At 38.9% G+C, this 66209-nt stretch overlaps 2 protein-coding genes across 6 annotated transcripts; one reads left to right on the top strand and one right to left on the bottom strand.

Moving 5' to 3' along the window:
- The first annotated feature begins 7056 nt into the window (after positions 1 to 7056).
- Positions 7057 to 22921, top strand: LOC145991035 (deoxycytidylate deaminase). 4 transcript variants are annotated; one of them, XM_083126724.1, is made up of 5 exons: positions 7057 to 7270; positions 8084 to 8182; positions 13319 to 13554; positions 15715 to 15928; positions 21922 to 22921. In XM_083126724.1, the coding sequence occupies exons 1-5, from the start codon at positions 7260 to 7262 to the stop codon at positions 21929 to 21931; spliced, it is 570 nt and encodes a 189-aa protein (XP_082982850.1). In that variant the 5' UTR covers positions 7057 to 7259; the 3' UTR covers positions 21932 to 22921. The 4 variants fall into 4 exon arrangements, with proteins under 4 accessions (XP_082982850.1, XP_082982847.1, XP_082982848.1 ...); XM_083126721.1 differs by lacking the exon at positions 21922 to 22921 and adding an exon at positions 16295 to 17335; XM_083126722.1 differs by lacking the exons at positions 7057 to 7270; positions 21922 to 22921 and adding exons at positions 7825 to 7882; positions 16295 to 17336.
- A 952-nt stretch (positions 22922 to 23873) lies between these two features.
- On the bottom strand, positions 23874 to 51102 carry LOC145991034 (facilitated trehalose transporter Tret1-like). Of its 2 annotated transcripts, XM_083126719.1 has the most exons (3): positions 50903 to 51102; positions 29166 to 29282; positions 23874 to 25536 (listed from the first exon to the last, which is right to left on the bottom strand). In XM_083126719.1, the coding sequence occupies exons 1-3, from the start codon at positions 51009 to 51011 to the stop codon at positions 24185 to 24187; spliced, it is 1578 nt and encodes a 525-aa protein (XP_082982845.1). In that variant the 5' UTR covers positions 51012 to 51102; the 3' UTR covers positions 23874 to 24184. The 2 variants fall into 2 exon arrangements, with proteins under 2 accessions (XP_082982845.1, XP_082982846.1); XM_083126720.1 differs by lacking the exons at positions 29166 to 29282; positions 50903 to 51102 and adding an exon at positions 26807 to 26872.
- Between the last annotated feature and the right edge of the window lie 15107 nt (positions 51103 to 66209).

Below are 66209 nucleotides of genomic sequence, written 5' to 3'. Positions count from 1 at the left end.
CTGATACATACTCATTTTAGCAGGCAGAGATTTGTATTTTTAACTGTAGATTCAGGATCCAGTTCCAATAATATAGTCTATTTGGCAGAGGTGGGGTCAGAAAAGTGTTGGCAAGAGTGGAAGAGGCAAAATTGAGGCGAAAATATTTTCTGAATTCTGAGATACCCCTAAATACAATACCATACGAAAACCTTAAATTAAAATGATCGCCCCCTACACACACACTCCTTGGAGCTGTCACTGTTATCTGAACATAAAGCAAATTAACTTTGTCAGTAATCTACTGGCCAAAATTTGATAATTTTCCAAGTACTATCTCTTCGAACCAAAGCGTGTAGTGTCTCAAAAGTTTTAGATAAGTCCACTTTGCATAATTTTGGTGAACCCCCAGGAAAATTATGCACGAGCCGCGCCTGTTATGAACCTAATTCATACATTAAAATTTAGTTACCAAGAGCATTCCACGCGTATTTTTTCTCGCATTATTAATGAAAGTATAACGATAACAGGACGTGGTCGACTGTCTAGAATGTTCGTTAATATCTCCGCGACCACTGTACCAAATATCATAGCAATTATCACATTCATAGAAATGCTTCATGTAAAATAATCAGACGTTGCAGCGAAAACTCCATTTACTTCCATTATAAGCAGACGAATGCCATGCACCGAGACCAACACCAGCGCCTCTAGCGGTATCATTTTCGAGTGGAACCAGCCAGAGAGGCCAGAACCGTGCCGTTTTCCACACTGCGTTATTCAAGGCGCTGTACTACAAGTGTATCAATATACGTTGTATAAAACACAACGTATTACTAACTTCGTTGACCCTGTACACCCAACGGCGAAAGAAACGGTAGGCGAATTGTCCACCACCATTTCCATTCGGTCTGAATTACACAATGTCATGACAATGAATTAAAATAAAGACGCCAATAAGCAGAGAACAATACCTGCTTCGAACCAACATAGTTTCATTCCTTAAAACAACTACCTCCATGGTGCTACCACAGACCTGTGCCTGCAAGGGGTTAATATGTAGTGTCTGCTGCCACGTTCTTTTTCTGCTGGAACCTCAGAAAAGATGCGCGTGGCAGCAGACTCGGTCTTTGTCTTATCGTGATTTGATCATGCAATTACGTCTGTAACACATACTGTGAAGTTGTAGCGATTACTTTCACAAAAATGATTTAAGATTATGTCCCTTAACATTATTCTAATAATAAACCTAAATGCTCTCGTAGTTAGGTTAGGTTCTGTTAGCATTAAAATAATATCGCTAAATGCTTTCTAAAGAGAAAGGTTCTAAATTACCTATACACTGGCGAACTTTAAAAAAAGGTCTCCCTCCTCTTAGTTAGATTGGAAGGTACTTGGAAACACTGCATTACTCCTGTATTGGATAAAAAAGTGGGGGAAGGCAGTTGCAGAGAAGGCCATCACTACCCTATGCGCACGTAAACTTGTTTCCGGAAAGCTTTCTGTTGTAGTCTTGTCAGGCATGATCGGGGCAGTTTGTGAAAGATTTTTGTGTTCCTACCCCCCACCCCTCCTCTGTGTTTTTGCGTGTGCCTGCGAGCGCGCACTCCAACACCCGTTTCTTTTTAAGTTTGGCGTATTTTTATTGCATCGACTAATTGCTATTATGGCTGGGAATGAACCAGGTTAGCAATGGGCAAATAAAAAAGTATAAAAAATATCAAAATTCCTTTCATGAGTAGTTAGTAGTAGTAAAGGTTAGGTAAAGTTCCTCGTGCGTATAGCAACATGCCATGAAGGCACATTTAGGGGTTGTGGTAGTAGGGCACCACATGTTCTCGAGCTCGACCATTTTGGAGGTGATACGATCAGCACCACTATCCAGCCGCCTTTTTTTCGCCAGGGTTGTAGTAGAAATGAGAAAATAGAAATGTTTTGCATTCTGCGTATGTGACAGTATTCTTTGGATGTTGTCCCTGAAGTATCTGTTAACATCCTAACCCGCAGGTTTTTTTTTTCAGGATAAACTAGTTGAAGGCCGCGAGTGGTTCCTGAGAAGTAATGAACATATCACAGAATGCGCATTAGTTTAGCTCACGTTTATTGGGGGAGGGGGGAAGAATGATATACAAATTTATTCTACAAATGCTTACGTCATTGTGACAATGGAGTATATTTTGCAGACTAACGAGGATCTGGCGTCTAGACATAAGGCCAGTATAATGATCTGTGAAGTTTGGGTTGTGTCCTACGTTTGTGATTGCCTTTCACAAATTTCGTCTTAACACACCTTTCATCCTTATCTATGCGATTACTCAAAAGTGGAAGAAAAGCGAAGTAAAATAAATAAATCAATTGGTCATTGTGTCCCTGCGTTTTTCAATATTTCTTCCTGAACGAAAATTAATGTTTCACCGATGTAATGCTCACTATAGTCATGTGAATTATTATTTCCCGTCATCATAGTGTGCTTAATCATTCCTTAAAGCATAGACTTTAATGCTTTTGTCCTTAGTGTAAACGATCTTAACTGTGTGGAAGTTTTTATGTAGGCAAAAAAATGGTTAAGAGTAAATCCCAATTGATTGTTAGAAATTTAAAATATTATAACTCTGACGTGACGCATATTAACTGTTCTTAGTTCGCTGTCAAGGAACGATTTCTCCTAACTAAAAAGGATTCCGACCTCCGTGGTAGAGTGGTTAACACAGCTTGCTTAAACACCGCCTTGTGACTGTCCCTTCATCAATTTCATCATTTCATCGCTCATCCTCATCATCGCGTTTAGCCAAAAGTGGCAGAAAAGCAAAGTAAAATAAACCAAATCAAACATAAATAAGAAGCTGAAGGGAAAAATATTCCATTACCAAAAATAAAATATATAAATATACAGTAATTACTTTGTTGACACTGCAGTTTTTTTGGCATTGTGTAGCTGTCTTAGGGTCGTATGTTCGAATTAGCTGACCTCAAAATATACGAAGAGTGAACGATTAATGGAAATGGGGATGCACATTTCTATTACTTTAGTAAGCATTCAGTCGTAAATCCTGTGGACACAGTGTGATTTTCGTGCAAGGAAGGGTTCCTGGGACATCAACTAGGTCGACGTTTACTTATAACATTACGAGGGTATGGATTTCTCTCAACAAGTGCAACAAATGTTTATAGACATGGAAATTATTTATACACTTTGTTTGAGTAAAGTCGTTTTCTACCTCTTGAAATTAATGGTGATTGGAGATGAAAAGACACACGTGGCAGATTGTAACGAGCTTTGAAGACAGAGGTCTTAAGTTTGAACCATGATTAAGCCATATTTGCCCCATCACATCCATGTTATCAATTGGTCAATCATTCTCATCGCCACGGATTAACCAAGAGGAAAAAAGGCAACGTAATATATCCTAAATAGAAAAGAATACAGAAAAGGGGCAAGGAAATGCACATATGGTGACGAGTCGAGGTTGTGTGTTGCAAGACGGAAATGTGTAACTGTTATCGCAAGAGCACGTTCAATTATATTAGGGCAGAACCATATATCACACAATACAGGTGAAATTGTTGTAGGTTGACGTGAATTGTTAATCTGCCTAAACTCTTAAAATACTCTAATATCAGGTTTTTGTTCCACTTATTATTTCAATTTTGAGGGTCTTCATGACCGAGTGCTTTGCATACTGCTCTATGAAACCGGAGATCCTATGTTCGATTGATTCATTGATTGATTTGCTTTATTTTACTTTGCTTCTTGTGCCACTTTTGGCTAAGTTGCAAATATGGGGGAGGCCTCCCCGATGGTGCTGTGGTAGCATCGTCGTCTTGTGATCAAGGGTTCCCGGGTTCGATACCCGGTGGAGGCACATAGTGGTTCGGATCCCACTTTAAACTGTAGGTCCAGTCCCGATTAACCTTACTGTGCATAAAGTGGACTTCAAACACAAACTCAATCAAATATGGGGATGAGTGACAATATGAAGAAATTGATGAATGGACACTCACAAATCCATGCCCAGGCCAGGACCCCTGGTGATGTGATACGATAACCATCTGCCACTGGGGCCGGAATCTATTTTCGAAGCGTGGGTAATATTTAAGAGCTTATTGTGTTCGTTCATTTTTTCTGGTAACTCCAACATTCGCCCTTATCGTTGAAAGTAAACAAGAGGGATATAATATGGTCGTAAAAATAGCAAACTTACCACATATGCCTGTCACGTGCCGAAAGAAACGACCTTCTTTGCTCGTTTTCTTTTTATATTTGTTTTAGAGCTAATGACAAAAGGGAGAAAAGAAACGAAAAAATGAACAACCTATTCATGAAGGGAATAAATCGCCAGCTCAGAACCTGATTTCTTGAGAGCTCAAAATGGACAACAAATATTTCTTCCGAGGCCGAATGACCACAGAAAGAAACGCTGTGCTAATTCCTTGATGACTCATGGTTAACATTGCTCTTCTGTGTGGTGTTTCCGACTGACAGCTGTGCAGCTCTTCCTTATCTAGCATAGAGTTTCGGCATTGACGCTGCAGTGTTTCCAATTCAATATCGGTTTTTGTTTGTTGCTTCCAATCTAACTAAGAGGAGGGAGACCTTTTTTAAAAGTTCGCCAGTGTACATTCATTCCCACTCAGCGGCGTATACTCTGGGTCATCTAGGCAATCGCAGATGACCCGGCTGTATTTAATTTAAAAAAATATATATATATATATATATATACACATTTCTTCGCAATATTCTTCCAAACCAATTTCGATGCATACATTTCTTTGCTTCCAGCGCGCAAATGCTTCCAACAGTTTGCCGCTGAATGTCCGGGAACCTTTCTCCTGCCGGTGGAATGACGTCAGGGAATCTCACCCTGACGTCATTCCCCCGCTTCCCTTACAACCCTTGGCGAGGAGGAAGGAGAGAGGAAAGAGGGGGAGGAAACACTACTTCTCAGGCGCTGTGATTCTGTGTCCAGGGTAACCTCTTTCTTGTGAGAGTCCACCGGTCGCACTCTCAACCTTCAGAGCCTCACCGTTCCCTCCGCTGAACTAGGGAAAACATACCCGGTAGAGTGCGAAGAACAGAAAAATTGAATAACATGGGCAAACCAATTCTAGGCTAACTTTCACTTTACATTTGCTTCTGTCTTGCTGATTTCTGTTACTTGAACATAAATTTATCAAAAGGAAAAAGGCTTAAATATTGAAGATGAAGCAAACTAAATTAAAATTCAAAGCTTAAGCAATTAAAGCACCTATATGCTGACTCCCCCCATCCTTGTATTTACAAAAATAGTGATCGTTTTTCCTCTCTAATCTTCAAACGCAGCGAGAATACTTCTTTCACGGAACTGAATATTTTTTAAAGGGAAAGATATCAAAAATAAATTATATATATATATTAGTTAATTTAAGTTGATATATTCCACCTCTTTAGATTAATAGTGATGAAGATGAAAGAATTAAACATAAAACGAAAAAAAACAATCAGGCACGTAGCCAGGTGCTGAAACTCCCTTCCCCGAAATCCTACAAATATCTAATTTAAAAAGTGTATAGTGGTAATTAATTTTACTTCATTAGCAGGATTAAACACCTTGCATAATACGTTGTAATAATCTGAGATTCATCTTCAGGACTTCTAACCCCACTGTTTCAACTTTATGTGGCGGCTGCTAATAAGGGATGATCCCCATCCCGAAATAAAATTCTGGCTCTGGCCTGCAATGATTCGAACTTTTAAAACCTGTCATTTCGAGCTCCGAAAGGGATTTTTTTTAATCATTCATAGGGAATTTCATTCTGAGCCAGGAACACAACAACAGAAGTTTGGCGCGTGAATCTGAATGCGTGTAGTCGTTGGCTTCGTGTTTATTATTTATTTAGGTGTTAGTGTTTGTCGTGATAGTGCTGTGTTAAAGGGTAATGGATGTGATACAAGATTTGCTGGTGAAACCTTTTGGAACAAGATCTTTTCAGGAAAAGTTGCAAATTGTTAATACAGGTAGGCCAGTGTCATCGCTTGAACTTATTTCTACACACAAAGACAAAAATCGGGAATATGTGAGGCATTTTCGCAAGCAAATTATAACAAAACACCATGGTTGACAGGAAGTAAAAGTGTTAATAAGCTTTGCTTTTTTGTTGGCCGTGCTTACTTTTCGGGGCTGAAGAGAATGTATGGACGCGTGGCGGATACTGTAATCTTTGCAACGCTTGTGCCAAACATGAAAAATCCAAAAGTCACATAACTTCCTTTGTTAAGCTGCAATCTTTCGCACAGACACGTATTGACGTACAACTGGACAAACAGCGTGCTTTGGATGTGCTACAGCACAAGTAATCGGGTCCTGGAGTAAGTTGAATTTTGCACTTAAATTAATATTGCGGGTTTTTATTTCACGAGTGCACGTCTTTAATTTTATATTTCACAGGTTGTTTTTTTTTTATAGCTTTATAATACTGTCTTGTTTTATTATTTGAAATTCTACACGTATATTAAACTGCAATAACGAGAATTAATTGATTGTGGTCGTAGCAATAAGACAAACATTCCGACACAATATTCCTAAATCCAATATAGATACTGACATAAATTGCACGGAAACTTTTGGAGTTTGAGGATCAAGGGTCGGAGATTACCCTCTCGTTAGAACCAGCATACGCCACTGTTCCCACTAATCATAAACTTGCATTTCTCTCGTCTCAATGTGTTCTTAAGATTTGTAACATCCTCTTAGCAGACGAATTACGTGGCAGGAGCAAATTTGAAGCTTATTCTTACTGCTGACACGTGCGTGGCAGCAGACTCGGCCAACTTAATACGATGCCTGTACGATGGCGCAGTTGTAATGTCGTCTCCTTGTAAAGTGGATTCGATACCCTGTGGAGGTCGGGTTACACTTTAAACTATAGGTCCAGTCCCGATTAGTCTTATGTTTGTTTAAAATGAACGTTAAAATAAAAATCCAGTGCCTCTCAAAATTCAATCCTATGGATCCAATATGGCTGAAATGTCAACAAGTTACTAAATTGAACTTGGGAGAAAAAGCATCTGTAGCTACGTACGGCCTGGCGGCGGGAATCTTGTCCTTGGATTGAGTTCACTTCCGTGCACACAGGCAAGGGCTGTATTTTCGTGAGAAATAATTACAAAAATAAGCCTTGAAACAAGAAGAATATAAATTGTGCGTTAAATTGAATTACTAATTACGAAGGCAATTATTGACTGCTGTGCAGGTAGCATCGAAAAGGTCTATCTATCAATATTTAGTGGCCGCAGATTTCGTATGGCAAGAAGGTGTGTTTTCCAGGTCATCAGCAGTGATGTGCCGTAGACTATAAGTTTACGTCTGCATGCATTGTCTACACGTAATCTACGCGTAGATTACATTGGGTTGTACTTTACATAGACAACGTAGACAATCTAAAGTGCATTAAAATTAATTTTCAAGGTTTTCATGAAAGGAAAGTGACATTTTCAACTATATTGGTTCCTAACGAAATGAAAGAGTCCTATTTACAACAAAATTTCTCTTTTATCATCAACTATGGAAGAAGATAAATAGTATGCAAAAAACAACAACAGATGTCAGTCGTGAGGCAAGAGTGGTCTTTTCCCATAAAACACTAGAATATTTCCTATATTAGGTTTCTTCCTAGGTGAGAAATTGTTCGAATTTTGAAGAAAGAGTATGAAAAGTTATCTTCACACATCAGCAACTGATACGGAATATAATTTTATTTTAATTCCACGGCGCTCTTTGTTAAGTTATCACCTTTCGCCATTTTGTTTACATAGATTACCTAATGTAGGTGTAGAATGTAGACTATCGTTTATGCGTAGATGCACATCACTGGTCATCAGGCAGTGCATTTATTTCGTTAGAGCAACTAATACACATTGGGTCGTGTAGGTTTTGTACTTAATGCCAATTATTATGCTCTTAGTGATAGAGAATCTCCCTTATACGTAATGACAAATGTGCTGTGTCCTATGTTGAATTGTCTGTAGAATATAATAGATTAATTGCCCTTATGTTTGTATGTAGGAATGTATTGCTAATTTCTTTGGTGCTAAAATGCAAAACTATTGGTAATCTTCCCATTCTAGGTTATTTAAAGAAATGGATGAATTATCAAGTAAAGTGAAGGAAGTCAACGTTCAAGAAGGTCAAGCTGTTTCCAATGGAACTTCCTCAAACATGACACGGTAGGTTAGGTTTTTTAATATAGGTTAATTGTCACTGAGGATTATGAAAATGTTCTCACAGTGCTTTGTTGAACTGTGATATTTTCAATCTAAAGTAGATTTTGCCTGACAAAGAAAATTATTTAAGTATGGTACTTTTGTTAAACTCTTATATTAAAAGTGACAAGCATGTTAATATATTTTGTTATTATTGTTCGAGACAAGGTTACGTTAGTTACATTAATATTTTTGCAATTCATTATGGCTAAAACAAGAGGTGCCCTTCAATTGCATATGAGAGTTATTAAATTTTATGACATTGGGCATGGGGCTGTGTGGGAAATCTGCACGTGCAAAGAGAGTGGAGATCTGACAAACATTGGGAAAGCAACAGCTGCCTGTATGGGAACTCAGGCTTAAACTTGTTGTTATAATCAAATACATTGTATTCTAACACTTTTTGGAAGGATTTTATTTTTTACATATTTGAAGCTTGTTAGAATGCCAAGATTTCCCGTCTGTCAAAACACGATTCCTAATTTAAAGGCAATTATTGTTCTTGAGGCTACATTCAGAGGCGGCGCCAGGATTATTCATCTAGGGGTGCGGAAAGAAGTTTAGGGGGTGCAATTCTGAAAATAAGGAAAACATGAAACTTGCATGCAACCTTCCAAAACTGGGGGAACAAGGTGCCGAAACTGGGTGGTGGAGCAAGGACAGTTTAGTTTCCCTTGGTAGATAAGGTTTAGCTTAGTGCGGGGGTTGGGGGGGGGGGGGGGCAACTGCATCCCTAATCACCGCCACTGATTAAAATAAATTACTGACTCAAATTGAAATGTATGTGTGAAATCTATAACTTTAGATTGCATTAATGGTACTTGTTCAGTAAGGCCCGAACACCTCTCACTCGTTTATTTCCTTAATTTTAGCATTGATACTTACATATTCTGCATTGCGGAAGATTCTTTAAGGTGAAGTTATGCCTTTTTCCATAAAATAGTGTCAACTTTTCATATTACAAGTCATTATTTGTCTTCCTTGATGCTTGGGTAACAGACAATATGGCGTGCAGTCGTGTTTGTGTTTTGTCGATTTGGAGTGGGTATGCAGTGTTTCAACCTTCTTAACCAAAAAATACCTACTTTCGTGTTTATTATGTCATCATAAACCATTGACGGATAGCCCCAAAAAACATTCACGATAGCCCCAAACACCATCCATGATAGCCCCACGAACCATTGACAGATAGCCACAAAAACCATTGACGAATAGCCCCATGGACCATTTCCGGTAAGGTTTGGTTAGGTTAGGTAAGCATAGTTAAAAAAAAAAAATTCTCGTAAAAAAAGGCACATTTGGAAACACTACCGAGGCCGCATGACTTTCGACGCCCGCCATCTGCATGTACATAATGGAAACAACGGCCTAATGTTACAGAAGATACAAGTTCCTTACGTAACTACTGATTATTTATTGTTCTGCAGCATTCTATGGTGAAGTTTTTAAATTCCGCGAAAGAAAATACCTCTAAGAACCTCGACAATGATACAGAAAGTGATTTCAGTAAGTTTCTCCTGTAAATTTGAAGAAATCCATTCGGGCTATAGTAGACAGTTACCGCATTAATTTTCCAGGGATGCTGCCCCCCTTGCCCTCCCCCTGGATGTTCATGATGATATGTATTAAGTCTTCTACTCCAAGAAAGTGGTCATACAGTGTAAACATTCAGATACACATTGCAGTCTTATTGAACTATGTAGTGAAATACAAAATAAAATCATCCTGCCCTTAAAAACACAATTTTTTGAACCTTTTCAATGTAACCAATGGAGGTACAAAATACATAGTACATTATACCTTCCATCTGTCACAAGACAAAACACAAAGAGCACAGCAACTGTGTCGTATTTAAAATCCCTTCTGCTGCACTATTCCCAACAACGAAGTGTAAAATTTCTTCATGAACATTGTGCCTCTTCCGAACAGTTTTTGAAAAAGCTTGAAATAAACACGTTTACTAGACATGTTACGTGGAACAAATACATAGAACGTATTAAAAAGAAAACTACCGTTCATGTTACAACTCGCATTAAATAATTTCCCGAGCACGACCAGGTGATACCTTAAATGCAGCTGAATTTTCTGCTCCAGTATAAGGCAGAACAAGTAGGCAGAAAATAAACTGTTTATCAATAATGCAAAAAAGAAGAAAAAATTAATAACAATGCTGACCAAAGAAAGAAAACAGCTGCTGATCTTTACAGAGGCTACCACCAGTACAGAAAAATATCAACACCTCTTTCAGTGCTTGCCTGTTGCATGCAATAATAACGGTCTTACTTCAGTACCTATCATTCGGCGCTCAATATGACGACATGACATAATATTACATATTAATGTTGGTCTTTTCAGTTGAACGTAGGGGGTGCGGAAGAAAATTAAGGGGCACGCAAGCACCCCCTCACACCCCCTGGCTACATTAAATCCTACTGTGTCATTAATTCAAGTTCAGATTGTGTATTCTAATAAAATCATGATACAGAAGCATTTTCTACTTGAATTGTATGCATACCCATAAACGCTTACTTGTGTTTTTGATGCAGAATGAGTTTTACCTATATGTTTTATGAGTAGGTTAGGTGGCAATGGTGGTGGTGCTGGCATTGTAATTATTTTCCTATATGCTTACAGTGTTTATATTTATATTTTTATTTTAGGTGGGTTATGATAATTTTCTTTGATTGCCATAGTAGCCTATTTCCACAATTTCCTTAATTGTTTGTGTGTGTGTATACATCTATACAAATTAATACTTTCTGCAATTTTAAGACATACAGGTTAGTTTCTCTGAACTTCACTTATTTCCACAATCATTTCCAGTATTCTAAATGCATTCCTCATCTTCCTGTACAACTTGTGAAAATCATTACACAACCATGCTACCTCTTAGGTCACATTAGTTTGTGTGCGTATTGTTCTTGTGTAATGACTAGTTTATAAGAAGTCAAGTAACAGGTGATGTAACAATTTTCCTCAAGCTGCACGGCAGCATTCATTGGCCTGCTTTTGAAACTGTATGCTGATGTCAAAAAACAAGCTTTGTTATTTTTTCTATTGGTATTATTTGCAGGGGTAGAAAAATACAGGGTGTTTGGTTGCCATGGTGCCTGAAATTTTTCACCTGGAACCTGAATTTTCAAATCCAATTCTAAACTTTTTTTTTTAATAATTCCAAGTTCACTTATGGACATTTCCATTGCTTTTTTTTTTTAATTACAAGTACATGTTTGTTTTTCTATGTCACTTGTATCATTAACTCTAAATAATAAATGTGCCATTATTAATTTTTGCACTATTGCTAGCCGAATTTTAAAATCTGCAGCGATATAGTAGGTAAAGGTAATGTTCCCCCATGCACTTTACACCATGCCGTGAGACATATGTAAGGGAATGTGGGGGTAGGGCCTCACATTCTTCGATCTCTGCCATTTTGGAGGGTATTTTTGGTTCATATGAATCTTCCTCATGCAATAGGTTTATTTTATTGAGTCAAGTACAATATCAAACCCTTGCAATAAATCACTGGATAAACATACATGTGTGGTTGCACATATATTTAAACATCCAAAGAATAATTATATTCTTGTGATAATCATTGTCATTTAACAAACTTCATTGATTTATTCCATCAGCATTATTGAAAATACAGTGCCATGCTGAACTTACCAAGTTAACAAAGACACATTGATTGCTTAATGAGGCATTTTTATTGTGTTGCATAGCAGGTTCAGTTTCTGAAGTGTTACAATATCACAGTCCATTCAAAGAATTTTGAGAATATTGATGTTTTATCAGAGGGACCAGCCCAGGGGTTTTACAGGTTTCTTTGTACTAAGGTGGTAATTTTCCGCTGCAACTTTCCTCCGTACATGTCTGTGGCCACAGACTGAAGAGCCTGATGATCCGAACAACGTTTTGATTCTTAGGTGGCAACACTTACAGGCAGGAAGGAACTCGGATTGGTACCATGTTGACAACTGACTCAAGAGACCCCACAATCGACAGAACTTGAAGCACTTTGATCCTACTGTGACATACACTTTACGTACATCTTTACTCCATTGAATGAAAATCTGTATAAAACAGGTTTCGCAACATGAATGGACAATGATGATGGATTTTAAAAACGAATCCAAAGAGCTTCAAAACAAGACAATATTGTATTTGTAGGACTACTCAATACTAAGAAAAAGTTGTTTCTCAAAATTGATAAATTTTACAAATCCGAAAATTAAGAATTGTGTTTAAAACCTTTCTGCCTGCACCGTACTAAAATTTTGTCATGTTCGAACCACCCATTTTTTATTTATAGAATTTCAAACAGAGCTATCACTTGCAAAATTAAAGAAAACTGCATTTTTTTGTTGTCATTTCATAAAAAAAGAAAGACCTACTCAAAGAAAAAATTCTGTTTGCGTAGCTTAATTTTGATGTAACTTGTTTTTATGTAGGTGTACTGGTTAATTTTTAATTGGAGTCCAAACTGTAGTATCTGTAATTTTTAAGCCAACAGTAGTTATTTAGATACATAGGATTGGAGATTGTTGTTGTATGTTTTATTGTGTTTAGTAGGGATGGGACCGATTAATCGGTACTCTATCGGTATTGGCCGATATAGGCATATCGGTTTATCGGTAAAATTACCGATTATTTTACCGATCCGATATATCGATAAATATCTGATAGTTTAGTGCAAAATTCTGCCATTGATGTTGTAATTTTTATGGATAATCTCCATGCCCTACTTTTTTAAAAAGTAAATGTCTAAATACGCAATCTCTCTTGCACTGCAATTACTTTGAAACACACATTTTTTAAGGAGGTCAATGAACCTTTCAGGTTCTTCCAGGACCATTTCTAATTTTATATCGGATCGGTAGAATATCGGTTATCGGTATCGGTAAATTTTATATCGGTACTTTATCGGTATCGGCCAAAATTTCCTATCGTCCCATCCCTAGTGTTTAGTATAATCCAGGTGTGTACCAATTGCAATAGAAATAGTTTGAAATCATTTTCATATGCTGTACTAAATAATTGAATCCATGCATATAACTTGTATACAATTAGCTAAACATTGCTTCATTTTTCTTTCAGTGATATAAACAGTAAAAGGTCAGATTATCTTGAGTGGACTGATTATTTTATGGCTATGGCGTTCCTAGCTGCAAAGAGAAGTAAGGATCCTTGCACTCAGGTTGGAGCATGCATTGTGAACAAAGACAAAAGGATTGTTGGATTGGGTTATAATGGTATGCCACAGAACTGCAGTGATGATGTATTTCCATGGAAGAAGGAAACTGACTCCAAACTGGATAGCAAGTATCTTTATGGTAAGAACGATTATTCTTGTGAATTCTGGTTTTACTTTTTGCCTTACTATATCATTACGAGCTAAGGTTCTGTCTCAGGGCTGGTCCATGGAGACAATTGTGGGTGTTAAAACCTTAGTCGTACCGGATTTCACCCTATGTATTTGAGGGTAAGACCCGTTGACCAACGGGTGACAAGTCTGAGGTAGAGTAGTTAAATTAACGTAACACAAATTGAATAGCTAATTCACTGAGTTTTGTTTCGTAAGTTTTAGCACTCCAATATAATAATGAAAGGGAGAAGCTAGGGGCAAAAGGATTAGCACCATAAAAGGGCAGGTACTTATCTCGGGATCGCCAGGACGCTGGTCCTGCTGGCTGCCGTTAGGTGTCTCCCCTCTGGACAGGGCCCAGCTTGGGCCCCACGGCTTCTGGCGGCCCTGTAGTTGAATCTCTGTGTCCTGCACTGTTGCGCTCTCGTGACCCGATCTCAATCCTTGGTGTTCTTGTTGGCTTCTCCTCCTGAGGCAGGTTGTTAACCCCTTTTCTAGTTCTGTCTCGGGTTGGAAAATGTTTAGGATAGGTTTTCTGGGTATGGCCAGTAACGATAGTGAGAAGCTTTTTGTGGAAACACTGAAAGTCATTTGAAATGTGATTATAAGTATGAGATGATATCCGAAGAAATGCTTAACTTATTAGTGTTACCATCCCCTGAAAGTACTGTTGTTTGGCACACAGTTGTTTGTTCTAATGTCCTGTCATTGCTAAAAGCACTTCTAAAATGCCTTCTTGAAGTAGAGCTCAAAATTTGCAGCCATTTTGTAGCCACCTTTAATCCCATTTTCAGAGCATACGATGCCTCCCCGATGGTGCAGTGGTTGCATCGTTGCCTTGTAAGCAAGGGATTCAATACCCAGTGGAGGAACATACTGGTTCTGATCTCACTTTAAACTGTGCCTCCAGTCCTGATTAGCCTTACTGTACATAAACTGGATATAAAAGAAACAAATCTATCAAACCAGAGCGTACAAGTTCAAAATTAGGCAAATTGGATGTTATAGCACAATTGGAATTTAAAGCTTTGAAAATAGTCATGATTATTTTTTCATGGTTGTAGGAATTTACCATTGCTATGTACTAAATTTTTCTTTCACATTATTACATAGTGGTAGGGTGTAAGGGGTGCTTTCTGGTAAGGCACCCAATAGTCAACCTCACTTCCACGTAGTACTCCTGGTTACTGCTCCTTGGAATCCAGCAAGTTTCTGGCACCTGAACTCACGGCCAGGATTATCCATTGTGATGTTGTGTTGTCCTGTGTGCCGAGGGCTCCCTTTTCAGCCTCAGCTTTTAACCTAGGTTAAAAGAGATTTTAGTCCTCAGAGACAATATAGTTTTAGTTCTTGTTAAGTGATGAATGATTGAATTAGTTTTTAAAATTGAGTATGGACGTTTGTGTTTTCGAGTGGCCTGTCCTGAATCTTGTAGTTAAGGGGCTTATGTCCGTATTGCGTGATGGGCAAAAATAGCCTATGCGCTTATTGCCCATACTATAAAAAAATCAATAAATATGTCTATTGTGGTGCCCACAGAGGTGTGAGGAATATGAATTTTTGTGTAAAATTTCGATTTTCTTATTCTTGTTTGTAATTTCATTATTGGGAGGTGAAGTGTCCTGTCCTGCCATTCTGAAAGACAAAATAAATCATCTCTACGACAACGAGTTCTCTTGCTACTTTTTTTTATTTATAACATTGCTGTAGGTTTGAAAAGCGTGTGTGAAAAGTTTCCATCCAGAGAGGCTTTTCTGTCCACTAAAGGTTAAAGCTAGCGAGGCAAACAATTCAACTTTGTCGTGTGAACAACTGCTAACTATCATATATTTTGTTACAAATAAACATTCAACCATTCTGTAATTCATTATGCTGGTTTCTTTCAGCTTCATTGCATCTGATAAGAAATTTGTGAAATGCTACCACTTGTAATAAGTTGAAATATACTATAGAATACTAAATAAAATGTATATTCTTCAACAAGATTTAAGAGCGTGTCATGTGTCATAAAACTAGAAGTGCTACGTGCATGTAGATACCGTACATATAATTTGAATTACATAGGCTCAGTCAAGTGTAAATTACATGGAGATAGATTTTTTATGTGACTTACTTTTAATTCTTGCAGTTTGCCATGCTGAAATGAATGCTATTTTGAACAAGAACTCTGCAGATGTGAAGGACTGCACAATCTATGTTGCTCTTTTTCCTTGCAATGAATGTGCTAAAATGATAATTCAGTCCGGAATAAAGGAGGTTCTATATCTCTCAGATAAGCATAAGGATAAGGTGGAGACCATTGCTGCAAAGTGCATGTTTGATGCTGCTAAAGTAAAATACAGGTGAGTGGTTTTATATTCACTTCAATATGACAGCAGATATAGATAATGACAAAGGTACAGTCATTTTGTTCCATTCCACTGTAGAAAACAGAGAGACAGTTCCTATCTTGATCATTTGAAGTATTTACTTTTCCTTCCTCTTGGCCTGAAATTCAAATAATTTTGTAATTTCATAAATGCATGCATTACAGCTGTCAGAAATTGGAGGACAAATGTGTAAAGCATTTATTTCAATGCAATTTAATAGATTGTTAATAAATAGTAGGGAGCTTTATTTTTTAATTTCTCATATTTTCAAGAAATAAACTAACTTTTCTTTAACGTTTTTCCTTATCCACATTTTTTAAATTTTTTTTCTGTCTGCAGTCAATACATACCAAAGAAGAAGCAGATTGTCATAGACTTTTCAGAAATCAACTGGAATGACATGAGGCAGACACCTTGTTCACCTAAGTCCAAATCAAACTGATACTGCAATACGAGTTGTCAACTGAAGTAAGAAATTAACATAATACTGTTGACAGTTGTGAACAAAAAAAAATTTTTTGTGTTGCTGACATCATGATTCATTTCAGCAAACTCAGGGAATACTTTTCAGTTCAGAGTGGAATCTTGATTTTGTGTTGTCAGATTTTGCATTTTCCTGTATTATATATTTAGCTTTCCTGCTTCCAATATTACAAAATATAATTATTTAAGACATTTTGCATTTTCCGACATAAGTTCTATAGTCATGTGCTTCTGAAGAACGCAGATTCGAAGTTCCTCTGTTGCAAAAAATAGTGTTTTGCAATATATTTTGACAAGTCATGAGTACCAAATTTAATATAACAAAACAATGTTGATTGCTAAAGGGTCATTGTTATTTAGTCTTCAAATTAAACATGTCTAAATGTCTTTTGGAAACATTTTGAGCAATGATACATTCACGTGAAGATGTCCTTTAGGTTCACACTGAGAATTGTGTGTCCAGATGAGTTGTAAATAGAATTTTTATGTGAATGGGAAAAAGTGGGGGAGTATTGGATTATACAGAAGATGCTGTTAATTACAGATATTGGTAATTTTTGTTCAGTTTTTATTGTTCATGTTTGTTCAAGGCCTCGCCTTGATAGGGAATTTTCCATTTGTGAGGAATTATTTCTGTTAATCAACCACCTACTCAACACTGCTCAATGACTAATGGAACAAAGCTTGTTTTTTGCAAGCAGGTTCCTGATTGTTAACTTACGGTTTGTGACATGTATATGTATATCCTCTTTGGAACTTTTAATGTTGCTCAGGGAGCTTTTATTTCCTAGAAACATGAAAACAAACGGTAATTTGTCTTTTTATTAATGCTAGGAGACTTGCCTATAGTACAGAGCATTCCCTGACATTCGCTACGAGACTCAACGGCAAGCGGCCCGGTATCAGCGCTTGTCTTTCCCAGTGAACGGGTCCGCGGCAGTCGCTCGCTAGTCTGTTTTTTTTCACTCTCTTTCCCCTTTGTGGCCGCGGTGGCTCAGTCGGTAACGCGTCTGACTACCATGCTCAAGGTCCCGGGTTCGATCCCCGGCCGGTTCAAATCCGGGAACTTTTCTAACGATGGAAGCGGCCCCGGCGCCCACCCAGCGTCGAATAACATGGGTACCTGGGGGAAACCCTGGGGGGTAAAGGCGGTCAGGGGCGTGATGCTGATCACATCACCCCCACTCACGACCGGATCAAGAAAGTGTGGGGCGTTACCCCCACACCCCCTATACGCCTTCATGGCGTTGTGCTAAGCACAGGGGAGCACTTTACCTTTCCCCTTCTGTTGACATTGCAGACTGACGCCAGTATAATCCTCCCTCGGAATTTGTGTTGTGTCGTGTTCGTGTGTTGAAGATTGTGGCTTAATATGGCACCACAAAAGTTTACATTACAACAGATGATTAATCTTGTCGAGTGTTACTTCGGAAAGAGGAATTGTAGAGAAATGCGACGACGTTTTGCAACAAAATTTCCTGGTGTTCCCGTTCCACATTGGACCACTATATTAAACCTCGTAAAAAGGTTTAGAGTAACAGGGTCAGTTCTGAATAAGTGGAAAGAAAAATGGGGAAATAAAGTATACAAAGACAATAAAGTATACAAAGAGAGTATTGTACGAAAAATCGGGAGATTTACAGTAGACGAACTTGCACGTGTAAATGCCAATTTCCTTCGGAGATGCCAGGAATGTGTTTCAGCAGAGGGACATAGTTTTCAACACCTTCTGTAGTCAAGGTTAGTACATAATATGAAAACTGTAATTTTATTTGCCAACTCTAGCGACTGTGGCTGAGTCGTTCACCGGGAAAGACAAGCGCTGATGCTGGGTATCTTGCTGCCGAGTCTTGTAGCGAATGTCAGGAAATGCTTTGTAGAATACAGATAACTTGTTTTTTGAAGAACGGGATTGTACCTCAAGAATTTTATTAGCTGGTGAATTCGACTTTAGATGCTGGAGAGTTCTTTCAGTGGTTTTGTGATGTAATTTGAAAGTAAATGCTACTAGATATGAAATGTAATATTCAGAAAATAATGATGTTTGCAAATCACTCAAAAAGTCACTTTTTGAGACACCCTGTAGATCAGATTACGAGTCCTGCTCACGTAGGATATTATGGTTCTTCCTTTCCCCTGCCTCCCCACTTGCCTTTTGTTGTTGGTTACCACATTTACATAATGGTAAAGTACAGTTAATTTTTGTAGCTATTGATTGAAATTAATATAAATTAGGGATGGGCCAATATGAAATTTTCACTGATACCGATATAGGGGAGACCGGGGTAATTAGAACAGGAAACAGCCTGTAGAAGTTCCACTGTAAATTACTCAGAAAGTTACTGATGGATTTTTTAAAAAATTCTACCATTTCAAAGGACATCTTTTGTATATTTTTGAAAAAAATAATGACCATACCTGCATTGCAAATACTCGTCCAAAAAAAATAAATTGTCATGACACCATAAAATTGTTCCAATTACCCCATTTGGGGTTAATGGAACATAAGTTAGAAATTTCAACTGAATAGCTTTAGATTGCTGTTGGGGTAATACAAACATCATATATAAATGTCCCATTTACCCTGCAAATTTGAACACAATAGCTCTACTTCTTCTGGAGTTATCAATGCTTGTTTAAATAAAATCCCAAGTTAACGTCTTTTTTCATAAAGTTCAATTTCCCAGCTGTGAAGCAAACATGTGTGAATGAAAATCAGTGTTCTATGATTTATTTGAAAGGTTACAGGCCATTCTACAATGTAGTAAAGAAAAAACTTCTAATAGTTACATGTACAATCTAGTATATCAATTAGAAAAAGTACAAAAAAGCATCTTTTTTGGAGGAAAACTTACTCCAATTTGTAACAAGTAGTGCTAATACTTCTAAAAACACTTAAGATAACTTACACTAACAGGTTTAACTGTCGTGAACAACTAATATATACAGAAATTAAGATTATCAGTCTCAAAAAACAATTATATATGAAACCATAAAATATAGGCTACATGACAAAAGCTACACCAAAGAACACTTGACCCATATTAACATTTGTCAGTTTGGCACCAGTAGATCTACTGATTTGAATGTTTGATTTCTTTTTTGAAAGCTTCATACTTGCTCTTAATGATGTCATACAATGGAAGGGTAAATGGACCGATTCCATTTAACTCCAAAGGTCCGTAAAATATAAACTTCCTATCAATTTCCTCAACATCAGGTCTTCGTGGCCAATCGAACTTGCCAGTTTCTTTTTCCTCCAGAAACTTGATTGTTGCTTTAGACTGGCCATTAGAGATTTTAATAATTCTACCAACATACCTCTTTCGCTCGTAATATACAGCGTAGTACTTTTCCAGTTTGAATAGGCCTACATCGTCATCCTCTGATTCTTCATCGGCCTCATTAGGCCTACCACTTTCCTCATTGTTTTCCTGTGTTTTGTTCCGTTTTGGAACAGTTGGTATACCAGAACAACCTGGCTGATTTTCAGCTGCTGGGCCTGGTTCACTTTCGGCCTGTGGCTCCACGTCATCTTCAATGTCGGTGCTGTTTTCATCATTGAGAGATAGGTCTATTTCACTTTCTGAAGAAGTAGAGCTGGATTGAAGGGACATTCTTTTCTTGTCTTTTTTGGTCTTTCCTGTGGGTATTTTTTCTGAGTAGGGCGATTTCTTTTTTTGGCACTGGTAGGCCTAGTAGACATTTCTTTCAGTCGCTGCATAGCATCTTCAGTTGTTAGAATTTCGCCATACTGATCAGAAAGGCGTACTCTTGATAGATTACCACTAGACATTGTTCTTCGATTTTGTCCGCTTGGTCTGTGTTGTTTACTAAGAGATTCTCTGATGAATTGTTCAAAAGACAGATACTGGGATGGTGGTGTAGTACTTCTATTCAGAACATTTTCAACATCTGAAGGCGTTGGCATTGCTGTTGAAGTAATGGAAGAGGAAGGAGTGGTTGGTTGGCTGGCAGTGTGAATGTTTACTGGATCTTGAACTGCTCCTGGTGGGATGTCAGTGGAGGCAGTTGTATTTCGTGAATTCTGAGTCATCTGAACATCAGCAACAACTGTTGATCCAGGTTGTATGTCTTCTTGACTTTGATTACGAAATCGTGCTAGGGCAAGGGGGTCAAATTCTTCACTTGGAAACATGGATACATCCAGTGGAAACAGACCAGTAGTTTTAAATCCCGACACTAGGTATGATTTCTTGAAACTCCTAGACCACACTCTCCCTATGTACTGAGCAAAGACAGACTTCGGCAAACGAGCACCAGGATTGGTTCTGTTCCAGTCTAAAAGCAGGTTGTTCCAAAAGTAGTTACGTTTCATGGTATTTCAAGATGATGTTCTTATTACCCCATGACTGTTCTAATTACCCCAAGCAAAATCAAGCAAATTACGCAATGTTCTAATAACCCCTTTGCAGAAATTTTTGGGGTAATAAGAACTTTGCTTATAAAAACCAGGCAAATTGCCCATAGACAACCAAACTCACATGAAAAGATGTGTGCCCTTATGTTTTATTATAGGGGTGAAGAAAATTTTGCAAGGGTTCTTTCATTCACATCCAGTATATTCAGAAGCAGAGAAACACCAAACATGCGTCACATCATTTTTTGCAGGTGTATAATAAAAGTCAAATAAAACTTACTTTTGTGTAGTTATTCCAATAACAAATTTTCTGCATGTAGGTTTAGTGTAGGTACATAGGTATGAAATGTTATTACACCAGTCTTTTCGTTTTAAATTATTCTACATTAACATGTTCCAATAACCCCATGTTCTAATTACCCCGGTCTCCCCTAATGTTTACCCATACAGATAACCGATATTCTACCTATCTGATATAAAATTCCAAATGGTTCATTGCGAAAGAAGCTACATATTTACACATTTGCTCTTCTTTTTTTTTGGTCAGAAATGAAGATTACATGTTTATTTATATCCTTAATAATTATAACAAAATTACAAATTATTGCACTAAATTATAAGATAGTTATAGACATAATCGGATTAGTAAAACTATCATTAAGTTTACCAATACACTGACATGCCTTTATCAGCCAATACCAATAGAGTACTAAATAATCTGTCTCAGTCCTAATAAATAGATCTTCTTGTTAACTTTCGTAGTCCCCAAACAAGTTTGTAGTGCAGTATAAATACCATGGATCACAAGATGATTCTCGATTGAATTCTTTCCAAAGTTTTGAACAAATTCTTCTTCAAATTGACAATTTAGAAACCATTGAAATTGTAAGTGGTGATTTGAAAGTCATCTTATAATGTTTTAAACTTTAGCAGACGGGAGACTACTGCATACCAGCCTCTTCAGACAGGAACGTTTCATGTGTTCACTTTACAAACTGGCCATGATGTAAAAAAAATATTAAATAAATATAAAAAAAAGTGTAGCAAGAGAACTAATTGTAGTGAGATTAAATCGGTTTTGTTTTGTTTTTTGGAATGACAGGACTCAATAGACCCAAGTGAATTGAAAAATGTAGTGTGTAGCATTGGTATATTCCAACAACTGTGAAAAGTCACTTTGAAAATGGGCAGATACTTCTTGGGGAAATATTATAACAATGTATAAGAAAAGCAGCGTTGCCATCTTATGGGGAAACTTCTGGAAAATTGCTTCTAGTGTCAACATTTTCAAGAAAAGCTTGGCAAAGGAGCACTCTTCAAGGATATTGTTTTGTCATTGAAGTACGCTATACCTTCATATGTATATAAATGAACAAAAAAGACAACTGAATTATCATCTGTAGTTTTCAAGAAATGACGCGTTAAGAAAGTGTTATTTTTATTCACCTATCATTACAAATCACTGACTGTTATCTGTCATTTTGAATATATCTGGTGTAAAGAGACTTACAAGATACCTGTAAATCGTATCTATTTTGTGACCCTTGCTTCAAGAACAAGTGCGTATAACTGAATAAAAATGAATGCCCTTAAGTTGCATCTAATTTTTTTGTTTTTATTGGCACAGCCTGTTTTTTAAACAATACTATTTTTTAAAATGAGAGAGACTGATTGTATACATCCATGTTGTGCAGCAAACAAAAAATGTGATAAATTGTGTTTTTTTTTTTTTTTTTGAAGGGTGTGGGAAATGATCGGTGCTAAGACAATGACATTTTATTGAACTGAAGTTGTAAAGAAGTACTTTTTTAGTTTTATTATTACTAAATTTTATTTTCTTTCTTTATAATCTTACATATATATTGTAAAATGAATTATCTCTAATCAGGAAGAGCATGCCTGTTTGTATAAGTTGAAATGATAGCTGTGATCTCTTACAAAGCTCTTGTAGCTTTTTACTTGATATTTTTACGTGTAAGATATGTGAATAGTTATAGTGAAGCAATGGATGACTTCACAAGCAAGTTAACAAGTAATTGACATTGCAATTAAAAGTAAGATGTTAATTTCATTCCTGTTTGTGAAGATTGTGTATGATGATAATAAAGCTATTGATTTTTCAGTGTTTTCTGAAAGTGTATTTGAAATCTTGATATTTGTTGAATCTTGTTTGAGTTGTTCTAGAAAATGGAATAAACATCAAACACACAGCATCGCGAAATGTTATAAAATTTTCCTAAATTTTTGCATTTTCCAGCATTTTATGTTTTTCAGCAAGGTTCCCTGAAAAACTTAAAATCCAGGTTCCACTGTACTTACATATCACAATAATCAGTACTCTAAAAAGGGTTGAATGAAAACACAAATACGACAAATTGAAACAAGGTTGTGCTGAATAAGGTTAAAAGATAGGTGAAATAGGAATTTATCTACATTTCACAGCAAACAAAATTTATTTTGCAGTATCTTGATTTAAGTCAAATGTATTCTTGTTCATTGACATTTGCAGGGTTTTCTCATAGCTGGAAGTTAATAAATTAAAATACAGGATTTCAAAAGTTAGAGATGCACTGTAACAGTATATTACTCGTCTTATCCCATTATGATAGAGAACAGTTAAATACAATAAATAGCTGTATATTGTGTGTTTAGAGACTTTTCTCACTATTACCACGTGTAGGGTAGACACCTCACATGCTGGTTGAGCACATTATAAGTGGTTGACTTTCAGTCCCACCACCAAAATCCCTGGGTTCAAGTTCCAGTCTGCACATGGTTGTTATTTGTGAGTGTCTATTCATCAATTTCATCCAATTTATTATTCATCTCATTGTCACGACAGGAAAGTCGTGCTAAATAACAAAAATACATGTACATGTACAGACACCTTATACACCTTAATTTATACAAAGTCAAGGAAAAATGTAAGAGACTTATTGTTACATGAGCTTTATTCTGAAGCTATTGTTTGTACATAGTGCAAACATGCTCTCAGCAAGCACAGCTTTACTTGTTAGTACATCTTAAAGTATAAAAGATTACAAAATGACTAGAAATGCAGACATGAGAGCATCTGTAGGCTACCACAAATTATTTAATTTAGGTTTTTTCATCCTGCTTTGTGAGAAAGATCTCGTTGCTTATCTGACGAAAAGTATTTCATGTTCACTTCATTTGATTACAATTCTGCTGTGTAATCATACCATAGCTGAAACTTTTGAAAATCCACTGATAAAAAAATCAGAATATTATTACTTTTTGATGAATGCCCATTTGTCAGCTTTAAAGCATTGCAAGAAATGTGCCAATGACAAATGCTTCGTCAGATAAGTGATGCTACAAGAGAAGATACAGCAGAATAGAGATCACACCTTAAGTCTTTCATGAGCATCATTTGTTGGTTTGTTGCTTTTCCTTTGCAGCCGTTTTTGTATTTCGTCCAGCGATTTGCCTTTGGTTTCAGGAACAGTTGTTGCAACAAACACTATACCGAGGAGGCAAATGCAACAGAAGGTCCAAAACGTAAAGGATTGCCCAATTGCTTCTTCGAGAGTTGGGAAAAGTTTAGAAACTGCAAAAATCAGCACCCAAGTCCAAGCAACAGCTATAGAACTGGCCGGACCTTTAATGTTTTGTGGGAAGACTTCGGCCATTATGACCCATGGTATTGGCCCGAATCCAATCGAGTAAGCAATGATGAAAGCTGCGAGTGCCACAACCGGAAGCCAACTGAACATACTGACGTCCGTGCCGTTGTCTTTGAAGTGGAAGTATATCCCCATAGTGCAGAGGCAGACTGCCATGGCGGCATCTGAAATGATGAGCAGAACTCTCCTGCCTGCACGATCGACAAGATATGCCGAAGCAAATGTCGCTAAGAACTGAACGATACCCACAATCACTGTTGCAAGGAACGGCGACATTTTACCACCAGCTTCCGTGAATATCTGAACGGTATAGAAGATGATAGCACTGGCTCCGCTGAACTGCTGGAAGAACATCACGCCAAGCGTAATCACAAGGGCTTTGAGAGCCGTTCTTGATGTGATCATATCTTTGAAAGATCCCTGATTGTTTGCAACTTCGTAAATCATCCCTTGAATTTGTCCCAACTCGCGGCTGACATCGTAGTTGGTCCCTCGAAGCCACTGTAAAGCTTCCACAGCCTTCTCCTTCTTGTTCTTTGCCAACAGAAAGTGTGGAGATTCCGGCATCCATATAAACGTAATCAGGTACATAACTGGAACAATGGCACATATCAACCCAAGCCAGAAATAAGAGACCAGAGACCCTACCACATATGCAAACAGAATCCCGATAGTCATCATAAGCACCATACACGAGCCTAAAGCCCCTCTTACACTATCTTCAGCAATCTCTGCAGTGTAAATTTGCACTGCCGGAGTCATCGCAGCTGCCGAGAAACCAGCTATGACTCTTGCAGCATATATCATGCCGATGGAGTTGGCACATGCAGCCAGAACCCAGCTCCCAAGCAGTGGTACTGTAATTATGATCATAGTAAACTTTCTTCCAAACTTCTCTGCAAGGAATCCTGAAGGAATTGCACCAATGAGTGCTCCCAGAGGAAACAGGGAGCCTACCCAGGACATTTCTTCAGTGGACACTGGAATTGTACTGTTTGGTGAGCTCAGTAGAGACAATGCAGGTGAAGTCCAGCCCATCCAGGCTCCTCCAGATAGCATTCCAAGAGTTGCTGGAATATAAATAGAACTCCATATTAATTTTTTGTTGTAGTAAGTTCTTGCTACATAAGAGCATAATCAATGGGGGTGCAGTTGTAATTCTTAATATGTAAATGTGGCATAAGAAAAAACAAGAGTTTATAACATGTTATAAACATTTAATTATGCTTTAGTTCATTTATTAGTTAAGCACAGGGCCCAAGTCTCACTTATGTTGAACATATAATATGAATACATAAAGATATAAGGTTGAATGAGAATACAGTAATTACATGTAGAATTTCAGCAAAAAATGCTGAATGAGACTCTATCCCGGATGTCTGACAAACTGTGCCATTTCTCTACCAACCAAGCTACCGAGCCAGCCTGATTTTGCGCTGCTGCTGTTTTACCTGTGGAATCGTCTGTCAATGTTACCACCACGGGATCTGTTGCCTTTGAAACACTGTAGACATCAACATTGCCTGGTTCCTCCCAGCATATAGATGTAAATTACACACAGGAGATGTACTATGTAGAATTTCAGGGAAAAATGTGGTAGCACTGGCAGAGATGATTCCACACGGGTAAAATAGTGGCAGCAAGAAAACAAGCTAGGTTGGCTCTGTAGCTCAGTCCATTGAGCAATGACACTGCATGCCAGAGACCTGGGTTCGAGTCCTTGTTGAGTCTGCATTTTTTGCTAAACTTCTACATAATACATCTTCTGTGTGTAGCATATCTTAATAGTAATTACAGTATGGAATTAATATAATTCATACATAGTTTGCATACTCATCAAAACTGCTCTCACAAAAACACTATGCCACTAGTATTCCTAATCATTTATTTCCTGTGGTATAAGTATTGTAAAATTAACTCCATACAAAGTGATTCTCTTCAAACCTATGGTTTGTAAAGTCGAATTTTTTCCACGAATGGGAAATATAGTTTCTTGAAAGAAATTAAAAATTGTACTTTATCCACAGAAAATAACGTAAGTTGAATTGTATGATGTGCAAGTATGCTGCATAAATAATTGATTTCTAACTTGTTTAATTATACGTTCTCAGTCTTAGGCTGCTATGTTAAAAGTAAAGTTGCTTACAATATTGAGTAAAAAGGGTGATAAAATTATATTCCATAGACTAGTGGTTTCCAAACTTTTTAGTTTCATGGCACCCTTAGTGTTTGAAGATTTTACTGCAGCACCCAAGTCAGAATGTAGGCCTAACTAACATTTGCAACTCTCCTTTGCCCCCCCCCCCCCCCCCCGGAAAAAATTATCTTGCTTGTTCCTACCTGGAAGAAATCCTGCGGACGTCCATGACCCTGGTAACTGCAATGTTGCAGGTCAATGAATCTGAAGTCTGGAGCTACAGTCTGTATAATCCTCTGTGAGGTTTTGTGTTGTTACACCAGGATTTTGGTTTGAGGAATATGTTATCCTGGTGTTTCTAGCTGCATAGAAGACTGACGCTTGAGACTAAGAAATTCAGTTAATTCCAACCCTTGAATTCATGTGATAAATATTGTTTGTCGACCAAGGGTTGCTGGAAAAGTTTCTGCAAACTACCACCAACAGTAGCGCTAGTGTTCTGCTATTATAAAAATCGGAAGAATAGACCTTTTTTATGTTTAAATTATCTTTGATTGTTTGTTTAAGCCTATTCATTTATTTTTCACAGCAGTTTGAAGTAATAGTTTCGTGTGAGAAATGGAAATTTCTCGTGAACACTTTCGGCAATCATTTTTTATGATTTCAAATGTAGTTTAACACCAAAACAATGCATCGAGCTACTTCATTTGGCTTTTGGAAATGAAGCACCATCGAATAGGACTGTGTACAATTGGTTTTCCGAATTCCAGTGTGGTCGCACATTTCTCAGTGATGAATTTCGTGAAGGTCGTCCATCCACGTCTGTTGTTGCCAGTAATGTTGATGCTGTGTGTGAAATGATTGAGAGAGATCAGCATATGACATACCGTGAGATTCAGGCATCCTTGAACATTGACATGAAAGCAATACATACGATTTTGCATTGTCATCTGAAGGCACAGAAACTTTCAAGCCGTTGGATCCCACACAACTTGACCGAAGCTCAAAAACAGGCTCGTGTAAATTGGTGTAAAGAAATGCTCAAAAAATTCAACCGAGGCAAGTTAAGTTTGTTGTACTACATTGTTACAGGGGACGAAACTTGGATCTATTCATATGAACCCGAAACTAAACAGCAATCCACTGTTTGGGTGTTTTAAAGTGAGCCGAAACCAACAAAAGTTGTTTGTTCGAGGATTGCTTCCAAGCAAATGATTGCTTGTTTCTTTGGTTATACCAGACATGTGGCAACAATAGCTTTAGAAGATCGAAGGACTGTAAATGCTGAGTGGTATACAACAATTTGTTTGCCAGAGGTCATCAATGAATTGCGTAAAACAAACCCCAATCATCGCATTATTCTTCACCACAACAATGCCAGTTCCCACTCAGCACACCAAACTGTTGTTTTTTGTCCAGTATTAATGTTGAATTAATGACTCATTGTCCGTAATCACCTGACTTATCACCTAATGACTTCTTTTTGTTCCCACACATGAAAAATAAGATGCGTGGTGAGCGACTTGTGTCGCCTGAAGCAGCTGTTGACGCATTCCAAACAGCGGTTTCTGAGATATCCGCTCCAGAGTGGAAAAAATGCTTTCAAAATTTTGAGCGTATGCAAAAGTGTATTGACCTTAAGGGTGAATACTTTCAAAAACAATAAAGCCATTCCCAGAATTTCACATGTCTTTTTTTAATATTGATTGCAGAAACTTTTCCAGCAGCCCTCGTAGAGGGCAGCACATAATGTATCTACTATTTTCAGTTAATTACCCTGTCTAAATGTAGATGTACATGAAGAGAAATATCCCATTTTTAGACAGTCAGTCTGCCATGTAATGTTAGCCAATTCAGACATGAATCATGGCAGTGGATGGAGTCACGTGAACAGGTTCCAGGAACAGGAGATGCAGCAGACCCTGTGACGATGGTCCAATGAGGATCACCATCAACCCATGCCAGTGCAGCATGGAATGATGAGGTTCAGATAATGGCAGTGAGCAGAATCAGATGTGTCTGGGTTGGAGGAGCATCAGTGTACCAGGGAATATGCTAATAGTCTCTCCTGAATGGAACCTGTTCAGAGGAACGCTTCCACTGCCACGATTCACCTCTGAACCGGCCAAAGTTCCAAGGCAGACTAATTTCAAACCTTGCAGTTGCCTAAGCATGAGAGAGATCTCCACATGCATGCTGTGTTTGAGCATGTTTACAAACTGAAATTGGTAGATACAATACGTACCTTCTTGTTTATTTATACCCATGGCCACACACTCGCATATAAAGAGAGAGAAAGAAATTGATTTTTCAAGGGCTTGTGGTGTTCATATGAGGTGTCAAAGAAGGAATGCTTATGTAGATAGATTGCTAACTTGATTTCAAAGTTTCAAAATATCTATTGCTTTCCAAGTTTAACACAGAAGGGTTCTTAGTATTTAAGAGAGAACCTGATTACACACAACTTGTTGGTCCAATTACATTTGCTTTCCCCTTGTTTTGAAGGAGTTCCTGTGCTTATCTAAAATAAGAATGTAATTCTTAAATTGTTTACTATCTTACCAAAAAGTGCTGCCAGGTACTGAGGGAATCTCTTTGCTTCCTGGGAGGAGCTGGCTTTGTACCCAGTGAGCCTTGTGCACACAGTGTTGCAATCCATGTCATTTTTCGTCACCATTGCTGAAAAAGGAAACAATTTGTAAATGTTATTTTTTATTATTATTATTATGTATGAACATAAAATGTACCAGCTACGGAAAATATGAAAAGGTAGCATGGGTAAAAATAATGTAATATTCCTGAAATACAGGGTGAGGCAAAAAGATGTTAACAATAAACGGGTGTTGAATCACTTTCAATTACAAGCAGGGATTTGGTTACAGGGTTTCAATTTGGCACCCATCCCTATCAATGCACTCATTGAGTCTGTTCATTGTTGTTTGTAAGGCCCACTGGGCCATTTGGGCAGGAATTCCAGCGATGACGTGAGTGATGCGGTGTTTCAGGTCGTCTAGGTTGTGAGGTTTGCTGGCGTAGACCCGATCCTTGACCATGCCCCACAGCCAAAAATCACATGGCGTCAGGTCGGCTGAACGTGCTGGCCATGGGAGAGGACCACCTCTACCAATCCAGCGTTTACCGAACGTGTCGTTCAGGTAATCCCGAACCAGAAGACTGTAATGGGCAGGGGCGCCGTCTTGCTGAAAGTACCCTCGCTGGAGAATGGCAAGTGGTACTTCCATGAACGTGCTAAGCATGGCAAGGTAATTCTCTCCCCTGACGGTCTGTTCTTCAAAAAAGAACGGTCCAATCACTTCAAATTTGCTCACGGCACACCAAACGTTCACCTTAGGGAAATCCCACATGTGCTCTCGAACTTCCTTCGGGTGCTCAGTCGCCTATATGATACATTTGTGCTTGTTCACACGACCGCTGATGTGGAATGTTGCTTCGTCAGAAAACATGAACAGAATGTCAGGCTCAATGTTCACCATTTCGAATATTTAGTCTCCCATACAGTGATAACATCTTTTTGCCTCACCCTGTATAATTATTAAAAAAAATTGTAAGGGGATAGTTATTCTATTTTGTTATTAAATTTTACACACCTCACGCAAATAAATTTTTAAAAGGGTTTGTAGTTTGAAAGTTAAGGGGAAGGTTTAGGTTGTGAAAACTCTCACAATCTCATTTTTAAAAATTTTGAAAAATCTCTGAATGATTTATTCTTTGAATGTAAGGTAGAATGTGAAAACATAGAATTCTGATCTTGATTTCTGCATTTCTGCTCCATTTTTAATTTTTTTTTACTTTCATTATTATGCTGATAATGAACTGAACTTTACACGATATATCGATTATTAAAAAAAAACAATCTTCTCGTTTTTTTTTTAAATTTGAAATGATTAATGCCAATTTTCAGGATGAAAGGGGTGGGGAATGGCGACTGGCCGGTGAGGACCAGCAATGGCCATTTGACTTCGGCCTCAGAAATAACACGAATATACACGAAATAACATCTGACAATAGTAAAGCAGAGAAAAGGAACAGACTGCACCCTACGCCACAGAGACCAAGCGAGATGCCAAATAAAGGAACGCAACCATCCCTCGAGGCCAAAAATCACCTCTGGCATGGCTCATACCAACAAATGGTCCTTTCTGAAGGACAAAGACAGTTTCACCAAGTCCGAACTTCTTCTTTCCTCTACTTCTCAAAGAAAGAGCATCCCCTGCTGGGGGTGGGGGTGTACCGTAGTACGTACAATCCATTGGAAGCGAGATGCAGATCAGATTCTGTTATCGTGTACTGAGAGCTGTTCATTTGATTTGCTTGCGAGGCCCAGCCTCCGAACTCCATCTCGGCCTCATATGACCTCCTCAGCCTCCACATTTCATCTCGGCTTCACACGGCCTCAGCCTCCGAATTTCATATCGGCCTCAGTCTCCGAACTCCAACTCGGCCTCAGCCTCGCAAGGCTCCTGGAGGCCGAGGCTGAGGCTCGGCTTCCGGAGGCTGGACATCTTTGGTTAGGACCTCGCTTTCCTGCAATGTCCATAACAAAAAGAACAACTCGTGTACTCCATAGAAACCGTCATGGATGTCCGCAGGATTTTTTCCAGGGGGGGCTAAACAAGGCGCACATTCCCCAAAAACAGTGTTGTTCCTTGAAAAAAAAACATTGCTTAAATTTTAATTTATCGTGTTCATGCAATAATTAATACATATTATTGTGGCTAAAATGAAACTATATGTGTGAAATACATAATTTTTGGTTGACTCTCAATTTCCAGGGGGGGCACCCCCCTTGCCCCCCTTTCCGGACGCCCATGGAAACCGTGTACAATTCCCATAGCAGAGAATGTTCAAATTAATTTTATTGCCTTATGTGGATCTACAGGACTATACGTCCCTGCTTGATTTCAGATCTACGCCCCACCCCCGCATTCACCAGGACCAGGAGTGACAAACAACAGTTTCGGTCAAGCTATGAACTTGTTAGTGGCTTGGAATAGTGTGAATGTAGAAATATGGTGGCAAATCAGCGCCAGATGACGAGAAGGGGAGGGTGAATGCCACCGTTAGAAAACTTTATCGTAAACGTTCATTATTGTCGGTACAATAGGTGTGACTGTTCTTTCTCCACCGCAAGATAATTATTTCCACTTCATTCACGTTTTGCTGGCGACGTTACCGTGCCATGTCTTAAGGTACAATCTTAAACGGATATTAAAATCGTTATATAATTAATCGAAAGGAATATTAATGAGTCAACTACATTTATCAGTGGGACTTCAAGACCCATTTTCCACCCACTGGCGGCGGTCGCTATGGTATCATTGCGACAACTCGCCGCTCATTGTGTTTATGTATGAAAAATGGTTTACTTTTATTTAAATGGTGTACAATTTATCCAACCAACATTAGGTACTGATAAAACACTTCCCACAAACGTTTTTTTTAAATCATTTATCTCTGGACGCAACTCTTCTAGGTGTTTTTAGCCGTAAAATTGGAAAGTTGATTGTAATTAGATACTTGACTTCCTTATGAACATAAGAAACTTGAAAATTTCACACTATGAAATTTGCCCATGTGCAACATCAAGGTCAGATTAGATGTGGTCCTTATGCAACAGTTTTGTTTCTGGTTACAATAATTTTCCACCATCGTAGATCTTATCTTTTCCAGGTCCGGATTTATGTACCCAGGTGTGTAGAGGCCCGGAACGAACAGCATCCTGGGTCCCCTTCGACTGGTATACATACATACATATACGCATATATACAGGGTGTCTCAAAAGTAATGAAAGTACACGATAATAGAAGCAAAGAAGTCTCAGTAAACATGGGTCTGCAAACGAGCAGTTTTCGAGATAATTGCCGTCACTGACTTCTTTGTTTGTAAACGTCGTCCTAGTTGGTAAAATGCTAATAATGTGTGCGAATGCGTGGGTACAAACCGTACCGTACCACCTCTCGGAAATGTTCTGTTTGATTGCAACGCCACCTCATGGAAATGCTCTGTTTTGTAAACAAAGAGCAAACCTCGGACCGCGCAAGGAGTAAAGCACTCGGTGTTTACAAAATGCAATCAATGACGGCTTGTAACCACACATTAGCACACATTAAATACATTTATTAGATGGGTTGTATGGTTTGCAATTCGTGCTTCTGTACATTCGCCTCACTTGGTACTGCCGCAATTGGCTTTTTATGCAGCATTTTTGTCGGTCGAACTGCGCCTGAAGCAAATTGCTTTACATCTTCTTTATTCAAGACTAAACATACAGTTTACAGTGTGATCCGGACCATGTGCCCACATGAGGAATCGGAACCAGGCTCTCGTGATGAGGGAGAATTCACACCGAAGAGACACGCGACACGAGTTTCACACCGAAGGGACAAGATGCACGCGGCAAGCGACACTTGTTTCTTTGCTCAGTTTGCATGATGGTACCGATATAATTGCATTAATCAGTTTATTAGTCACCCGAAAAAAAAAACATAACAAGAGCATTGTTACATCTAAACCGCATTGTACAGTAAAATTTGTGCAATTTAAACAGAAATAATATGCACTCACCTCAAACTGTGGTGATACCAGTGGTATCGGTATCGGAAAGTATCGGTTGGAATTCATTTACCGATACCAGCCGATACTTTTCTGGTATTTTGGTCTTTCACAGGGTCCGCAAAAATGCCGGGCGACTTTTCGCAGAGTCTAATTATTCTAGAAATTATACAAAATTCAAACTTTCTATTTATTTTGCGTCAATTTTGCACGAAAAACTGGATTTATAATTATGTAACACCAATTTTAATATTCTGATGTAATTCTGGAATATTCTAAAGCAAATTTCATGGTAAAGTGATGCATATACTTGGAAAATAATATTTATGCAATTACATTGATGAATTTTGAGCAACTTTTATTTTTTGCAATTTTTAAAGTATCGGTGGGAATCGGTAAGAGTATCGGCATCGGTATCGGCCCAGCCCTACTTATTTAAATCGTGGGTGAATGATGATTAGATGAAATTGATGAAGGAACATGTAATATCTATGCCCGAGTCAGGGTTCAAACCAGAGACAGTCGGAGACGATATCATGAGTCCATAATTCAACGCTCTCGGCCACCTTATTATTAATTTAATTAATTCGGCATCAGCATTATGCTCAACTGTGCTTTCTGCTTATTAAGAGTTTCTACTCCAAGCCTAGATGACATGATGAGATTGAAGAAGGGACACTCACAAAGAACACTCATGCCCAGGCCGTGATTCGAACCCGAGGCCTCCAAGCCTAGGGAGAAACAATAGTTAATGTGTGACTGTAGTTAGATTGGTTTACGTGATTTCTAGCAAAATTTGTATCGGAAGCATTGGTTGACCTACACAAAATTCTAACGTAAAATGGACACGTTTTAAAGTGCAATAATTATTACTTTTTCTTTTAATTTATGTTGCTATCAGCACACGTGTACAAAATTTCAAGATTCCGAGAAGGCATAACATGAAAAAGAGAGAAAAAAACGAGGAAGTTGTTTATCAAAGCTTTCCACAACCTTAAAGGTCAACCAACTGAAGTTGCAACCAATATAAGGTTCGCTTCCCCCCCCCCCCCCCGGCCATCGCTCGTGGAGTGCGCCCGTGACCTTTAAACTGCAAAGCTAACCATGAAGTCTGCCGTTTCATAGCTTTATGACGTCATTTTAACTGTTATACTGCCGACAGCTGTTTACGTCACAGTTGCGTATACGAGACAGTGATTAATGTGGGAATATCGTGGTTACCCATTCTGCCGCTCACATAGAATGGCGCTGTGTGTGTAAGAAGAAGTTCAATTACTTCTTTCTATAAATGTTTACATGGGAGCGGCAATCATGGCTGGCTTGTGCCAATGCGACTTTCTTCTTGATTCTTACCAACATTGTTCACAATAGACACATGAGATTAACAGTTCCCAATGAAAGCTTCGCCTCCCGATGGCGTAGTGGTAACGTCGTCGCCTTGTGTCCCGGGTTTGATACCCAGTGGAGGCGCAGTGGTTCGGATCCTACTTTGAACTGTTTTGTGCATAAAGTGAAATTACAAGAACAACAAATCGATGCCAATAAAAGTTTCAATTTGATGATGACACTGATTACTCCCTCTGTCCCATACTTATAGTCCGGTATGCCAAAATGGTAGTACAGGAATGACAGACGAAGAGGCAGATGGAAAGCACAATTTGTACTGATCCTTGAGTATGACTCATTCCCGTGTTTCATGTTCTTCTTCTGTATACACCAGTGTCACAGTTTGAATATCTGGCAATTATTATGAGACAACAAACAAAGGTGTACCGGACAATAATTATGGGACAGAGGGAGTATTTAGTAATGTAGAAGTTACTATTAATTGCATCTACTCCCAAGTAGAACACAATTCGTTGTTCTCACTCCCGTGATTTACCATTGCAGAATGTACGTACTTCCTTTAGAGAACATTATTAATTTTCAAAAATTCTGTGGAACATTTTTCAATGTGTTGATTTTTGTGTAAGAGGTTAGCTTGAAAAGATTCATAAAACTTCCAACGAATGAAGCGAACATCCGCCCATATATTATTGTACCCGAAAATCAACTATTTACCTTCTCGCAGAGCCTCGTGCTGCAAGGTAGCAGCTGGTTATCGGGGACTTATCCAAGATTTTCCATTTGGGGGAAGGGGGAGTTGTAAAGGTAAATTAAAGCCAAAATGACCATAGTGGGAATTTGTGAAAAATTTCAGGGGGTGTGTTGAAGAAAATTTGGAAGGTGTTGCGGGTGTCGACTTAACGACTATGGAAATAGAAATGCGGACTGGTCTCAGGAATTCTTTGTGTCCTTAGCACCAAATCCGTATCACGACCACCACGAGAAAAGCACCAATGTAAGTATCTTCCTACACGGTCCGTTTTTTTACATTTTTTTTTAAATCTATACATCTAGGCACTTGTTCCTCTATTACATAATTCCATTTTAGAACGCAATAAATCTGGCTAAAAGCGCTTGCGCCAATCACAACAGACCTTGAAAAAAATATTGACCTTGAAAGCAAATTCAGCGTCCTTATCATCGTTGCTCGCTTTTTACATCTCCCAAGTCCTCTTTCCAGATATTTTTTGTCATTTTTTTCTTCTTGCCCAGTGCTGAATATTTGCACATGGTTATATAAGCGTGAGCATTACTTTTGTTGAAACGTTTTGATCTTGTCGGACCAGTCTGTCGTGCATTTTTCTCTGACTAACGTAAGAAAAAAAGAAGGAATTACATCATCTTCGACGACCCCCTTTCTCCCCCACAACCACGCCCCGCCCTGGAGTGAATGGGAAAGTGAGTGTCCTTGGTCATCCCGGAATTTCAATGTCAGGAAATGTCCAGGAACAAGGTTATTGCTGCATTTAAGGAAACTGATTCTGCGTGCTTTCCATGCGTATTCGCTCGATTTATTTAATTCGTCTCATGGTGTAAGGTGGAGAACTTTCGTTATCGTTATTTCATTAATCGAAATACAATCTATGTTGAGTATTTAGTAATCTAAGATAAGAGTAGCCTAAGTTACTAAAAAGAAGTTAGTACCCCCTTACAAGTTACTTTGATTTTCTTCCAGGAGTAACACATTAGGCCCTTACTTTGCCACTTAATTTAGACAGATGAACAATTTCAACTGAACTACATACAGGGTGCCTGAGTACAACAGCCGCAAATTTTCACAGCGCGTAGAGGACATCAGGATGAACAACTTTTCTTAGTAACGCTTAGCTCGTTGATGCCCCGTTTCGATGCTACGAGCCATAGAAAAATAGCAACATTTTATTCCTCCAGTATGTATGCATCAGTGCAGTACACATTCACGGTTACTGTTGACAGTTATATTTTCCCGTCCCGAATGCCTGGATGTTTTTATTTCCCGTTCCGCCCCCAACACCCTTAGTTGAAACACACATGGTAGTGTGTAGGGAACGGATTTTAAGGTGCAGCACCTTTCCAAAGATATAGCTTTTTTCATTCCGATCGTTTGAGATATGTATATTAGGACATGAAATTAAGTAAAATGAAAACACTTTGTTGCACCTTCTTGCACTTTTTCGTGAGATTAGCACATTTTCCCCTTTTTACCCCTTCTTTGATGCTTCAGGACCTTTTTCCTTCCTTTTCTTTCATGTTTTGTTAAAAAATTGGACAGAAAAATAAATGATTTTCACTCTTCTTGAGCAGATACATAAAATCCTAGTCTCATTTTGTAGAGCAGAACGAGAGCTATAGAATGGTATCATTTCAGCCCCAACAGTTCCCAAGATAATGTAGCAAAACCCGCGAGAGAAAACACAAACTTCAACAAAACCTATTCGGCATAACCACAGTTCTCTATGCGGTCCGCGCGCATTATATACACAGTTCTCTATGCGGTCCGCGCGCATTATATACAGAAGGCGCAGAAAAAGAGAGCATTGAATAAAGGCATTTTATCAGCACCTTTTTGAAAACATTTTTAGAATCTTTTTTTCCCCCTTTCCTGACAATTTTGCACCTTAAAATCCTTTCCCTAATTATAAGTGTGGACATTTTGTACTCATGTAACAATTATTTTTTTAACTGAAAATATATCACTTTCAAATAATTTTACAAAATTTCCTAGTAATAAATTATATTTAGCGTAACTGTCATTATATCACATGCTTTGCCTTGAAGTCCTACATTCTTGGACAGCGTCTCTACTTTTTAATTGTAGTGATCTGGCAGCCCTAGGCAGGCAGAAACAGAGGTGGTCACCCTCCGGAGGGCGACCCTCATGAGGGCAGACCTCACCATCACCCTCTGAAGACTTGCGAGGGTGAGGGTGAGATCAATCCGTGAGGGCGAAAGGCTAGTTGTGAGGGTGAGGGCGAGATCGTGATATGAACCTCACGGCTCATATCCATGTGCCGTTAATTATTCTTGGTTATTTTATATTGGTTCTTATTACTTGATTGTTAATATTCCGTATTTGTAATCATTTATATTTCATAATTTTTGATAAATAGAAAGATTATTACTAGACTTATATAATCCACTAATATTTCCTTTATTGTAACAAAAGTGTAAACGGAGCCTAATGTAATAATCTATATGTTAATTTTCTGACCGAATCTTTAATATTGGATATGTAAATCTGTGTTCTTTCACGGTAGAAAATGTTTATGATTTAGATTGACATAGATTTCGTTTAGCAACAATGGGAAGATCGAATATGTTCTTTTAAGTTTAATGTATTCAATAAGGTTCAAGTTGCAACGAGGAATGATTCGAGTTTAATCTTTACTATCAGAGATGAATCGTTCCCCTTATACAATTTTATTTGGTTTTGCTGCAACGTGGAAATTAGTTAAACTTTGATATTGAGATTGTGAATATAGACATTGATGAGTCTTTAGTTTTTGGAAATGTGGCAAGTCGCGCTGTGCAAATTACGTAATGCTTAACAAGTAAGCATCGATTGGAAAAGTATATAAGTAAATGCGGAGCTTAGTTTGCACGCATTCCATCAGCGTCGGCTCTACGATATGAACATCTAATGACACTTGGGAATAAAGATACCTGTATTTCGCCAAGCACAATTTATACTTCGAAATTTATAATGTTATGGGACGACAGGTTAGGATCGGCCGAAATCCTTTGAGGTTAATGACGCCTGCCTATTGGACATGTATTTGTCACTGTTGACCCATATATTCTCATTCTTACGGATAAATGATAGAATTTCAGATCTTCGAACTTTATTTTGGCCTTCTTCAAAATGTATTCAACGTAGACTTATTTGGGCAAGGAAGCAAAACTAACATGTAATGCAATAAGTCTCGTTTTTCAATGGACATATCATTGGCGTGTATCTTGATGCAAGCTCTGCCTATTAACGTTTCTCGATCCCAAGTACTCAGTGGAGCCCGTAGATTCTATTCTGCTTAAATCCTGCCCGTATTAACATCGATACTCGTGACACATTTTGGTCGCAATACTGTAGGAAGGGGCACGTACGAAAGTTTTTGTCTGCTACTGAATGGTAGGCCGTAAGCTTCGTCTACGGTTGCAAAAACGACAGGGTTCTCTTCCCTGGTACGGCTTCCTCCTAGCGACGCACATACACACGTAACTATTCCCTGCACATATACATATTTGGATGTTTCCCGTGGAGACATGCAGCAAATTAGAATTCTGGATTCATCGAATCGAATACTAACGAACAGGGGATTCTGTATTTCTTTTAAATTTAAGGATATTCATGGACTGTAAATTGTAACTTGAGTGTAATGTAAGCTTTCGTATGTATTGGAAATAAACCATCTCCTGGATAAAAATGAATGAAAAGAAAGGTCAAAGTAACCTCCCAGAAGATGCAGTTGCCAATCTTAAAATTTGAGAAGAGTCGTTCATTTATTTTATGATTCACCAACAACACCCTTAAGTTCTCAATGCTTTATTCACCAAGCCTGTACCTCAGAGGGGTCAGAGTATCCCATTTAGCCGTCTGAGTTTTAGCCGAGGTGAAATTAGAACATAAGGTATTTGGAAGATTGAAGCAGGCTAGGATTACCATAATTTGCAGCTCTCTGTGTGTGTCAGCGGCGTATACTCTGGGTCATCTAGGTAATCGCAGATGACCCGGCTGTATTTCTTTTTTTTAAATATATATATATATACACATTTTTTGGCAATATTCTTCCAAACCAATTTCGATGCATGCATTTCTTTGCTTCCAGCGCGCGAATGCTTCCAACAGTTTGCCGCTGAATGTCCGGGAACCTTTCTCCAGCAGGTGGAATGACGTCAGGGAATCTCACCCTGACGTCATTCCTCCCGCTTCCCTTACAACCCTTGGCGAGGAGGAAGGAGAGAGAAAAGAGGGGGGAGGAAACACTGCTTCTCAGGCGCGGTGATTCCGTGGCCAGGGTATTCTCCTTCTTGTGAGAGTCCACTGGTCGCACTCTCAACCTTCAGAGCCTTTTCAGTTCCCTCCGCTGAACTAGGGAAAACATACCCGGTAGAATGCGAAGAACAGGAAAATTGAATAACATGGGCAAACCAATTTTACGCTAATTTTCACTTTACATTTGCTTCTGTCTTGCTGATTTCTGTTACTTGAACATAAATTTATCAAAATGAAAAAGCTTAAATATTGAATATGAAGCAAACTAAATTAAAATTCAAAGCTTAAGCAATTAAAGCACCTATATGCTGACTCCCCCATTCTTGTATTTACAAAAATAGTGATTGTTTCTCCTCTCTAATCTTCAAAATCAGCGAGAATACTTATTTCACGGAACTAAATATTTTTTAAATGCAAAGATATCAAAAATAAATTATATATATATATATATATATTAGTTAATTTAAGTTATATTCCGCCTCTTTAGATTAATAGTGATAAAGATGAACGAATTAAACATAGAACGAAAAAAACACATCAGGCACGTAGCCAGGTGGAGGACTCGGGGGGCTGAAACCCCCCATCCCGAAATCCTACAAATATCTAATTTAAAAAGTGTATAGTGGTAATTAATTTTACTCCAGTAGCAGGATTAAACACCTTGCATAATACGTTGTAATAATCTGAGATTCATCTTCAGGACTTCTACCTCCACTGTTTAGTGTTGCCCACGAGACGAGACTTTGGCCTGTCTCGTCTCGTGGAGTCTCGTGGAAATGCTGTCTCGTCTCGAAAATATTCGTTTGTCTTATGGCACATGGCCAATCTCGTCTCGTCTCGAATTTTTAAAAGCCTGTCCCGTCTCGTCCCGTGGGCAACACTACCACTGTTTCAACTTTATGTGGCGGCTGCTAATAAGGGATGATCCCCATCCCGAAATAAAATTCTGGCTCTGGCCTGCAATGATTCGAAGTTTTAAAACCTGTAATTTCGAGCTCGGAAAGGATTTTTTTTTTATCATTCATAGGGAATTTCATTCTGAGCCAGGAACACAACAACAGAAGTTTGGCCCGTGAAACTGAATGCGTGTAGTCGTTTGCTTCGTGCTGTGCTTCGTGTTTATTATTTATTTAGGTGTTAATGTTTGTCGTGATAGTGCTGTGTTAAAGGGTAATGGATGTGATACAAGATTTGCTGGTGAAACCTTTTGGAACAAGATCTTTTCAGGAGAAGTTGCAAATTGTTAATACAGGTAGGCCAGTGTCATTACTTGAACTTATTTCTACACACAAAGACAAAAATCGGGAATATGCGAGGCATTTTCGCAAGCAAATTATGACAAAACACCATGGTTGACAGGAAGTATAAGTGTTAATAAGCCTGTTTGTTGGCCGTGCTTACTTTTCGGGGCTGAAAAGAATGTATATGGACGCGTGGCGGATACTGTAATCCAATCTTTGCAACGCTTGTGCCAAACATGAAAAATCAAAAAATCACATAACTTCCTTTGTTAAGCTGCAATCTTTCGCACAGACACGTATTGACGTGCAACTGGACAAACAGCGTGCTTTGGATGTGGTACAGCACAAGTAATCGGGTCCTGGATAGTGTTGCCCACGGGACGAGACGGGACAGGCTTTTAAAAATTCGAGACGAGACGAGATTGACCATGTGCCATAAGACAAACGAATATTTTCGAGACGAGACAGCATTTCCACGAGACTCCACGAGACGAGACAGGCCAAAGTCTCGTCTCGTGGGCAACACTAGTCCTGGAGTAAGTTGAATTTTGCACTTAAATTAATATTGCGGGTTTTTATTTCACTAGTGCACGTCTTTCATTTTATATTCCACAGGTTGTTTTTTTATAGTTTTATAATACTGTTTTGCTTTATTATTTGAAATTCTACACGTATATTAAACTGCAATAATGAGAATTAATTGATTATGGTCGTAGCAATAAGACAAACATTCCGACACAATATTCCTAAATCCAATATGGATCCTGACATAAATTTCACGGAAACTTTTGGAGTTTGAGGATCAAGGGGCGGAGATTACCCACTCGTTAGAACCAGCATACGCCACTGGTGTGTGTGTTACTGAAAGGCTATCTATAGTGGAGAGAAATAACACACAGTTATAGTTATATGAACATACATATATATATTACGCAGATGAATTGCGTCTTACATAAAGCTAAGGTCAACCCTCATGCGTGAATAAGCGCGCGTAACGGCCATAGTAAGTCTCGCAGGTAGGTAAGACGAGCAGAGCCGCGCTCGCTTTGAAAGAGGTTGAGTTGACAGTAGCATCGAGACGTTCGTCGCGTCCAGTAAAGCAGCTGCCGTGCGACCGATCAGTGGTTGTGCGTTTTTCTTCGCCTGTGCCTGATTTGTCTACAGTATATTTGGGTATACAAACTTACGTCCGACCGGAAGTCACGTCGTCCTTGGCAATTGGCACTGCCATTGCGTTCGTGACAGTTTGCGATCCCGTCATTGCGATCCATCCTGTCGTTTGTGCGTCCGTGACAATCGAACCGTGAGGGTGAGGGAGGTTGAATGAAAATGACCACCTATCTGGGCAGAAACGGACTCGAACGATTGTAAGAACAAATACTACCAATATATGCACAAGCCTGTCTTATATGCGTTTACGTACTTTTGTTACTTAGTGTTGCTTTTCTGTTACTTTTGGATAATCGCGACGATGAGGATAAGTGGTGATTAGATGAAATTGATGAAGGGACACTCGAAAAGAACAACAATACCCAGCCCGGGAATCGTACCTGGAGACTTCGGTGGCGAGATCGATTGATTGATTTGTTGTTTTAAGTCCGCGTTATGCACAGGAAGGCTAATCGGGACTGGACCTACACTTTAAAGTGGGATCTGAACCACTGTGTCATGTGCCTCCACCGGATATCGAACCCGGGACCTCTTGATTACAAGGCGACGACGGGTGGCGAGATCGAAAGTCGACCACTAACCGCTCTCTGTTACCGAGCCGGCTATAAGGCAATTGATTGATTGATTTGTTTTATTTTATATTGGTTTTATACAACTTTTATTGATTTGTTCTATTTTATATTGCTTTTATACAACTTTTGGCTAATCGCGAAGATAACAATGAAAGGTAATGGACGAAATTAGCGAAAGGACTGACAAAAACATATGAATAGCACAACACCCAAACCCAGAGGATTATATTGCCTGTGGGTCCAGACGCCAAAGCGTGGTTAGTCCACAAGAATGCAGTTCATGGTGTACTACCTGGAAGAGAGGTTGACATTTGGGTGTCTTCAGAAAGTGTCATCCTTTACACTCCATAAGGCAATTCAAATTACAGGTAGGTGGAATTAATAATCTGTTAAAAGCATATGATTGTTTGGCAAGGGAAAGAAGTTGTATATATGCAAAAATTCGCACCGTGGCAATTACATAAAATATTTAAAATTAATATTAATACGCTTTATAAAAACGCGCGTAACCTGCGTGACGTCGTTGGATAGCAAATCTTGGACGAACTGACCTTTATAAAATCCACCTTGCACCTACACATCTCGAATTCTCCAACTGTTTCCAGGAAGAGGAAGAACATATTACATCTGATGGTCCTGTTAAACGAAACTCGTGGAGACCCTTTTAACAGTTATTGCCTGACTCGTACGTGGAACCTTGAAGAACACCAGAACGTCAATGACAAGAAAAAAAAACTAACCAAGGGGGGAAACCTTGATTTCTTAAAATTTCATTTCTCATCGCAGTTCACTTAAAAAGTTTCCTCAACTTCATAGCAAACAAGAGGGGAAAAGTGAGCGATTTGGAAAATCCAGAGTATCGCTTTACGCACAACAGGTGTTGGATGTTTAGAATGCGTGACTCATATTCTTTTAACATGTCTGTCGACGAGTGAAAGAAACCTTGGTTCGCCTGAGGGTACACTTAACTCCAGTCTAGGATCACCAAGGAAAAAATAAAATAAAAAAAGAAACAATGTGGCATCAAATTCCCAACAATAAACGCATCACTGAATATGGCATGCTTTATTATTTTAGATCGCTTTTCTGTCGCTTTTGGTTAATCGCGACGGTGAGATGGGTGAAAAGAGAATCACAAACACCCACTGGCGTACGCAGGATATTTTTCCGGAGGGGGCTGGCTGGAGTTGTAAAGATGGAAATCACATTGCTACGATCTGGGTGTGGGGCAATACAGAGTAAAATATTACCATTTTTAACCTTAGTTTCAAACGTTGTTGAAAGACAAGAATGATAATCTGAGGTCATTTTAAAGGAAGTTTACATTTACAGTTTTCGGTTTTCCCGAGTTCTTTCCTTCTATAATTTGAAAATTTTGAGTTTCTCAAAATTTCTGGAAGGGCTGCAGCCCAATCAACCCCTCTCCCTGCGTACGCCATGTAAACACACATGATCACAGAATACAAACCCCACTGATTATATTGGCTTTGGCTCATGTAGCCAGAGGTAACTGCTAAACTGCCGTTTCCGGGGTGTACTACGTTGAAGAGAGATTGCTATTAGAGCAGGTATCGGCAAATTGTCGTTGCTGGCAGCGATCTTGAGTGGAAACGTTTTCTTTCAATATATAAATTATCCCAATTGCTCAGTTGTTATCTATGTATCATGTTCTGGTTCATATCCGTGCAGTTACGCAATATACACAGCCCCATTGCGTTAATTTTTGTAAAGTTCCGAAAGTTTAAACTTCAAGGGGCGTAAGTACCCTTGAAAGACACGTCTCTCTGAGAACAGGCAAGTTGTTGAAGGTTGTAAAATGATAATTTATACGTACTCGCTAGTTTACGTACGCCTTTCTTTAAAAGGAAATGGTAATTTTTCTTCATGCTCAACATACCTCTTCACACACGTGTAACTGTATGTTCGTTACGCACACTCAGTTAGAACTGTGAAGTGTAAAGTACAGCCTCGATTCATTAAGTAACATATTATTTTTGTCAAGGACGATGAGTTCGTTGCTCAACCTTTTCAGACTGGCCTTAGAGCAAGGTGTTGCAGGTGGTCTTGTGTATGTCTCAAGTATTTCGTCCATCTTTGTCAAATACTGACATTTGTTTTGTTCTATTCTATTTCTGTTATTTTAAGTCGCCTTTCTGCCTCTTTAGCCTAATCGCTACAATGAGATGAATGATGATCAGATGAAACTGATGAAGGTACAGTCACACACAATAAAAATGGACACCTAAATTCTGAAACACTCGCTTCTCTGCAAGACGATGTGTGTGTTGCCTAATTCTACGGCAATAAAAGGATTTTAATAGCAAATTTTCAATGGCAACGTCCACTACCGCCGTAGAGTTAGGCAACACACATAGCGTCTTACAGAGAAGTGAGTATTTCAGGATCTAGGTGTCCCATTTTTATTGCCTGTGACCGTACATCTTCAAAGGAATATTCAGGCTCAGACGAGTACTCGAATCTTGAACCTTCGGTCACGATATCGTGAGTCTATCATTTTACGTGTTTGGTCACCACGCCTGCGAAATTTCTAATAAGAAATATATATATTTTATTGGGTCAGATCACACTGTGCAGGTTCAGTTCAATATAACCATCTATGTGAATAAAATGGACTTACAGAATAATCATTTTTATCATATCATAATATTGATAATAATAACACGATTAAAAACTATCTTTTCCTCGAAACTAATTTATAATGTGTCGCTGCTAACAGGTAAATAACTGAGCATCAACTCACCTGCAACAAGAAGCTATGTCATATCGACTACAGGACAGGGCAACGTTTCCAACTTCCCAAACTCTACACACAAACTAAACATAATATCACCTTTGCTCTTTTGACATTTACTTAGGCATTGTCACCTAGTCTGAACCAGTGGCTGAACAACTTCCAAGTCTAGACGTTCCCGCAGTCAAAGTTCACAGGTCATCTTCCACGTTTTGATTCGGGTTCGTACATACAGTGGAACATATTGTGCGAAGTTTTGTATCTAGCATGAAACTTTGCACCTCGTTAGTTAGGCGCAAATTTTTAAGGCATCCAATAAATAAATTACCTTCCGAGTCATCTAAAATAGTGATAGCTTCCATCATGATGTCTAAAATTAAATGATCGTCCCCTTGATAGCTACAACTTAAGCCATTGCCAACGAAATGTCTAAAAAAGAATAGGTAAACATCAATATCCCCACCCTTCTTTGAGTGTAGTTTCAAGGGTGTACTGCGTGACATACAGGTCACATCCTACACCCCAAATTCTTGGTTCAAGTTCCAGCAAAAGCATGCATATTTGATTGTTCGTATTTCTCTGTTCATCTTCATTGTCGCGACAACAAGTGATTTGACTTTGTAGTTTACTAATTTCTACCTTGTCTGTACCATTATGAGGAATAAATGCGAGAACAACCTTTCATCAATGGGGTTGACATTAAACCCTCTCCCAGTACCTCCGAAACCTATGCAACCCACCTAAAAGTTACATCGACGGCCAAATAATATGACCATTTTTGGTTAGAAGTAAACGTACCTTCACACCTGGACATGAGATGGCAACCTCCACATCGACTATCCACTGTTTTATAAATAACATTAATTTTCCTGTTACGTTATTTCTCGTCAACCAATGACTGTTCACTGTCCGTCATTGACTTACCTATTAGATACTTTCCTTCCGTTTTCCTTTCCTGTTTATGAGAGCTGTGATCAAAGCGATCTTAAAAAATTTCCTCTGTCCAGTGTAAGTTGTGCAACTGGGGGTTGATAAGACTTGAACACACGAAGTTTTTCCGGGAGACATTTAGCTAAGATAACGAATATAAATATATGTAACAAGACTGGATTTACCTTGACCCTAAACATCCCGGTTCAAGGGCACTGAAGTTGTGTGAGAGCGATTCGAAGTTAAAGGAAACAAGACTCAGGACTAAGCGACATGTCTGCTGTCCTCTTGAGACACCCTCCCCCCTCCTTTCCTGTACAATGCGCAACGCAAAGATAACTAAGAAATTTCGCATTCTGGTGCTCATCTCTTTCCACTTCCGTGTTCCAAAGACCAGAGGCTGGTGACGAAATATGTGTTTCGATAAATTACGAATAATTGAAACTACGCATATTCTCTTTTTTAAAAAATCTTTTATCCGTCATGTTGAAAATGCCTTGATTAATCCTCAAAAATGTCGACGCGTGCATTGAAACTCTCTTTGGGCATATATTCTAACCTGGATTGAATTACGGTTTGCAATTGATCATAATGGGGCCCGAAATTATAAATGTATGTCAGAGAGATACTCCGGATAGCAATTAATAGCAATAATAATAATAATAAAGGTAAATCAAACACCTGGCAATTGCACAGTGCCGTAGGGTACGTAGGGTATTAGAAATCGGCCATAGTGGAAGTGAAGTGATAAACACTACGTTCCAGTGTACCTCCAAGATTGTGCACCATGACCGATTTTTACAGGAACGTTGCCAGAAAAATTCCAATCTGAGATAACCCATCCCGAGAATCGAACCTGAGTTTTCCGTGTGGCAGTCAAACACCTTCCCGTCTACATACAACATTATTATTACAGTTGTTATGCAAAAAAAGGTTAATTAAAAAAACACTAATAAAAATTATTTTTTTAAATTTATGATTTCCAAAAGATTTGTATTCATCTCCATTTTTTTCCATTGTAACTACAGTACGCTGTTTTCCCCAAGTCTCTATGTTAACCGCGAAGATGAAGATTAATAGTGGCGTTATTCGATGGGGGAACAAACAAAAGAACTCGAACTCGGAGCACATGTTTTCGTGGTGTATTACGCGAGCAATGCCATATTTCTGATAACCTATGAAACAAACTTTAGTCGGTGCGAATATAATCAGTTTTGCATTGATCCCAATTACATTTTCGTCTCCACATCAATGTTGAAACCGTTTGATGCGCAGCTTATCATAGAACGAAATATTATCTAACATACAGGCATGATGCCAAACGAAACGAAAGTTATTTGTTCAGTACATAGTTTACCTTTTCACGAATACAGAATTCACACTTTTGTCCCTAAATTTCACCATTTAACAGCTTTGATTTGCCTCATTGAGTGACCCTAAATACAAAGAAGAGCAAATAAAAAAAAATACTTGCTAAATGCTGTCATCATAGCATCAAGGTAGTTTTGCTACTTGCACGACTTCGATTACTCGTACAGTGGGATGTATTCAGTATTGCTCGGCAAATTGTCCATGACTACTTTCATTACCTTTTTTTCTTGCATCCTCCGTGTTTTTAAGGATTGAATCTTTACGTATGGTGGTACAGAGGTTATCAACAGCTTGTTTCGTGTTTGTTGCAATTCTTGAAGCTCTCCTTGCATAAAACAAAGAGAATAAACTTGGTGGTGGACAATTTGTTTGGCAATACTTATGCATCCCACTGTACACAACTCGAAATGCATCAATGTTTGCGTCAATTGACACATTTTGGATTCTGTCTGATATGAGGGAGCAGCAAATTTAGCTTCACAATATAGTTTCCAAATCACATTTCTCTCTTTGCTAACTTTCTTTGTTCATACTTCTTGTATAAATAAATAAACTAGTGTTTCGACAAGTTCAAGCCGTAAATTCCACTCAGCATACTTAATCGGAAAATTCTGTGCTCAAGCTGACTATTAATATCCTATACACACCTACAAAGTTTCAGCAGGGGATGATAATATTAATATTTTCTTTGAAATTATTGGCTACCCAGCTTAAATTAAAACTTGCTAATTCTTCTAACAGTACCAATAAAAATAATAAGTAAAGTTTAAAAACACAAATAAACTTAATCTTTCTGCTTAGTTATTCATAAAGTTAGTTTCAGAAATCATATCATGCATGCACATTTAGGGGATGTGGTGGTAGGACCCCATACATTCTCGATCTCGGCCATTTTGGAGGTGGTGTGATCAGCACCACGCTCCGGCCGAACACAGGAAAACATATTTTGTCAGACTAACCGTTCTGCGCTGTGAATGAGTCTTCTAGCACTAAGTTCTCGTTACATTTTTATTTATCCATTACGTTCCTAATTTTTATGTCGATAAGAAATACATGTTATTCATTAAGAGCAATTATAGTCCGTTTTTGTCTTCCTCTACTATCAAAAGATTTATTTGCTCGTTTTATGTCCACTGTATGGTCAGACAGGCTGATTGGGAGGAGTATACGATTTGTAAAGTGTGTTCCGAACCCCTGTGCCTCAAAAGGGAATCAAACTCAGGACCCCTTGATTACAAACCGTCAGCGTTACTTCTAAGCCATGAGATAGGCCCTTTCCCTATATCATTATTTACTAAAATATGAAGGAAACCAAAGAACAAGAGACAAGTAGTGTCAAATATGATGACCGAATCCCTAATTATTGCTTTTACTGTCTTTGTTAGGCAAGTACAAACATGATACAATATTAATGATTGTGGTATATGCAAATGAAAGAAACTTCGGTTGAAATTAGGCTACATTATCTTAATTGTCGCTCGTCTGACCTTCAATTTACGGGGGGCGTGACTCTTTCCGGGCAAGTCTTCACGACACCCGTGTTAATAGCCGTACATGCATTTCTCTGCCGCAAGAAAATAATGGACATGTTAAACAAATCGTTCCATCTTTTTACTTACACATAATATAACAACAATGGTCAAAGGAGTGGTGATCAATTTGGGATCGAATTTTGACTCATGTCCTATCATGCTAAGCGTTACGAGTTCCCGATGACTGAATGCATTGTCATCTATCTATCGCAGAAGAAGTTATTTGTTCTTAACAAGATCTGAAACTAAACAAACAATCGGTCAAAGTGTATTCGAGACTTGATATGCAGCTTTACTTAGGGTCTTAAAAGCGAAAATTTGTCTCTAGCGTCTACCGAACAAGTATACAAGGCAACAGTATTAACAGCTAGAATAACCGTAAGCCTCAAACGTAGAGTTGAATTATTTATCTATAATTTATTTACGATGCTCTAACGTCTAGCCAAGATACGAATTCATCTGAAGAGATTGATTGAAAGCTCCCATAAGATAACCTTGTCAGAAACTCTCCCACCAAAGTTAACAGAAACTAGTATTTCTAGTAAAAGTTAATTCCGTACTACAATGTTTATTTCTGATAAATCCCAAGAATCCAGTTTTTTAATGTAATAAAAACAGCTGATATCTTTCCTATGGTGATGACGATATCTTAAAGTATCAGTTTTGTCGCAGTGCGGGATACCTTGGTGACGATATGTCATGATATTGATATTATCTTTTTTCTTCACTATAAAGTTGTTAAAGTAGAGGTAAGACACTAACGAACCATCAGCAGTAGTATGTACGCACTATGTAGTCACGGATCTTAGATTCAGATTACACGATTCATTTTTTTTCGTTCTGCATTAATATCATCAGTTCATCATTAGCTTCATCGTTTATTAACCGAGATAATTATGAAAAGGGATTCTATATATTCAAAAATCATAAATGGTGGGAACTGTCGTGTAATGTGTTGCTACGATTTATAGTGAGAAAACATCAGAGAGCGTGGTTGATCAGAACTTTGAGTGGCATGGAAAAATGAAAGAAGACAGTGAAAGAGAAAAATCAGCACTTTGCAATAAATATTTGTTGAAAAAGAAAGAACACTATGATCGTGAACACACGTATATGAGTCCAAATGTGTAGTTTCAATACGACTCACTATACCATGCTGAAACTGTTTCAAGTTATTTGCAAATAAAAATGCTAAAAATTTGCAATAAATAATTATCACACACGGAATTGGAAAATTAAGCGGGGGGATGGGGAGGTGCGCTGTCGATGTTGTGATATATTTCGGATTCAAGCGGATTTCAGAAAATCAAGTCGAACTCCGTGGCGGAGTTGTTAACTCAGCGCACTACGACATAAGGGGTTCACGGTTCGAGTCCAAACCTGGGAATGGGTGTTTTTTGTGAGTCCCTTTCGTCAATTTCATCATTACATTGGCGATTAGCCAAAAGTGGCAGAAAAGCGAAGTAAACTAAACCAAATAAATCAATCAATCAATTCAGAAAATCAACATTTCCCTAGATATTACTTTTTACTTTAATATTCTGTAAGAATTCCTTGGATTGCACATTTACTAATTTTATGTTCTATCTTCACCATTTTCAGTTCACTGAAAACGATATTTGCTGAATGATGAAGTGAATAAGAGATTAAATTCACACCTGGTTTTGAACCCTGCAGCGCCTTACGTTAAAGAGTACCCACATCTGTCATCTTTTCCCTTTACAAAAACAGGAAGTAACCTGAATGAGGTAATAAGGAATATAATAACACATCTTCCTTTTTTCTAAGTGTTCTTGTACTTACTTTTCACAATCGTTCCGTTCGTTGGCTGTTTCAATAGATTTGCAGAGCCGTTCTGAAGTCCATCCAGTGCGTTCAACTGCTTCTCATGTTTTGAAGATAAAAGATCCATTTGGTTCGAATACGTTTCGCATTGACCATGCGGTGCAAGGGAAGGACTGCTTACCTCGAACTCGAACGATAACCCAAGACCGGGAAAAAAAAGCTAGTGTGCGTGTATATATATTTATACAGCTTTTGGCTCACGTCACACACAAGTCCCGGAAATTAAGTTTCAAGTGAACCATCTTACCGGTTATATATCCTCGGATTTCCCCCGTCGTTCCCCCACCTACATTCCTCGCTTCGCTTTACTTTGATTCCACCATTGGCGTTCCGTTTTCTTTAGAAAGAAAAAAAAAGTATCGAGACCTTTCACTACTGGAGTGAATGAGTATAATTTACAAGGTCAAACATTTTCGCGTCTGGTGTTTTGTTGGTGCTACTGTTTCATCTGATTCACACGATAAAATCCTGGATAATTCTAGGTCCGTACGATAACCTTGAACCAATCAACTGTACGAATCAAGCTGGCGTGAATGTTTCTTTTAAGAAATGCCAAAGCTTTGTCTAATTCCATCAGAACTGCCCACGGGCATAAGATCCATGTCGATATGTGCAATTAAGTGACATCCTTCCTTCCTTTTTAGCTTTTCAACGTTCACTTGTTCGTTCTGAAGCAAGAAAATGATTATTAGTCATTTGACCTTGAGACATGCTTCACCACTCCTGTAATTAGACTCGACGCACATTGCTGAAAAATGAAGAAAAAATGTGAAACTGTGGCATGTAACAGCAATTAAACATTAAGTTGCGTGCATTTCTATCGCCTGATTCTGTAGCGTCTTCCGTATGGCCAAGTGTGGAACAAGAGCTTGTAATAATGTATAACATTCGGGAGATGTCTTCGACAGTTAAAATTGAAGTGATGATAATCTTTAATAGTCAGTTGTCAGCCGGTATGTCAAATTTATCTTGTTTTTCTCTTTCTCTGCCTTCTCAGTCCACATACAGGGTGGAACCGAATTCTACCTGCAAACTTTTCTTTGTGTATGTTTACACGGAATTGCTTTCGTTTCTTGAATCAAACTACTTTGTACTCGTATATGTTTACTTGGTGCAGCACATTAGACTGATTGCCACGGTATTCGCTTTGTGTACACTGGCGAACTTTAAAAAAAGGTCTCCCTCCTCTTAGTTAGATTGGAAGGTACTTGGAAACACTGCATTACTCCTGTATTGGATAAAAAAGTGGGGGAAGGCAGTTGCAGAGAAGGCCATCACTACCCTATGCGCACGTAAACTTGTTTCCGGAAAGCTTTCTGTTGTAGTCTTGTCAGGCATGATCGGGGCAGTTTGTGAAAGATTTTTGTGTTCCTACCCCCCACCCCTCCTCTGTGTTTTTGCGTGTGCCTGCGAGCGCGCACTCCAACACCCGTTTCTTTTTAAGTTTGGCGTATTTTTATTGCATCGACTAATTGCTCTTATGGCTGGGAATGAACCAGGTTAGCAATGGGCAAATAAAAAAGTATAAAAAATATCAAAATTCCTTTCATGAGTAGTTAGTAGTAGTAAAGGTTAGGTAAAGTTCCTCGTGCGTATAGCAACATGCCATGAAGGCACATTTAGGGGTTGTGGTAGTAGGGCACCACATGTTCTCGAGCTCGACCATTTTGGAGGTGATACGATCAGCACCACTATCCAGCCGCCTTTTTTTCGCCAGGGTTGTAGTAGAAATGAGAAAATAGAAATGTTTTGCATTCTGCGTATGTGACAGTATTCTTTGGATGTTGTCCCTGAAGTATCTGTTAACATCCTAACCCGCAGTTTTTTTTTTTTCAGGATAAACTAGTTGAAGGCCGCGAGTGGTTCCTGAGAAGTAATGAACATATCACAGAATGCGCATTAGTTTAGCTCACGTTTCTTGGGGGAGGGGGGAAGAATGATATACAAATTTATTCTACAAATGCTTACGTCATTGTGACAATGGAGTATATTTTGCAGACTAACGAGGATCTGGCGTCTAGACACAAGGCCAGTATAATGATCTGTGAAGTTTGGGTTGTGTCCTACGTTTGTGATTGCCTTTCACAAATTTCGTCTTAACACACCTTTCATCCTTATCTATGCGATTACTCAAAAGTGGAAGAAAAGCGAAGTAAAATAAATAAATCAATTGGTCATTGTGTCCCTGCGTTTTTCAATATTTCTTCCTGAACGAAAATTAATGTTTCACCGATGTAATGCTCACTATAGTCATGTGAATTATTATTTCCCGTCATCATAGTGTGCTTAATCATTCCTTAAAGCATAGACTTTAATGCTTTTGTCCTTAGTGTAAACGATCTTAACTGTGTGGAAGTTTTTATGTAGGCAAAAAAATGGTTAAGAGTAAATCCCAATTGATTGTTAGAAATTTAAAATATTATAACTCTGACGTGACGCATATTAACTGTTCTTAGTTCGCTGTCAAGGAACGATTTCTCCTAACTAAAAAGGATTCCGGCCTCCGTGGTAGAGTGGTTAACACAGCTTGCTTAAACACCGCCTTGTGACTGTCCCTTCATCAATTTCATCATTTCATCGCTCATCCTCATCATCGCGTTTAGCCAAAAGTGGCAGAAAAGCAAAGTAAAATAAACCAAATCAAACATAAATAAGAAGCTGAAGGGAAAAATATTCCATTACCAAAAATAAAATATATAAATATACAGTAATTACTTTGTTGACACTGCAGTTTTTTTGGCATTGTGTAGCTGTCTTAGGGTCGTATGTTCGAATTAGCTGACCTCAAAATATACGAAGAGTGAACGATTAATGGAAATGGGGATGCACATTTCTATTACTTTAGTAAGCATTCAGTCGTAAATCCTGTGGACACAGTGTGATTTTCGTGCAAGGAAGGGTTCCTGGGACATCAACTAGGTCGACGTTTACTTATAACATTACGAGGGTATGGATTTCTCTCAACAAGTGCAACAAATGTTTATAGACATGGAAATTATTTATACACTTTGTTTGAGTAACGTCGTTTTCTACCTCTTGAAATTAATGGTGATTGGAGATGAAAAGACACACGTGGCAGATTGTAACGAGCTTTGAAGACAGAGGTCTTAAGTTTGAACCATGATTAAGCCATATTTGCCCCATCACATCCATGTTATCAATTGGTCAATCATTCTCATCGCCACGGATTAACCAAGAGGAAAAAAGGCAACGTAATATATCCTAAATAGAAAAGAATACAGAAAAGGGGCAAGGAAATGCACATATGGTGACGAGTCGAGGTTGTGTGTTGCAAGACGGAAATGTGTAACTGTTATCGCAAGAGCACGTTCAATTATATTAGGGCAGAACCATATATCACACAATACAGGTGAAATTGTTGTAGGTTGACGTGAATTGTTAATCTGCCTAAACTCTTAAAATACTCTAATATCAGGTTTTTGTTCCACTTATTATTTCAATTTTGAGGGTCTTCATGACCGAGTGCTTTGCATACTGCTCTATGAAACCGGAGATCCTATGTTCGATTGATTTATTGATTGATTTGCTTTATTTTACTTTGCTTCTTGTGCCACTTTTGGCTAAGTTGCAAATATGGGGGAGGCCTCCCCGATGGTGCTGTGGTAGCATCGTCGTCTTGTGATCAAGGGTTCCCGGGTTCGATACCCGGTGGAGGCACATAGTGGTTCGGATCCCACTTTAAACTGTAGGTCCAGTCCCGATTAACCTTACTGTGCATAAAGTGGACTTCAAACACAAACTCAATCAAATATGGGGATGAGTGACAATATGAAGAAATTGATGAATGGACACTCACAAATCCATGCCCAGGCCAGGATTCGAATGAGGGACCCCTGGTGATGTGATACGATAACCATCTGCCACTGGGGCCGGAATCTATTTTCGAAGCGTGGGTAATATTTAAGAGCTTATTGTGTTCGTTCATTTTTTCTGGTAACTCCAACATTCGCCCTTATCGTTGAAAGTAAACAAGAGGGATATAATATGGTCGTAAAAATAGCAAACTTACCACATATGCCTGTCACGTGCCGAAAGAAACGACCTTCTTTGCTCGTTTTCTTTTTATATTTGTTTTAGAGCTAATGACAAAAGGGAGAAAAGAAACGAAAAAATGAACAACCTATTTTCATTCATGAAGGGAATAAATCGCCAGCTCAGAACCTGATTTCTTGAGAGCTCAAAATGGACAACAAATATTTCTTCCGAGGCCGAATGACCACAGAAAGAAACGCTGTGCTAATTCCTTGATGACTCATGGTTAACATTGCTCTTCTGTGTGGTGTTTCCGACTGACAGCTGTGCAGCTCTACCTTATCTAGCATAGAGTTTCGGCATTGACGCTGCAGTGTTTCCAATTCAATATCGGTTTTTGTTTGTTGCTTCCAATCTAACTAAGAGGAGGGGGACCTTTTTTAAAAGTTCGCCAGTGTACGAGACTCCAGTCGACACTTCCATGGACCTGGTTCACTGGCGTACGCAGAGGAGGGGGGCTGAAGGGGCTACAGTCCCCTCCGAAATTTTAAGAAAATCAACATTTTCAAATAAAAGCAGTGAATAACTCGAGAAAACCATAGTAGTAAATGGACCTCGATTATCATTTCTGAGAGTAGAAAGTTCTAAATATACGAAATATCTTATTGTGTATGCCGTCTCCCTAGAAAGCAGCTATGGACTCTCCGCTTTTACAATTCGAGTCCCTCCCGAAAAAAAAATCCTGCTTACGCCAGTTGCTAGGATTATTGCAGCCGCTGAAGATGTGCGTCAATCTCCTGGGATGCTAGAGCGTGTGCGACAGTCCATGCTAAGTCGTTGTGCAGTTTGTCTCATGATTCATGATCATTGCGGTCGACATTTTTCTACAGCTGCTTTAAATAAACAGTACGCATTGAAGGGTGCACAGTTATTTAACAAACAAGTACGAATTTACTCATGTAATTTTTTGTATTGTTTGTATTGCTATATTACTCTGTAATAAGGTGTCGGGGACCATGAGTTCCTCAAATTAAAACACTCAGCCAACATCCCTGAACAACCTGCGAAAGTTTGTCCGTCGAGTTCGGTTCCACCCTGTATATATTTTAGTATGTATTCACTCTGATGTGATGGCTAAACTAACATATTGTTAATAATAACAGGAACGGATAGTCAAGGATTCCAATCCTGTCTTAGCAGGAGAGACGGACTAGGAGAGGTTCCATTTTTTTTAAATCCCTCACTGACACGTGGCTCCAATTTCTTGTAGCTTCGGTGTGAATTCTCCCTTAGGGAGTTTTCAGACCGAAGTGTGCACGTGAAGCTGCACGTGCCGGTCGGACTGGGCCGTTTTCCCAATGGCGTACAACATGTTGCTTCGGTCTGTTATTCGCGCATGCACGATGAATGCTTTCTTAAAGACTAAGCGGTCAGTGTCGCTTGCCACTTCGGTGTAACACCCCGTGCCGCTTGTCACTTCATTCTGAGAGCCCCCAATATCGTGCAGTGTCGCCTATGTCTGTTGGTGGCGGATGCGCAGTGAATGACTTTCTTCAGACAATTCAGCCCGTATCGCTTGTCGCTTGCCACTTCAGTGTGAAAGGCCCCGTTTCTTTGGCCTGAAAGCTCCCTATGTAGAATTTTATTCTGTTATTCTTGACCTACCATCGTGAGGGCAATTGGTGAGGCCACGTGAAGGAATAGTAGCGGACTGTGATCTCGAAAGATGGAACGGGACTCTATGTGTTGCGATGACCACCTGTCACTTGGCAGGACTTAGCCCCTAAAAGGGCTGTTTCACCTTGATTTAGTTTCATATTTTTCGTTGGGTTGTTCAAATTAAAATGTGATAAAGAAGAAAATAATCGTGTTTTTTTGTTGTTTTTTTGCTCTAAACTTAATTTTTTGAACTTTAATGACAAACTTGAACTCTTCTGAATTCCTATAATAAACTTGTCAATAATGACATTTGCATTAAACATTACAAAAATAGTCTATCCTTCATAAATTCAGTGTTTCATTGGAGCTAAAGCTAATTATAACCAAGTTTTTTGTTGATTTGTCTCTCCCACAAGTCATTATTATACGGTGTATTAGTTAGCCTATCTGTATTGCAATTGAAGTGATATTGAATATAATATTGGAACCTGTTGTGTTTCGCTTATTTTACATATCTTTTTTCTATCTCTTGCGGGCAGTGGCGGCAATTAGAGAGGTCGAGGGGGGCAGTTGCACCCCCCCCCCCCTTTGCCACTTTTGCCTTCCCCTAGTTTTGGAACCCAATCGCCGTACTGCTTGCGGTTGCGAGGTTAATTTGGACGATGATTCATGTCAAGTACCTTCTGATCTAGAAGTAATCGTAGATAGGTGGAAAAGATTGGTTTTTCTTCCTTGTAATTCAACATATCCGCAATGCACAGTACATCCACAGAGAAGAGCGGACAACATGGCCATGTTTCGGGAAGCAATAATCCTCTAATATCCCCTTTAAACATCTTTGGTTTTTGCAGATCACCAGGACTTAACTCACCGGGCAGGAACGGCATTTGAACACTCTCCTATATAGGGGCGGCGGCAACATTAAATCCGGCCTTGTCTCTCTATCCGTTTGATCTTCATTTTTTGTCTTAGATCGAGTATTGCCAAACTAGTAGCTCGCTCATATTTTCTGTGTCTTGTGAATCGGTAGCAGTGGTCTTCATGGAACGTCACGTCAATGTTTGAATTCCAAGATATTTATGTAAGTTCTTAATCGAGGACCTTTTATTGCAATTATACAATACGATTTATTATAATACTCATATTATATTGTAATGTGAATGATTTGATTGAATTTTGTCATTCAGCATAGCATTTTTGTCACTTTTGGCTAATTGCGAGGATGAGAATGAGTGGTGATGAAATTGATGAAGCGACACTCACAAGGAACACCCAGGCCGAGTCTTTAAATCGAGAACTTCGGTGACGCCCTCGGCCATTGAGCCGCAAATCCACCCTTCCTTGGTACTTTGTCTTAGATGAATACATTTACTGCGTGTTTCAGCTTGTTCCTATCCCTTCCGTATGCAGTATTTCGGAGAAGTCTAGACTTTCCAGAAATAAGACCCAACAAGGAAGTGTGGGAACGTGAAACTTTTTTTCTCTTCCTTTGTTAACATACGTGGGGAAAACGTCATCGTTTCAATACATGACGTAATGGATGGTTAAGAGACCGGAAGGACCATTGGCACACATGTCTTCCTCGTTCTCTGTATGTTGCGGAACGGACAATTGGTCTAAAAAATATTCAGTGTCCGTCCTCGAAAGATATCGGATAAGTACCCGGTCGAATAGCGTTGACGTAAAACGCGATATGTTAGCTGGTGTCTCAAAATAATAGAAACGGGCAAAATACGTACATCCAACGCCAAAAATAATAGTAGGCAAATTGCCCATAGGCACTTTTCCTTCTTTTTTTATTCTGCATCCTGGAATTTTGTGCGAAGCTGATGTTGTCCTCTGCTTACTGATGTGTTTACTGTAATTCATGACCATCACGCTGTGGAATACAGACTAAATAGGCAATTCGCCTAGTATTACTTTTGCCGTTGGATGTACAATCTGTACATAAACACTATCGTGAAGCTGATAATCTGAACTCTTGTGTAGTTGTTGAACTGTGATTCAACTACAGTGTTATATTTATTCCACATTTCCTTTCGTAGACTTTAATAGATTGTTATTATATATTAGGAAAGAATATTGAAAATGTAGTTGAGGCACAGCTCCATGCTTTTAGCTATTCTAAAATTATATTTTTAAATACTTCCTGGTGTGGTAATTAATTTACCTTGTAAGCTATTACACTGACAAAGAAGGTGAGCTAACGGTAATTCACGGATGGTTCTCACCATCACGATACTCTTTCCGCGTTAATCCCGCGATGAAGATGAGTGATGAAATGGGCGAGAAAATAATGACAATGACCCCTTCCACCCCCAGAAAACACCACAGGCTGTACATAATCATTGGCTTTTATGAAATCGTTTTGATACATTCTTTGAAAACAAAATTTGTGAGACAGAGAATTGTGTTAAAACAGTTTTCATCAGAAGAGGGCACAAGGGTTATCAGGTTTAAATAGTTGAAGGTTTACGAATCAAAGTCTCAACCTTCTGAATACTTGTTTCAGTAGTACCAATGTCAACAGTTGAATAAGAATATTTCACTTTCTTCACACACGCATGAAAAAGCGACGAATTAAATGATGAGATAGGAGTTAACAATGACTGCAACAATCAAGAATCAATAAAAGTATTCGTAGCTGTACCTTCTTTTTTCGTTCAACATTACATCATCCAGAGTAGAGCGAAGCTGATCTTTGCCTTCACGGACCGAAGAGTTTCTTCAAGGAAAAATTGTGAAACAAGATTGAAAAACTTTCCATCCTGTATGTTATTCTCTCAAGACATTGAAATGTGGCGCAAGGATGAAAATAATCTTACGCAGTAAGATGTGGCGCTTGCATGTGCCACAGAAAAGCATGTAGACGTAGGTTAGGGTACGTAGAATATAAAGTTTAGAAAGGAAAATGTTTTAATCTTTGCAAATATCTTCAAAACCATATTTATATTTAACTCTAAGATTTGTTAAGGTGATAATAGCGTAGACAGCGTTTGAATTATGGTATTATTATGTTAATAGGGATTGTTCTCACACACTAGTAAATATATGTTGCAGTGATATCTGCTCCTTTCTATATGGGGAGGCCAATAATTAGGGAAGTGAAGTTTTCGTTTAATTTTCCCCTAAATTTCGATGTTACTTTTTACTGCAATTAGGTGTTATTTTTCGCGGTTTAGGGCAAAACTCGGTGTCATTAATTTAAAATCGGTTATTTTTATATGCATTTTTACTATACCTACTATGCTTAATATTCTCACATTCTTTAGTTCTGGAAAATTGAGACAAATTTTAGTTTTAAAGACAAAAAATAATGTATTTAAGGCTTACCTTTGAGACAAATGACCAAATTTCTTCCATTCGGAAAACTATTTCATTTCATCAGAAAGTAAATAAAAAAGATAAAGTGCTCCCCTGTGCATAGCACCACGCCATGAAGGCGTATAGGGGGTGTCGGGGTAACGCCCCACACTTTCTTGATCCGGTCATGAGTCGGGGTGATGTGATCAGCATCACGCCCCTGACCGCCTTTACCCCCCAGGGATTCCCCCAGGTACCCATGTTTTTCGACGCTGGGTGGGCGCCGGGGCCGCTTCCATGGTTAGAAAAGTTCCCGGATTTGAACCGGCCGGGGATCGAATCCAGAAAGTAAATATGTAATGTTTATTCAATGATAATACCCAAATCATTGAACAAAGTCATATACAACACATTTCCCTAACAATGCCAAAATATCTGCGACCTCAAAATACCGTTTGTGTACACCCTCCTAACCTCTAAAGCCCTCCTCTGCAACACAACGATGAAACTACCCTTCTGTGGGGACATCCCCAGCTAATTCTTTTGAATGGAACTTTCACCAGCTAGACTTGAAACGAGAGATCTAATAGCACTTCAGGTAGTTCTTTATGAACAGAAGAATTGTTATCCCCAGTTTGTATGGCATATTTCGCGGAGTTTTTCGCGTTAAAGTGCAACATTCGGTGTTATTCTGAAAAATGGCAAAATTCGCGTTATTTCGCGATTCCGAAACATCGAAAAGTTTCCTCCTTAATCTACCCAAATACATTTTAAACACTTTATTTTGCTTTCCTCAACTTTTTGGTGTTATCGTTAAAACGAAACCTTCACGTCCCTACCAATAATACATACATAATACTACTGAAAACAAGCACAATTCAAAACCTCTTTCACCGTTACAATCAAATATTGAATTAGTTGGTCGTTGATGTACGGTCGCAGGCAATAAAAATGGAGCACTTAGATCCTGAAATACTCGCTCCCTGCAAGGAGTTGTGTGTGTTGCCTAACTCTACGGGGATAAGTGATTTTTATTGCCGGTGACCTTACCATTAATAGACATTGCATGCCTGTAATCTTTCAAAACATTTATTGACAATGAAAAGTGTAGAAATGATAACGAGAAATTAATTATTAAACATAATTTTCTTAAGCACTGCCTGTCATACATAATCATGCACATTGTTAGATCATAAATTATATCTTGTATTGTACTTCGTGTGTTGGTAGGGTTATGCACGTATCTTATTCTCACTATATACATGCTTTCCCAAAGCATGTGTCCTTTCTTCTTCAAACCGAAAAGCATACAGGAAGTGCTATATTGTGCAGAAACTCGAGTTTTTTGTCCTATTAATTTCATTGCTATTTTCTGCTAGAGCTTTTAATTATGGGAAATGGACGAATCAGATAATCCATCGCCTCAAAAGGTATAACCTTTCGCCTCATTCTCAAATTTAAATTCCAGATTCAGGAAGACAATGCCTTCTTTATTTCATTGCTGCAACCTTGAGTGAAAGCAACGGTTCTTTACGCAGTAAGTACACATATTAAGGTGCTTCTCAAGGAGAAATAGTAGTATGTGTGGAATCGTCATGTACAAACCGAGATGAGTTAATCCTTTAGGTGAGTAATCGCAATCCAGGGTTTGTCAAATTAATTATGATACTTGCTCAGCGCTATGATGCAACAACAGAACATTAACAACTCAAGTAGGCTCTGGGTGTGTAATGAGTTTGGTGGCTGGTGACGTGACGTGACGGTCTCGTATTTTGAATAATGTAAGTAGACCTAGTGGCCCGGTACCCAGTCATCATTTGGAGCTCGAACCATCATTTGGAGCTCGATCGCCTTAATGGATTTCTCTCGTAAGGCATGTGTTGCCAACTCCTTACCCAAAAAAATCACCAAGATTATGACGCTCGTCGTAGCTTTTTATGATGTACATTTTGAGGGCAGAGTTGGCAACACTGTGGGTTTACTGTAGCTTTTTATGAGGGGGGGGGTTTATTGCTTTCTGTTTGCATCTGGCAACACTACCGTAGATTGACAGTGTTGTTAACCTACTGGGTTTTTCACTGTAAATTTTCATCAAAAAACCTGAGGGGTCCATGTATTTTTTATGTCTGGCAACACTGTTGGGGGCCTAGTGTTGGCGACACTGTGGGTTTACTGTAGCCTTTTATGAGGGGTCTATTGTCTTTTTTTTTATATTTGGCAATTTTATTGGATGTTTTGTTTGAGGCTTGGGTTTTGCCAACCCATCCGAAGAAAATTCCACTATATGATCTTTCACTGGCTAAGCTAACCTACAAATAGGAATTGGCAACACTGACGAGTCTTGAATTATTATTTGAGGCTCGTCGGTGTTGCCTACCCACTCTTCAAAAATTCTACTATATGATATTTTGAAACTTTTGAATGCAACTTATCGTAATTTTCCAACTGTGGGACCAAAGGTTTATATATTGTGACTTTTGTAAACCTTTTTCGGGAACAATGTGTCGCACACACACACGCGCGCGCGCGTGCCTGTATTGTGACGCAAGCAAACAAAAAAAATTTTGCGTGTCATTACAAAAAAACACTTTGACCGTATTCTTAAATAACTAACAAAGACAATGAATCTTTTTGGCTTTCGCAAACAGATCAACATGGAGACTGCACCGCCAAATTCCAATAACCTTTTACCTTCCGTGTTACCTAAACTCAACGGTCTGTTGATCATTCACCTCAACAGCATTTGGACGAAACTGAATGACGATGTGGGCAAGATGTTTTATGTTTTTAATAACAATTTACATTTCTACGAAATTCCGATCGACGGGAAACTTCAAATCACCGTGAATCCGGAAAACGCAGGCGAAATCAAAATTTCTACCGGCAAGAACATTTTTCGAATCAAGCACGACAAGATGCTTTCTAACATTACGTACGATGTGTCTGCAGGAGATTATTTTTACATGGAACTCCTCGGAGATTACGACAAACTCATTCCTCTCTTCGTAGAATTACGAATCGTCTATCCTATTATAAATAACCGTTAACCAAAAATGCCTAACGACATTTTCGGCAACACCAAGCGTGTGGACCACGCAGAAGAGATTCTGATGTTGGATATTCGAGTTAAGAAGTTGAGGACCGATTTGATCGCTTTGCAGGAAACCTTAAACAAAAGTTTAGAGTCGGAAATCGCTACGCTCCAAACGCAATGTCTCGACCCCATTCTGAAAATCGATTCCGAACTGAAAACGCTCATAAAAAATTATGTCGACGTACGTTCTTACGACAGCGTTCAAAATATACAGTTGAGCGTGGATTCGCTTCAAAATGATTTGGCCAAATTACAGCAATTTCAATCGAAAAATGAAGATTTGGAAAAACTGAAACTCGAAATCGAAGAACGAACTTCCGCAATAGAAAAGAATTTCTCTGAACTTCAAACCGTCGTGAACGATATAGACGCAGAACGCTTGCATGTCGTTGTTTCCAAATTACAAGAAGAATTCACCAGCACGTTGGAAGAAATTAAATCCAAGTTGCAGACTTTGGAAGATACAATGACGAACCTACCATCGTCGGACGAACTGCAGGTCATCGGTAAAAGCGTCGCGAACATAAAAATTCAATTGGAGGCGTATCGAGATTTCGAACACATTCAAACCACCATCGCTACGCTTCAGGCGTCCTTGGAATTGATCAACGAAGAAATTAAAAATATTCACGCTGAAGCGAGCGCGCTGACGAGCATTCAAGACACGTTGAGCACGGTTCAGCAGAAGATCGAATATTTAGAAAATTTGAACGTCGAAACGAATCTCGCTCATTTTCATCACGTACTCGACAACATACAGGGTGACTTGGAATCGTTACGGACGAGCGTGCCTTCGAGCGAAGATTTGGAAAAATTGAAAACGGCGGTGACGGCACTATCCGAATCGAGCGACATCAAAAGTTCATTGAGCGAACTCGAGAGTAAAGTGGCCAATCTCCCCACCTCCAAAGAATTGCACGCTTTGAAAAGAAACATATCTCGAATGCTGAAACGACTAGAAACGGAAACGGCGAACGTGGAACAGATTCGAGACGAAATTAGTTCGCTAGTGTCGACGCTGCCCACTTCCCAGAGCGTCGCCGACCTTCACACGCAGTTTACAGAGATGCGAAGCATCGTGAACGATCTTACCGAGAAGAGCTCGAAATTGAATCAAGTCGAGAACCTTCAGAACATCGTCGTCAACATCAGAGATCAAGTCGGAGTGCTGGAATCCACGCAGGAATCGACGCTGGCCTCTTTCGGTGCCAAGTTGCAAGAACTCAACGAAAACTACAAGCAGTTGAACGTGGAAGTGAAAATCAAACCGTCGTTTTCTGCCGTAACAGATACCATAGTCGAGCATTTGCTGCCCATCGAAAATAAACTCGGACAAGTTCACAGTAATCTGCTCGGCGTCGACACTAAATTCGCTAAACTGCATTCTCTGCAAGCCATCGAAATCAACAGCATACCCAATCAACAGAGAATCTCCACGTTCGTCGAAGGTAACAAACTGTACATGTTGCATCCTTATCATCCGTACTACAAGTTTCTCCTCGATGGCACGATTCAGATAAACGAATTTTCGTACTGGTCTCACGGCAGAAAAGCTAGCGTTCCCACCATGACCTTGATATCGAATCGTGGTGTCCAGAAAGCAGGAAACATTCCTCTGGCACGTTGGAACGAAACGCGCAACATATATGAAATACACGAAGACGAAGATCTCACCGTTTTCGACGTGAGTGCCGGCGATAAGCTGATCATTCAAAACACGAGCGAAGTGCCACCCTCTTTGAATCCCATCACGCTTGTGCTTCTCTTGAAACGTAATCTCTAAACAAAAAAATGTCTAGGCAGGCCATCGTCGAAGAATTGCATAAACCTGCACGCCGCAACTACGAACGTTTGGCTGTGGTAACCAAGGGCATCGACGACCTCTGGCAAAGTGACCTCGTGGAGATGAGCAGCGGCAATTTGAAAAACATACATAAATTGAACAAGGGCAACAAGTACCTTCTCACCGTCATAGACACGTTTTCGAAATTCGCATGGGCTCTACCTTTGAAGGCGAAAACGGGATCGTGTGTCACGGAAGCATTCAAGACAATTTTTCGCGAAAGCGGCGGCAGACGACCTCGGTTTCTGCAAACGGACAACGGTAAAGAATTTTACAACGCCGTATTCCAAAAGTTTATTCAAAAACATGGCATTCGACATTATTCGACCTTCAGTCACATCAAAGCCAGCATCGTGGAAAGATTCAATCGAACCTTGAAAACACACATGTGGAAACGATTCACGCTTCGGGGAAATTACAAATGGGTCGACATCCTGCCGGAACTCGTCGACACCTATAATGATACGGTACACAGAACGATAGGCATGAAGCCAGTTGACGTTACCAAGTCTGACGAGCAGCGTTTAATTTCTACAGTTTACTGTCCAAAGTACACACCCACGACAAAAAAAGCTAAATACAAAATTGGAGACCGGGTGAGGATCAGCAAATTCAAACGCACCTTCGAGAAGGGGTTCACAAAAAATTGGAGCACGGAACTTTTTACGGTGGTTCGAGTTTTACCTGGAAACCGACACACGTATATAATAAAAGATAGTAGCGGCGAGATTTTGAAAGGAAGATTTTACGAAGAGGAACTCTCTAAAACGAAACACCCCGACACGTACCTCATCGAGAAAGTATTGCGTAGGAAAGGTGACAAACTGTTTGTCAAATGGCTGGGACTTCCGGAAAAGAGTTGGATCGACGCGGACGAAGTGATCTTGTGAGTACGTGGAACGTGGTGAAGCGTCTACCGGATCCGGAAAGTCAAACGAAGAAAAAGAACGGTGAGTTGCTTCCCGACAGCATCCGCTGTCTGATCGTAGGTCCTTCGGGGTGTGGGAAAACGACACTGCTCGTGGACAATTTTCTCCTCGCGCCGAATTGGTTAGATTGGAAGAACAGGCACCTGTACGTGTTCTCGAAAAGTTTGGAGCAATCCAAATACCAGCAACTGATGAAACTGTACGATGGTCTGGACATTGCAACGTTCGCATCGGAAATAAAACCACTCGACGATTGTCGTGAAAATTCAGTTGTTGTGTTCGACGACGCCATCCTGGAAAATCAAAATGAAATTCGCAACTTTTTCACGCAAGGTCGTCACAAAGGAATGGATTGCTTCTACCTAGCTCAAACGTTTTCCAAAATTCCAAAACAGTTAGTGCGCGACAACGCTAATTTCATATGTTTGTTTCGTCAAGATCACA

Source organism: Lepisma saccharinum, chromosome 8 (genome assembly GCF_977018435.1).
Source record: "Lepisma saccharinum chromosome 8, izLepSacc3.1, whole genome shotgun sequence".
NCBI classification, from domain to species: domain Eukaryota; kingdom Metazoa; phylum Arthropoda; class Insecta; order Zygentoma; family Lepismatidae; genus Lepisma; species Lepisma saccharinum.
Note: the sequence above shows the minus strand (reverse complement) of the source record. Positions and strands in the feature narration are given on the sequence as shown.

Coding starts and splice junctions, on each gene's coding strand:
- LOC145991035 (XM_083126721.1), top strand. Junction 8,183..13,318: donor ACTTCCTCAAACATGACACG/GTAGGTTAGGTT, acceptor TTTTTCTTTCAG/TGATATAAACAGTAAAAGGT. Junction 13,555..15,714: donor GGATAGCAAGTATCTTTATG/GTAAGAACGATT, acceptor TAATTCTTGCAG/TTTGCCATGCTGAAATGAAT.
- LOC145991034 (XM_083126719.1), bottom strand. CDS start 51,011: ATGGATCTTTTATCTTCAAAACATGAGAAGCAGTTGAACGCACTGGAT. Junction 29,283..50,902: donor GAACGGAACGATTGTGAAAA/GTAAGTACAAGA, acceptor TTCCTTTTTCAG/CAATGGTGACGAAAAATGAC. Junction 25,537..29,165: donor GTACCTGGCAGCACTTTTTG/GTAAGATAGTAA, acceptor TTTATATTCCAG/CAACTCTTGGAATGCTATCT.